The sequence below is a fragment of the Onychomys torridus genome, chromosome 10, assembly GCF_903995425.1.
Source record: "Onychomys torridus chromosome 10, mOncTor1.1, whole genome shotgun sequence".
NCBI classification, from domain to species: domain Eukaryota; kingdom Metazoa; phylum Chordata; class Mammalia; order Rodentia; family Cricetidae; genus Onychomys; species Onychomys torridus.
In genome coordinates, this window is record NC_050452.1 from 96,773,075 (window position 1) to 96,845,163 (window position 72,089).

Consider the following 72,089-nt stretch of genomic DNA (forward strand, 5'->3'; position numbering starts at 1 on the left):
ACCTTGACTGCTGACACTTCTCAATGTGGTGGAGTTAATTGACCTCTAGCTCTGGGTCATGTGTACCATCAGCTCTCCGGAGCAGTGGGTCTATGCATCCATTAAAGCAATGAGTAGCCTAGAAACCTTTCTCTTTTTTTTTTTTTTTTTTTTTTTTTTTTTGTACTAGCAAAAGCTAAATCTACCATGCAGTGTACTGTGTGGCTTAGAGATGCCGAGATGCCTCTGTGTACAATGGCAGGAATCCACCATGTTTCATGGTTCAAACCTGTGCACTGTGTATGCATCATACTGTAGCACATGGCTTGCCTCAAAGACAAAACTCAGAAGCTAAGCTGTTTTTAGCTCCATTTTAGAATCTTTTTTTTTTTTTTTTAAAGCTTTCTCAGGTTTTAGGTCCCATGTTTTAGCACCATTTGTAAGATGGAAGTTTTCCTGTGTCCCACCTGGTTTATAGCCGCTCAGACCCAAATAAAGACATAGAGCTTATATTAATTAAAACTGCTCAGCCATTAGCTCAGGCTTCCTACTGACTAGCTCTTGCACTTAAACTCAGCCCACTTCTGCTAATCTATATGTCGCTACATTTTCTGTGGCTTTACCTGTGTGCCATTGCATGCTGCTCCCTGGATGGTGGGCTGGTGTCTCCTGATTCAGCCTTCCTATTCCCAAAATTCTCGTTGCCTGCTTATCCTGCCTATACTTCTTGCCTGGCTACTGGTCAGTCAACATATTGTTTATCAGTCAATCAGGGCAACACATATTCACAGCATACAGAACATCCTACAGCAAATATCTGATATAAAATGGTCAATCCAGAAAAAACATACAAGCAGCATTATAAAGACTAGAAGTATTTATTTGTATAATTAAAAATATATATAAGCCAGCAGTAGTGGCACATGCCTTTAATCCTAGCACTTGGGAGGCAGAGCCAGGCAGACCTTTGTGAGTTTGAGGCCAGCCTGGTCTACAGAGTGAGAGCCAGGACAGGCACCAAAGTTACAAAGAGAAACCCTGTCTTGACAAACAAACAAACAAAAGGAATATATATATATATTTCATTACTAACTAATTAAATAACTATATATATATATATTATATAGTTATTCTATATACTATATAATTAGTTAGAGATTTATATATACATTTATATTTGTTTTTAAGTTTTTGCAATTTGAATTTTACTGAAATTTTTTGATATGTAGATTCATCGTTGTCACCAAATTTCAGATTTTAATTGCTTTTGTTATGCTCTTCTTTTTCTCCCTCCTCTTCTGAGAATCTTACTATATAGACACTGGATGTCCTCTGAATCTGAAGACTATTTTTATAATTCTATATCTTACTGGTGTCAGCCGACCCTTCTGTAAGCTCACTGATACTTGATTCTTTTCCCACCTCAAATTAGTTGATGAGAGCTCTCAGTTTTCATTTCTATTATTGTACTTAAACTACAGAGTATTTGTGTGTGTGTGTGTGTGTGTGTGTGTGTGTGTGTGTGTTTATAATTTCTATCTCTTATTAATGTACTGTTAAGAAACAGTTCTCACAATTATTATTCCTGCTCCAGGCAACTGGAAATTAACAAATTCCTTTAATTAAATTTTTAAAATGCCTTTGGTAAAAAGTATCTTTTACAAGTTAGCAAGCACTTCATAAGGATGGATTTCTAGAAAACTGATAGTTATATTTTTATGATTTTTTTATTCTTATTTATTTTATGTATATGGCTATTTTGTCTGCCTCTATGTTTGGGCACTACTTGTATGCACAGAAGCCAGCAGAGAATGTTAGATCTCCCTGAACTGGAGCCACAGAAGGATGCTAAGCTCATATGGGTGCTGGGAAGTGAATCTGTGTCCTTGGGAAATGCAACCAGGGATCTTAAACACTGAGCCATTCTCACCATCTCCATTATATATATATATATAACTCTTGAATATGGGAAATGGAGAAATCTGTTGTGTCTTCTCTATGGACTAATCAATTGTTGCCTCTTAGATTGTTGGATTTTAAGACTACAGCGGAATGAGAAACTAAAAAATACAACCAGGAAATGTACAAAGTTAAAATGTAAAAAGGCTAATTTTTCTTATTAAGATTGAGAAACATTTTTCTTAATTACATATTATTTGGACAATTGAAAGACAATATTCTCCATCATTTTTACTAAAAGTTTACATTAAAGTTTTCATAAATTCTAGTTTATTCAAGATATTAGTAGATTTTACCAGCCTCTTTTTCTGCCTTTCCTAGTGACATTTTTTTTTTCCAAAATGTCATGGGTGAACTTCATATAATGTTATGAGTTTCCTCTAAAGGATTCTTATATTATCTTGCCACAGGATTTTAAGTGCATTTATAAGTAGTCTCTTAAAAGGTTCATTTATGTCATAACATGATATGTCTGATGATGACTTGAACAAGAATTCTCCACATAAATTCATGTATGTGAATATTTGTCACCAAATGGTGGTGCTGTTTAAGTAGTTTGTGGAACCTTTAGGTACTAGAACACAGTATTTTGAAGTTCTAACAATTTACTGCACTTCCTGTTTTCTCTCTGCTTCTTATGTGTGGACAAAACATGATCAGGAAGACCCTTCCTGTTTTCCAGCCTCCCCTGCCTGCTGCTGTGTTTTGACCATCTTCACAGATTTTATTCCTATGAAATTATAAGCCAATATGAACTCTATCTTCCCCAGTATCTGTTTTGTCTAAGTATTCTATTACAAAAATAGAAAAATAGCAAATACAAAATACATGCTACAAATTTCTTTAAAATCAGTGAAATGACATACCATCTTTACAGTGTATCAAATATGGGACAGTGCTTTCTTTTTCCTTGTACAATATTTTACATATTTTCCATCTTATTTTTTTTAATTTGATTGAAAAATTAATAAATGTTAGCTTTTGTAATAAAGTTTATTGGAGGAGCAATCAGTCAAATCCTTGGCCATCTTCCTAATAGTTCTCTGTCATTATATCTACAGAGTTGAGCTTCTGTTGCAGAGCCTGGGTGAATGTAATCATATGCCTATACTTGTAACAATTTGAATTAATAGTAAAATATTTGTACATTATTATAAGCAAAGCCATATTTTACAATAAAATTAAGGGTGTTTTCTGTCACAAAATTCAAAATTTTATCACAAGATGACTTTCCTGGTAGCCCTGGGTACTTTTCACCCTTGATGTATTATTTAATATGTGTTTACAGTATACTTGTCACATGGAATTGTCATTTTTTCCAATTTATTCATTTTTTTAACTTTGCACATAGAGTGTGGCAATGAAATTGACTCCTCACAATGTCTGCTGTTAACTAAAATCCAGATCTTTTCTTTGGCAGGTATTTCCTTCTTCCACCTTGAAGTTTTCCTTAATTTCCCTGGAGCTCAAGTAAGCTGTCTCTTTACAACTTCTACAACCCTTGAAGGCTCATGAGACTTGTTATTTTTATTTTTAAAATAGTAGAAGAAATCTAAGGTATTAAAGCCAAAATTAACAATGTGAATTTCAGAAAACTCAGTAAATTCCCTTTCTGGTAAAGGCCAACATTAAAGATTATAATATAAATGTGTTACATGAATAAAATAAAAATATTTTTTCAGTATGCAATTAAAATTTACTGAGAAAATGTGGTATTTGAACTATCTAGCCTTTTTTATCTGCCTAATATAATGACTATATATATATATATATATATATATATATATATATATATTAGAGGTAAAGATATATAATTAAATACTTATTAGAATATTCCTAGAATTGATGCTTACAAGGTCTAAGTTAGAGAAAATTCAAACACACAATATATTAAAATCATTATATATAATTAAATTTTTATACATCAATATTTCAGAATATGAATGTTTTTTAATTATGTACATCTTCTTAAATATCTTTATGCTTAAATTAGATCATTTGCTGTCAAATTATGTCTTTTGGCTCACATTTTTATAAATAACTTGAAATTTTACCCAAGTTTTATCTTTATAAAACATAAAACAAGGGAAACCTTACAATAATTTTGAAGAATTCCTAGTATGAGGACTCAATGAACCGCTGTATGTCTAAGTGTTCAATGGAGTAGCCATTTTACAGAATGTCAAATGTACTAATATTTTCTCCACATTTATTGGAAATCTTTATGGAGCTAGCTCTCCAATGTCATGTTTGTGTTTGACACATACAGTATCTTTACTGAACTTATTTTGCAATATTAAGTTGGACATCTAGAAATTATACTTCTGCAATTATTTCATAAATATCATTTATAATTATCTTGAGTGATTATTATTGTTACTTATTGTAGTATTCATAGTATTATCATTCCCTTTAGATTTTATTATCAATGCAATCTCAGAAGCTTTTGAAAATTTATAATTAAATATTTCAGGATGAATATATAGCAATTTAATCAACATTGTATCCTCTGAAAAATACTGAGATGTATTTTTCTATATCATAAATATAAAATGCCCCTCACCAAGACAAGTATGGTAAAGGTTTGGCCCTAGCCTTGTTACTGTTGTGAGTATTGAGAACTTTTGAGGCTAAGATACAGCACACAGTTTTAAATCATTAGAGGCATTCCTTCAGATTGATACTGGGATCCCATCTTTTTTGTATTTCTTAATTCCTTTTGGATCCTATATGGAAATGGCTTCCTCTACTACATGCTGTTGCTATCATATGGTGCTCAATATATCATTTTGGTGTTCAATAAAAGTTCTATAAGTTATGAGGCAGATTGATCTTACACTCAAGTATCTGAAACTATGAAAAAGACTAATTTTTCACTTTTGTAAGTCAACCAATTATTATGTGTTACACTAGTAGGATATTTCACTTGGTCTGATTGTGAGTATATAATTTGGATTATATTTTTAAACATTTATGAAATTATGTGGCAAATTGAGAATAAATCAATGCCAATTATTTGCCTCCATCATAAGAATGTCATAATGACTTCATGGGTAATACTGACTTGTTGGTTATATTTTACTCTTTAGCTCTTTTGGGGACTCAATTCCCAAATAAATGCACACAGTCTCATTACTACTTATGAGTGCTTTGTCTTAGCTTGACTGTTTCTTGCCAGCTCTTCTTAACCTTAATTATCTCATCTACCTCTTATCTCTGTGCCTTTTCCTTTTCTTATATTTTCACATTTACTCCATGGCTGGCTGTATAGCTGGGTGGCTGGCCACTTCTTGTCTTGCTCCTTGATCTTTCCTGCTTCCTGGTCCCTCTTTTTCTCCTTCTATTTATCCTGCCTGCCTGGAGACCCCTCCTATCCTTTCTGAAGACAGTAAAGTTTTAATTTTTTTTTCTGAAAAATACAATTAATGCTTCTAAAAAAGAAAACCAAAACAAACAAAAGGAAAACCATTAAAAACCTGACAAGTATGGATAATCAAGTAATTTTACATGAGTGCTACTCATTAACCAAAGGTACAATATCATTAAAAAAATTCCTTTACAATTGACCTTTCATCCAGCCATGATATGAGGGTTTATGCCTAGTCTTATTGTTTGGTTGATATCAATGAGAGGCCTGCTCTTTGGTAAAAGTAATTGAGGAGCAGGAGATCGAGAGAAGAGCAGAGATGGGATCAAACTGGGAAGAGAGGACAGGGGTAGCTGCAATTTGAATGTATTGTATGAAAGAAGGATAAAGAAAAAAAATAAATAAAATTGCTTAAAATACTTTTTATGATTTTTAAATTAAACTATAGTTACATCACTTTCCTCCTTAGCTTTTCCCTCCTGCTCTTTCCAAGCACCCTCCCTCCAAGTCCTTTCATATACCTCACTGAATATCTTGACTATTCATACACACACTATAGAAAGCTTATATATTAAATTACTTACTTCAGTGTAAAAAATACCTTCAACAGTTTTAATTGAATTTCAAACATATATGCTTAATTTTTACATTTGTGTTAAAAATCTTTTTCCCATTCAATAGGCTGCCTATTTGCCTGAATGACCGTGTCCTTTGTTATACAGAAGATTTTTAGTTTTTTGACATCTCATTTAATAATTGTTGTCCTTAATGCATACACTATTAAGAGTCCTGTTTAGAAAGTCCGTTTCTGCAACCATGAGTTTTGATGTGTACCTTCATTTTCCTATCATATTCAGCATATCAAGTCTTATGTTGAGATCCTTGATTCATTTGGGGTTGAGATTGAAGTAACTGAGAGATAAAGTTTGAGATCTATTCTTCTGTTTTAGCTATTCAATTTAACCAACACCACTTATTTATATTATTCCTAACATAATGCAAGTATTTGAGAATTATTCTAATTTTCATTTTCCAGAATGAAAGAATTTTAGATACTCTATTCTAGAAATGTTTGAGATAAAGCCTTCTATTGACTATTAAGAGTTGTATCAAGTACTCTTTCAAAATCTTATCTATATCAGACAGTGAAATATTTATCCATAGTGGTCTTTGATGAATACTTCTCTAAGATACAATTCTCTAGATAAGTGTCCAACTGGTAAGAGCCTAATTTGGAAGATGATAATTTTATTTTACCCAATTCTCTACCAGAAACATATGGGCTCTTGCACCGAATTCCCATCAGAGTTATTTCTCAATACATAAATGTCTTTTCAGATCCAACCAGGTATGAACCAGAATATTTAAGCTTCCATTTAGCTATGAGGTTGGAGTTACATATTTCTGGAACATGCAAAGGTATAGCAATCTACTTTTTGAATTAAATGTGTGCATCCTGACTTAGCTGCATTTTGTAGGGCCTCTATGTTAGTTCAATTCCTGTATGATATCACAAGTTCTAGAAACAGGGAAAAAAGTCTCAAATACTAATCAACCATTGGGAAGAGGCTTTCAGATTAGATACATTTCAATTCAGTGAAGTCCTCTATCCTAAGTGTGCAGTAGCTTCCACATAGATGACAATCAACACCAGAGAAGCAACAAAGGTTTCATGGATAATCTATATAGTTTTGAGAGTTAGTTGGACTATGCTGGTACACCATTTGAAGATTCTTTATAAAGGCCTCTGACATCCTCCATTAGGTTTATTCAAAAAATATTTTATTGACTTTAATGCTATTGTAAATGGCAGTGAGTCCATGATCTCTTTATGAAGTATGTTTGTTATTGGCGAATAGAAGGACTATTTACATTTTAAAGTTCATTTTGTGTGCTATTATTATGTTGAAGTTGTTGCTTCTGGATAGAAGTTTTCTAGTGGAATTATTTACATCTTTATGTATGATATCTGCTTTTTAATATCAGCCATGAGACAAATCTCATTGGCTCTATTTTTATTTTCTTTATTTTTTTATTATTATTATATTTTTGTTTTAATTTTACACATTAGCCATGGGTTTCCCTGTCCTCCCCCCTCCCGCACCCACCCCCACCTTCCCCCATCCCGTCCCCTCCATTCCCACCTCCTCCAGGGCCAAGACTCCCCTGGGATTTCATTTAAACCTGGTGGATTCAGTACAGGCAGGTCCAGTCCCCTCCTTCCAGGCTGATTAAAGTGTCCCTGTGTAAGCCCAAGGTTCCAAACAGCCAGCTCATGCACTAAGGACAGGTCCTGGTCCCACAGCCTGGGTGCCTCCCAAACAGACCAAGCTATTCAATTGTCTCACTTATCCAGAGGGCCTGATCTAGCTGGGCCTCCACAGCTGTTGGTTCATAATTCATGTGCTTCCACTTGTTTGGCTATTTGTCCCTGTGCTTTTTGCAATGTTGGTCTCAACAATTCACGCTCTTACAGTGTCTCCTCTTTCTCAACAGTTGGACACCTGGAGATCCACCTAGGGCCTGGCTGAGGATCTCTGCATCCACTTCCATCAGTTATTGTACAAGAGTTCCAACACGACAGTTAGGGTGTTTAGCCATCTGATCACCAGACTAGGTCAGATCAGGCTTTCTCTGGACCATTGCCAGAAGTCTACAGAGGATGTATCATTGTGGATTTCTGGGGAACTCTCCAGCACTCTCCCTATTCCTGAAGGACATTACATACTCATCGCAGGAAAGATCTACCATGATGAAGTCTCAATTCTGAATATTTATGCCCCAAACACAAGGGCATCCACAAAAGTAAAAGAAACATTACTAAAGCTTAAATCACATATAAAACCCCACACATTAATAGTGGGAGATTTCAACACCCCACTTTCACCTCTGGACAGATCGGCTAAATTGAAACTTAACAGAGACATAATGGACTTAACTGATGTTATGGCTCAAATGGACTTAATCAATATCTACAGAACATTCTACCCAAACAAAAAAGAATATACCTTCTTCTCAGCACCCCATGGAACCGTCTCTAAAATCGACCACATACTTGGCCACAAAGCAAACCTCAACAGATACAAACAATTGGAATAACTTCCTGTGGTCTATCACTTCTAGTGACTTGACAGCACACCTGAAAGCCCTTGAACAGGAAGAAGCAAAGTCTCCCAGGAGGAACAGATGCCAGGAAATTATCAAAATGAGAGCTGAAATCAATAAAATAGAAATAAAGAGAATAATACAAAGGATTAATGAAACAAAGAGTTGGTTCTTTGAGAAGATCAACAAGATAGACAAGCCCTTATCCAAACTAACCAAGAGACAGAGAGAGAACATCCAAATTTACAAAATCAGAAAAGAAAAGGGGGACATAACAACAGACAATGAGGAAATCTAGAGAATCATCAGGTCATATTTTTATTTTCTTAAAAATGATCTTGAGAGGTGAGGCAGACTCTCAGTCCTTTCAAAATTGTAACATCTGACTGAAGACTGAAACATGAGTGTAGGAATTGTGGTAGGGACAATATGCTTCAATTTGTAGATATCTCTCTCCAACAAACACAGTACTTCTCTCTGGCCTAGAGAAGAGGAAAGATTTCCAAAAGTGATGAAAGACTGAGTTTTTAGTTCAGAAAGTACAGAAATATGATTTGATTGCCTCTGCTGAAAAACTCCAGTAATGTCTTACCTTTGTAAGTCAAAACTTTTATCAGAGCAATGTGTGTGTTTACATATCTGTCATGTTTTTTGGTAGTAGAAAAGAACTGAAAATGTGTCATAGGGGGAATTTATAGAATTTATTTAAGTATCAATGATTATTGCTAATAAACGAAGCATATGTTTATATGTTTTTTTATTAAATGTTTTCTAAAATTAAGTAAAAGTGTAATAAAAGCAAACTTAAAAATGGAGATAACTCAGAATTTTGAGGAAATAGAATTATATGCTGTATCCAGTATGTGCTATATCCAGTATGTGCTTATTTAATTAATTACATTTACTTATAAAAGTTCCTTTATATTTCTAACTTTAATTTCAATATCAGTGCATACATGTGTCACTATATCAGTTTTTCTAATGTATTTCTAAACCCTTATGTGAACTCCAAATAGCTCACTATTGTTATAGTTGTTATCTAACTATGTATTCTCTCTGTGTCTAACTTCCTCCCTTCTCAAGTATATAGAACTCCATTTCATGTTTATTTGCCATAATATTTTTGTCATAACAGAATTCATAAAAAATTCTATAATTATTTTGAAACTGATCATTTATCACTCTCTATTTCTTTTCTGTCTTTCTGTTTTTCTTTTATTGAAAATAGATTTTTTTTCATTTAATGTATCCTGATTATGGTTTCCCCTCCCTCTATTCTTCCAGTTCCTCCCTCTCCTCCAATATGAATATCTCATTTCTATATCAAACAAACAAGCAAGATTTTGTGGGATAATAATAAAATAAAAATATATAAAACAAAAACAAGCACATCAGAATATGACAAAACAAATTCACTCAAGGAAAAGAGCGAGCCCAAGAAAAGGCATAAGAAACAAAGATGGAGGAAACTGTTATTTTTGCATTCAGCGAGGCTATGAAAACACAAAATCCCAATCCATAATACATACACCAAACACCTGCTGGTGAAATCAAAAGAAAGAAAAGAAAAGAAAAAATATGTGAAAGTAAAAATTATAAAGGAAAAAGAAAAAGCATGTATACAACATTATGAGGCAAAGAATATCCAAAGTTGGGGTTGAATTTCTTTTCTCATGGGCATATACTACTAGCCAAGCAGCCTACACCTGAGAGTTTGTTTTCCCAGTGAGAGTCTTTTAAGAAAACTAAATTTTCATCTCAAGAGATAATCAGTTGGTTATAGCTTCTTGATTAGGGATAGAGACATTTGTCTATTTCTACAGAAACCTCTAGGATATCATCTGGTGCAGACTAATATAGGCCTTGTGTGTGCTGCTTCAGTCTGTGAATTCATATGCGCATGGGCCCTGCTGTGTTTAGAATGTCCTGTTTCATTTGTGCCCTCCATTCTCCCCTATACTCTTCTTGCCTCCTCTTCTGCAGGGTTCCCTGAGTGCTGAAGCAAAAGATATATTGGAGATATCCCATTTGGCCCTGAATGTTCCAAGTTCTTTCATTCTCTGCCTATTGTTTGGCTATGGGTTTCGGTAATTGTTTCTATCTGCCTCAGAGGAAATCTTTTCCCACGATCGATTGCTGAATAAGGCTCTAATCTATGAGTACAGCAAAACTCAATTATTATTATTATTATTATTATTATTATTATTATTTTGCTATTTTTTCTTAGCAAAACAGTTCCTGGGCTATTGACTCTCAGATTCTTGGTCATCCAAGCAGTGTCAGATATTGGTTCTATCTCAGGGAATAGGACTTAAGTCAAATCACATCTACTTATGAACTTCATGATTTCCCTTTTCTTTTTAACAGTGGTGTAGTATTCCAGTGTATAAATGTTCCATATTTTCTTTATCCATTCATCAATTGATGCATCTAGATTGTTTACAATTTCTGTCTTTGGTTTTTTGTTTTTCTTTCAAATTTGGGTGATCAAGAACCTGACTATTCTATTAAGTTCAGCAGCAATGAAAATGGTTGAGCAAATGTCTTTGTAGTAGGATGAAACATCCTTAGGGTATACATCCAAGAATGATAGAGCTGAATCTTGAGGTGGATTGGTAACAATCTTCTTGCAGGGTGGACACACTAATTCCTATAATTGTTGTAAATTTGCATTCCCACCTATAATGGATGAGTGTTCCATTTATATTATTGATCTTGGCCATTGGTGTAGGATGAAATCTCAAAATCCATTTTTTTTTAGTTGAGTTATTTGTTACATATTGATACATATTTGTTTTTTTCCCTTTTTTAAATTTTTTTAGTTCTTTATATAGTTATGTATATAATAGAGGGCTCAGATTTCTTTAACCAGAGTGTTTTCTGCACATCTCACAGCTCTTTGTTTGCTTAAGGCATGGCCCAGTGCTTTTGGCCTTACTGGCCTCAGTTGTGTCCCTTACTCCATTATTTTGTAATTTCACTTATAGCACCTTTATATATGTGTTATATATATAAAAGCTCCTACTGTATTATTTTTCCATTCTACCCTTCAAATAGGCCTTCACTTGGGTTGTCTGTCCCTGTTCCTTTCCCTTGTCTCACTCCACTTGATCCTCCCATTCTCATCGCCCCTGCATCCATCCACAACTATCTAGTGTAAGATCTGTCATTTCTAGTCCCTTACCCTATGGTACTATAGGTTCTAACTGATCACTAACTTAACAGCTAATTTCCACATATAACAGAATGCATTCCATATTTATCTTTCTTTGTTCAATTTTCCTCACTCAGAGTTTTTTTTATTCCATCCATTTACCTGTAAATTTCATGATTTTAATTTTTAACATGTGAATAATACATTATTGTGTAAATGTGCTGCATTGTCTTTATCCATTCCTGTTGAGATACATCTAGAGTGACTGAAATTTGTAGCTTTTATGAATAGAGCATCAGTAAACATGATCAGGCAATTGTCTCTATATTCTAAGGACAGCATCAATTGAAAAAAGTGGCAGTCTAGAAGAAGGGAAAAAATGTTAACACTTACACATCCAATAAATGTCTGATCCAAAATATTTAATTAACTGAGAAACTGAACATCAGAAAAACAAATAACACCATTAAAACATGAGATACACATAGGCCCCCAAAGTCCACAATTTAATCTGTTTTCCCCATACTCTTTTCACACCCCCTACCTGATTCTCCCTCTCACATCTCTGCCTGGCTCCAGTCCACATTCACAACCTACTATATTTCCTCTTCCCAATGAGATCCATGTTTCCCCTTATAGACTTCCTCTTTCCCTAACCACTCTGAGTCTCTGGATTGCCACTTAATTATCTTTTACTTTAGAGCAAATATATATTTATAAGTCAATATGTGTCCTATTTATTTTTCTGGCTCTGGTTTTCCTCACTCCTGATTTTTTTTCTAGTTGCATCCATTTGTCTAGAAATTTCACCTTTTTAAAACCTCTGAGTAATACTCCATGTGTAAATCTACACATTTTCTTTATCTGCTTTCCAATTGAGAGACATCTAGGTTGTTTCCATTTTCTGTGCATTATGAATGAAGCCTCAATGAACATAGTTGAGCAAGTGTCCTTGTAGTATAATGGAGAAGTTTTTGTTTTTGTTTTTGTTTTTGTTTTATTGAGACAGGGCTTCTCTGTGTAGCTTTGCGCCTTTCCTGGATCTCGCTTTGTAGACCAGGCTGGCCTCAAACTCACAAAGATCCACCTGTCTCTGCCTCCCGAGTGCTGGGATTTAAGGCGTGCACCACCAACTTCAGATGGAGAATCTTTTGAGTATATGCCCAAGAGTGGTATAGCTGGGGCATGAGGTAGATCCATTCTTAAATTTCCCAGGAATTTCCATATTAATGTCCAGTCACTGTACAAGTTTGTACTCCCACCAGCAATGGAGGAGCGATCACTCCACTATTTATCCATATTGTCATGAGTATTAGTAGTCACTTGAGTTATTGATTTCAGTTGTTCTGACAGGTATAAGATGGAATCTCAAACTAGTTTTGATTTGAATTTCACTTATGGTTAAGGGTGTTGAACATTTCTTTAAATGTTTTTCAGTCATTTGATATTCTCTGTTTACATCTGTACCCTCTTTTTAATTGGATTATTTGAATATTTTAATGTTTAGTTTCTTCAGTTTTTTTTATATATTTTAGGTATTAGATCCTGGTTGAAGGTGGAGTAGCTAAAAATATTTTCTCATTCCATAGACTGCTCTTTGTCCAATTGATGGGATCCTTTACCTAACAGAAGCCTTTCAGTTTCATGAGGCCCCATTTATTAATTACTTATCTTAGTGCTTATGCCATCACTTGTCAGTGTTCTGTTCAGAAACCTGTTTCCTATGTCAGTGCATTTAAGGCTGTTTCCCACTTTCTCATCTATCTGGTCCAGTATGTTTGGTTTTATGTTGAGGTCTTTGATCTACTTGGATCTTTCTGTATTCTTCTACATGCAGATATCCAATCTGACAAGAACCTTTTGCTGAAAATGCTTTCTTTTTTCCAGTATGTATTTATGGAATCTTTATAAAAAAAAATCAGGTGTCCATAAGTGTGTGATATCAGTGTGTAAATTTATGTCAGGAGTCTTCAACACAATTCTATTGATCATCAAGTCAGTTTTTAAGTCAGCTCAATGTGGTTATTTACTACAGTTAGGTAACACCACTCAGAACCAAGGATGGGGACAGAAGTTCTTTTATTGTTCATAATTATGGTAGCCACCCTGAGTTTTATGTTTTTCCATATGAAGCTGATAATTGTCCTTTCAAGGTTTATAAAGAATTGTATGGAAATTTTAATGGGAATTGGCTTCAATCTATACATTGCTTTTAGTAAGATGGTCATGTTTTATGTTAATCCTGAGTGGAAACTTCCTAGAATCTATGAGTTTGACCCTAGTGAGGTCTACTATTAGTGGAAGGTACATAGTCTGAATTGACCATCTTTTGTTGCCAGGTAAGTTTCCAGTGGTGTGACTGGGTTATATTTGGTTGAGTTGTTGGCTGAAGAGGTCCTGTAGTGATTTCCAAATAACCCAGGCTGATGCTAGGACATAAGGTTACCCTCTGCAAATTAACAATAGGAATGAACTGTTGACAACCTCTTCCACTCAGCTCATTGAACACAGAGAGGTTGAGCTGGTGGGGGCTTGGAGCCCGCTCCTCTAGTTCTACTCTCTTTGGTGCATGAAGGTGTTCTGCAGGCTATGGAAAGAGAAACCAGGACACCAACCCAGCCACAAAACCTTCCACTGACAGTCTCTCATGCCTGTAAGATGTGCTGCTGCAATGACAGTATAAAACATGAGGGAGTGCTCAACCAAGGTCTGGTTTAACTTGAGACCCAAAGCAAGAGAGAAAGCTCATCCCAACAACACTTCCTGGATGGCCAGGAATGAGAGACTGGATATCTCAATGACCTAGGATAGAACCAAACATGCCTGTCAAAACAACAACAACAAAAAAAAATGAGCAAAGAACAAAGATATGGTTCCTAATGATATTCTGCTATACTCAGATTGGTGTCTCCTCCAGGTATCATCAGAGAGGCTTCATCCAACAGGAGATGGTAGCAGGTGGAGAGGCCCACAGTGGGATGGGACCTTATACAGAGAGAGTCTAAATGTAAGGTCCCTATCAGATCCTTCCCCTCAGAGATCAGGGGAACCATAGAAGAGGGAAGGACAGGCTGTAGGAGTCAGAGATGATGGAGGGCACCTGAAGAACATGGCTCATTGAATCATCTAAGCAGAGCACACATGGGTTCACAGAGACAGAAACAGCAAGCACAGGGGCCTAAATGTGTCTGATCCAGTTCCTCTGTGTATGTCTTATAGCTGTTAGCTTGGTGTTCTTGTGAGATTCCTAACAGTTAGAGCAGGAGTATCTTTTTCTTTTGCTTGCTTTTGAAATTCTTTACATCCTATTGGGTTGCCTTGTCCAGCCTCAATATGAGGGATTTTGATTTGTTTTATTGTTTCTTTTTTTGTGTCCTGTTTGGCTGTCATCTCTTAGAGCCCTGCTGAATTCTGAAGAAGAAATGAAGCATGAGTGGATCTGGGGAGGGGAGGGGAGAGCTAGGAGGAATGGTGGGATGGGAAACAGTGGTTGGGATGTATTGTGTGACTGAAGATTATATTTTCAAAATGAAAAATTGGGGACAGATCTAAACAGAGAGTTATCAAAAAAGTAAAGAACTCAAAGGGATGAAAAATAGTTAAAGAAATGTTCAACAGCCTTAGTCATCAGGGAAGTGATGTTAAAACTGATTTTAGATTCCATCTTACTTCCATCACAATGTCTATAATCAGTACAACAAATGACGGCTCTTGCTGGCAAGGACGTGGTGCTAGTGGGAATACTCATAGACTGCTGTTGAGAGTGCAAGCTTGAATAGCCACTATGTAAATCAGTGAAAAGGGAAACTGAACTACCTCAAAACCCAGCTATACAACTCTTGGACATTTATCCAAAGGATGCTTCATTCTAATCTGGTGACTTTTTTTTTTTTTATTTTGGTATTTCTTAATGAAAACACCACTTAATGGAATGCACTTTCAACTTATACATAACACTGTGTTTAATTAATGAGAATTTTAAAATTGTAAACATTCATCTAATATTTACAAATCAGCAAACCAAACAAATAAATAGGACAAATAATTTGAAACATAAATACTGCCAAAAATCAGAAAAAAATCTATCATTATTTGCTTTGCTTTATTATAAAGGAATTGACTCTTTGTTAAACAATTTTTATTCATAATATGATTTATTTTTAGAAGTGTAAATGCAAAAACTATTTTTAAATGTGACTGTAATGTCATATTTGCTGCTTACTATTCTTCCCTCCAATTCTACACAGGCAAGCCTCATATCAAATTTGTGGGCTAGTCTTTCCTATTATCATTGCATCCATATATGTGAGTGTGTGTGTCTGTGTGCATGCCTATGAATAAATATGTGAATCCAACATTCTGAGTCCATTTAGTGTTTGAATTTGGTATCTTTTTGTAGGATTGACTACATACTATTGGATGACTATTTACAGGGCTCGTTATTTTTTTTAATTTTCTTTATTTATTTTACATCCCATCCCCATCCCCCTTTTCCTCCTATTCCCTACCCACCCCCATCCATTCCTCCTCTGTTTCTATTCAGAAACAAACAGGTTTCCCATAGGTATCAACAAAGCATGGCAGTACTTGCAGTAAGACTAAGCACCTCCCTTTGTATTAAGGATGGGCAAGGCAATCCAGTTGTAGAATGCCTAGCTCAGTCCCTTTCAAGTTCTCTGGTTTTTGGTTTAGTCTCTGTCTCTATGAGACAGATTAGTTGGTTCTGTGGATTTTCTTGTGATGTCCTGGACCCCTTTGCTTCTATAGTTCTTCCTCCCTCTCTTGAGCATGATTCCCTGAGTTTCGACTATTATTTGGCTGTGGATCTCTGCATCAATTTCTATAACCTACTGGATGAAGGTTCTCTGATGATAATTAGGTAGTCACCAATCTGATCACAAGAGATGGTTAGTACAGGCTACATATCTGCTATTGCTAGGTGTCTTAGCCGGGGTCTTCTTTGTAGATTTGTGTGAGATTCCCTGGTATCAGGTTACTATCTGACCTTAAAATTCCCTCTTTCCAGTCATCTCTTTCAATACTTTCTCCTTCCATTCACCCCCAACACAATCCCTCAAGTTTCTATCCCCACCTGCCACCTGATTACCAAGGAAATCTCTTCTATTTCCCCTTCCCAGAGAGATCCATATATTCCCTTGGGCCTAAAGAGCTCATTCTTATAGAAGACTTGTTGTTCCGATTCCTACACATTTCTTTATATTAAATACTATGATATAATAGACAATAATATTTTCAATGGGTACAGCTGGCTGATTGCCTATTCTGGAGCATTATATCTAGGATCAGCAAATATCACCCAGGCTAATTCAGTCATAACCTGTTAGAAATATTTTGACAAAATATTTTTACAAAAAATAGTAGAAAAGGATGATAAAAACACTTTATTATATAAAGCTTAAAAACACAAACATGTATTTTATTCAGCCTTGTTCAGTATGGCAGGAATCCTTTACCTAAATAAATAACACTACAGTTAAGTTTTCAGTAGACAAGGATGATAAACTCAACTATAAAAGCAAATAGAGATTTTAGGACAAAGGAGATGACTGGGGGTTTATTTGTCAATGACAATACAAAACTACAATATTAAGGGTAGGGAGCACAAAATTAAGTCATATATTTAAAATGAATAATTAAAAAAATCTGAATTAGCAGAACTATTTCTTAAAATGGATTAAATTAATAAAATAAATAAACTAATATCATGTGTTACAGATAGCACACAGGCAAACAAGAGTGAGATCAGTGAATAGTGTCCTCTGACATATCAAAGATTCTTTCTCCTTTCTACAACTTAAGTTCATTTTTTTATTAGTCAACTTTTGTTTGTTATGGCTTGAGTGCTATATTTTGGTGGTGGAGTTTTCCTATGCAAACCACTTGCTCCAAAATAACTGACACAGAGGCTTAATATTACTTACAAAATTTCAGCCAATAGCTCAGGCTTATTACTAGCTAGCTCTTACAACATTAACCCATTTTTTATTAATCTATATAATGCCCTGTGGCTTGTGGCTTTTCCTGTCCTCCAGCATGTCTTCCTCCCTCCCTCTCTCACTCACAGAAACTCCTCTCACTCCACCCTTCTTCCTCACAGCAGTCTATTTTCCTGTCCCATCTGTACTTTCTGCCTGGCCAGAAGCCAATCAGCTCTTTATTAACTAATGATAATAATATGTATTCACAGTGTACAGAAGGATATTTCACAGCATTTCTCCATTTTGTCTGATTAAACAAGAAGTTTTTTTTTAACATAGTAAAATTATATATAACAGAAAAGTGGTAAAGTGAAAATTATAGTTAAAATACCCAGTCCACTTGTATTTGACAAAAATAGAGAAAATGGACAGGCGGCAGTGGCGCATGCCTTTAATTGCAGCATGCCAGAGGCAGAGCAAGGAGGATCTCTGTGAGTTGAGGCCAGCCTGGTCTACAGAGTAAGATCCAAGACAGGTACCAAAACTACTTGGAGAATCCCTGTCTCAAGGGAAAAATAGAGAGAGAGGGAAAATATTTTATTATTTATTTTATATTTGTGACTCTAAAATATGTCTTCTAAGGTAAACTACAATTATCTAGTCTTCAACTCCTTCAGAGACCTGATAAGGATATAATATTACCTGAATAAACAGAAAATGCAGAGAACATTTCCAAACTAAGAACATCTGCCAAAACTAAAAAAAATGACAGAAACAGCTGGCTGGGGGGACAGCCATCTCTGGCTCCTCTATAATACTGAGGCACCACCCATCTTCAGCCTACAGGTCTAGATTATCTAACAGACTTTTCTGTGAAGCAAGATTTTTGTAGGACTGTCCTATGTTTTCTTGGCAAAGTTTGACAGCCACCTTTCTAGCATCCTTCTGGTCCAATTTGGACAGTAACTGTCAGTAATTGAGGCAAGGATAGTTTCTTTGCCAATATGGCTAGCTTTTGTCATAACGAAAGCAAACTCCATTTGGAGTTTTTTCAATGTCCATCATCCTCTCTAAAGTAGATTGGTGCTGCCAGCATCAGATGTGTCTTGCTGTCATGAAAAGCCTTAAATTATCAAACATATGAATGCCAAATTCTATACATATTTACGGTATTTGAAGACCATCTATTTATTTAAATATATCTATTTATTACCTTGAAAACATATCTAACATGACTACAAGTTTGACTATTATTGATGACTATTAATCTGTATTTATAATTATACATTACATTTTAAATGAGTTGTAGAAACACAATAAGCCAAACAAGAGTAGAAACATGCATAAAGTATAACAGAAATAACTTTAAATTTGTATCAATATAAAAAATCCATACCAATATAATATATTACTAGTTTTGATTTAAAAGTAAAGCCAATAATCTACCATTTTATCTTGTCAATTCTATAACCTATATCTCTCTTTTCCTTTAAAAATATATCTTTGAATTTAACTCCTTTAATTAGCTTTTTTCTGACTATGACCCGTAACAATTTGTAACCAACCACCCTTTAATGATAATAAACATCCATAACCCACTTTGGGGGAATGTGGGCATGTTTCTCTAGATTACTTCCTGTTGATTGGGGAAACTGGTAAAATTTGAACCTGAGAAAATTTAGGATTATTATCAAGTCCTGACTGGAGTATTCTGTGAGGCTGTACCAATTCATCAAGAAGCCTTGAAGCTTTTCTGGATGCAGAATTCTGAAGAGACTGTAACAGAAGCATTTGGAGATGTTGTATCACCTGGACCATCTCTTTTCATTGATGTCTGGTCCCTTTACTCTGAAAATACATAAAATTTTAAAGGAAACATACACATCTTCATTAATACAAATATAGACTGTGCACTGTACATAAATCAGCCAAAGGTGATTTTTTTTTTCTGTTTTAGCCTTGAGCAGGTAAAATATACATCACATGTCTTATAATTTTTTTCTTTATGTTTGTAGCCAGGATTTTCAGAAGTTCTTCCTCAATCAAACCTGATCATCTTTAACTTTGAATGAAGCCACAGCCTTTTATTTCCTATGGAAATAAAATCAAAACCTCTCTCCCAAAGGAACACACCTTTTGACTTAAATTTTGAAGTCAAGGTATTTTTAAACTAAGTTGGTTGAATCTAACAGTTTTCAAAATCCAGTGTCTCTTAGCAGCCAAAAATTCAAAGACAACACAATAGCACACAGAATCCAGACTCTCTGTTTATTTCCTATCATTGAATGGCTTTTTTTCTTTTATATTACTTTACTCCCCTTTTCTCTCTCCCAAGCCTATGTCTATTTCTAAATACATGTTAAGCTGCTTAGAGGGATTTTTGTTTGTTTGTTTGTTGTTTTTTTTTTTTTTAATCTGAACCTGCTTTACTGCATATCTCTTTCCTTTTCTGAACACACGAGCCAAATTTTAAACTGCTAAGTGACATGGTTAGGACCAAAGCATTTGCTTTGGTGGCTGGCTTCACTCTGCTTGGTTGTCTTAGTTCTTAGCTTCATGGTAGAGGTAAATGAGAGCCACATTTACTGCCCCAATTCTGGGAAGTTGTTGGGTCCACATTGCAACCAAGAAGCACACTGTTTGCTGCTCATAAACCCTATTTCAATGTTTAGTAGCAGGGTCTCTTAAAAGAGCTCTGCAGTTTTTGCAGCTAGCACTGAGTCAGAAAGTCCTCTCTTAAAGAAGCACACCTCTGCACCCCTGCCAGCAAACAGAGCCAACCCAAGAAAATACAGCTACCATAAGGCATGCTTGACTCTGTTCTTGTGTGTCTAGAATCTTTTTGTAAGATTTGTCAAATTTTATGTGGAAATTTTGGAAACATGCTACATCTAGGCAGATTTTTACTGTTCTGACTACCTGCTTCCAAATAACTAATGTAGAGGCTTAATATTAGTTATAAAATATTCGATAATAGCTCAGGGTTATTACTAACTAGCTCTTACAACTTGAATGAACTCATTTCTAGTAGTCTATGCATTGCCATGTGGCTCGTGGCTTTATCTGTGTCTAGCATGTCTTGCTCCCTCTGTGTCTCCTCTCATGCCAGTCTTCCTCCTCCCAGTATTCTCAGTTTGGCTGCCCCACCTATACTTTCTGCCTAGTTACTGGCCAATCAGCTCTTTATTAACCAATGAGAGTAATGCATATTCACAGTGTACAGAATGATATTCCATAGCAAATTTACAAATTCCCTTGGAAAATAATTACAAAATAAATGATTATCAAAAAAATACATTGTCAAACACATATACCTCTAGTTATATCACTTAAAAAAAGATATTGGCTGAGTAATGCAAAAAGTCAAAAATTCAAAAGAGTAATACCAAAAGATAAAAAGAGACACCTTTATTACCTGAAAACCGTGTTATGGATTGAAGGAGTAGCTACTCAGAGCTTTCTTTGAGCTCAGGACACTCTTATAAGGCAACATGAAGCAGGCACAAGAACATGACCGATTTTCTGGATTGTCATTTGCATATTTTGACAATGGCATCCTGCATTCTAGGTGATTTTCTGAGGTACAAGCAAGGTTGCATACATATAGGATGTCCACCATAGATACATCATGGTGACTATTTGATGCTGGCATCAATCCATCTACATTTAGCAATAAAAAGGCACATCTAGTTCTAAGTGAAGCCAAGTCAGTAAGTACTCAGGGAAAAAAAATGAAAAAAAAAATAAATCTGGTGTTAAGATATTGGAAAGAAGAAAGAAGGCCTAGAAAATTAACAACTTTCAGTTTACAGACTTTTACCAAAGCACAAAATGAAATGGAGTCGACCAAAGGCACAACCTAAGGACAGCGAAGAAAACACTAGCCAAGTAGCCCCTAAGGATGTACTATAGGTTTTTCATTCAACTACTAATTTAATTTGTATGATCACTTTCAGATTTTATCAAGGATAAAAAATATGATGTCATTCTTCTTTTCAAAAGTGTTCAGGTTCTAAATGCATACTTATTTCCAAAATGTATACCAAGAATGATAATCATTGCCTAGTCCTTACAGCTATGGACTGTTCAAAGTTAGAAAACTTATAGTAATCTTGGCATCAGAGCACCAATCCAAGGAGTTTTCACTAGATTTCATCTTAAATGTGAGTATATTCATAAAAAATCATTTTCCATAATGTTCTGAGGGTAACTTAAGTTTCCTATGCCTGTAGGAAGTAGTTTTCTTCTTTTTTTTTCCTTGTAGAAACTTGAAAGTCAAGTATTATATTAGCTTATCTTCAAAAGGGCTTTATATGCATTGGCTCAATGAACATTATTTTCTCAAAGTCATTTAGTTACCTCTGACTTTATGTCAAATATGATAAGCTATTCAAATCCTTGAATAGAGACCATTAACTAAGAGATATAATATTACACATAGGTAAAATAAATATTATTTTTGTGCTACAGGATTTATATATAGAGATCAAATAACTATAAGATAGAACAAGATATCATATTTTATGTATTAAATATATACTTATACATATATGTATATGTTTGTATGTGTGTTAGAGAGAAAAAAAGAAATCTGGAGAGAGAGAAACTAGAGAAAGGTCATAGGTGGGTGAATTGTTAGATGATAGATTGATAGATAGATAGATAGATAGATACATACATACATACATACATACATACATACATAGACATAGATAGACAGATGAACAGATACATGATATATGAAGAGAATGAGAGATACAGAAGCATTCAGAGAGGTAGAGACAGATTAGAAGATTGTTTGGATCACAGTATTTACACCATCTGAGGTTACTGCATCCATGGATTTTTAACTTAACTGAGCTAAAAGTCTTTCAGTTGTTCCTGAACAATTTTCAAGTAATTAAAATTAATTTATCTGGCTTACAAAAAGACTGAATTTGAGAATGTAAGTTGCTGTCTCAATATTGAGCAAACGACATACAAATGCACCCATTTGTCACGACTCCCTTGACCAGCAAGGAAGACACAATACTGAGCTCTTCTTTCAGCAGTTTACTCAGGAACCTTGAACAATCTTCTGACCCCGGGGAAAGCCCGCCCACAATCTAAATAGTCCCTGGGTGTCCTAGCCAGCCTGCCATTTGGGCACTGTGGATAGGTCCAGGTTCACGGAAGCAAGCCAGATCCTAGGACTAAGCCAAATATGGAGTTGTTTACTCCCAAGAGTACTCACCATCGGGAAGGTGGGGGCGGAAGCCAGCGCCATCTTATGGGTGCTGCTGTGCGCAGCTCTCTACAGTTCCCCCTTTTTTTATTATAGCAACAGGTAAGAGTAGAGGCCTGATCTCTGTAAGAACAAATCAGGGACAATGTACTGACTCTCACTTAGGCGTCAGCCACCCAAGGAGCATCAGACCCGTCTGATACCCTTTTCACAGAGGTGGGACTTGAGGTATCTACCCCCATGCAATCAGGCGTGCTCTCCTTAGTATCCAATGTGCAATGGACCCCAAGTGCAGTGCTCAAGCCTTGCATCCTGTGCTAAGGAACTTAGTACTTCATGGTGGCTAGCCATGCCTGGGGGGACTGTCCTGCCTCTATAGCTGTAAAGGCCTGGAATGATCATGGCTGCATTGTGATGCTGGGAAACCTTAATCCGACGAATACACCACAGACAAACTAAGGAGACCAACACCAGAAGGCCCAACAAGGCTCCCAGAACTGCCCACTCCTTGAGATGATTCATGGCATTAGAGATCCACGAATACAATCCCTCCGCCAATCCAGCATCCACCCGGGTCAAGTTCACCATGACAATAGCCACCCTCAGCTGTTCCATCAGGTTGTCAAACTCTCTGGTCCAATTACAATGCTAAATAACCATGGAAACAACTTGGCATCATGGCGAACTGGCAATCGGTCTCGGGAACATGGACAGTATTCCCCATCTTTTTTCCAGCATTCCTGGCTGCATTGTCACGAGGAAGAGCAGGATAATCGTCATTTCTACCATCATGGATTTCCCCATACTGGACTCTTCTAGTGAGGCGTTCCGGCACCCACACCGGATCTTGTTGATCCTGAGGGAAAACACAAACAGAACCTCCTGCCCATGTCAGCAGGGGATCGGGCCAGTGCCAGAGCCCTGTCAACACATCTTTCCATTTTACCATTCCTTTAGCTGTACCATGAGACTCATGATGCCTATCCACTGCGGAATAGCCCTGAGCATCCAAATTTAAAAAATTGATGATAAATAAAGCAAGAGAAAGTCTTTCCTTTGGGGTATGGCCACGGCCTATTCCCCCTTTTTGTTTTTGCAGGCATTTTTTTAATGTGCGGTGAGCACGTTCCACAATGCCTTGACCTTGGGGATTGTAGGGCAAGCCATGTACAAGTTGCACCTCCATCTGATGACAAAAGGAGGCAAACTGTTGTCCTGTGTAAGCAGGTCCATTGTCGGTCTTAAGTTGACGAGGTTTTCCCCAGGCCGCCCAGGCCTCCAAACAATGGGCAATAACATTGCGTGCCTTTTCCCCAGTCAAAGGTGTGGCATGCATGATGCCTGAGCAGGTGTCCACAGACACGTGCACATATTTTATGTGTCCAAATTCAGAGATGTGTGTCACATCCATTTGCCAGACCTTTAGCGGGAGTAGACCCCAGGGATTTACCCCAATACTGGGCGGATGTTGATAAACTACACATTGAGGGCAATCTGAAATCACTTGTCGAATATCATCAGCTCGAGAAAGTTGAAACTTTTGTTGTAACATTTTTGCATTGATGTGAAATGTTTCATGAAAGGTTCTGGCTCTGTCTAAGGCAGAGCTAATGAATATCCATTCCTTTCGAGTCCATTGATCTACTATATCATTACTTTTGCTCAGGGTCCCTGGCAGGCCTGTATGAGCTCTAATATGTTGGGGATAAAAACAGGACTTCCTATGCCAAATCAATTGTTGCAGTTGTTGAAACAATGCAGACCAGACTGGAGCTTTTAACAGGTCCAGCTACTTCCAAAATTTTGAGGGCATTAATAACGTAGGCAGAGTCTGATATCAAATTAAAAGGAAAAGGACAAGCCTTAAAGGCTTCAATCACTACCTTCAATTCTACAGTCTGAGGGGAGCCAGGTTGAAATTGGTGTTGTACAGGCTCTTGTGTATCTATCATGTATACGCCACATCCAGTCTTAGATCCATCTGTAAACACATTTAGGGCATTAAGGATGGGCTGCAATGACGTTATCCTAGGGAATATCACCAGGTGTTCCTTAAAGAACCCTAATAGTGGGTGTTTGGGGTAATGGTTATCCATGCATCCAGTAAAGCTACATTGCAAAATGGCCCAATCCTCTATTGTAGCACACAATGTTTGAACTTGACGACTGGTATAAGGCACTATAATGGTAACCAGAGCAACCCCAAAATACTGTAGGCATTGTTGGATTCCAATCATGGCAAGGTTTGCCACGGCAGTAGGGTAATGTTCAATGGATTTAGTTGGTGAAATCTTGGAATAAATCCATCCAGAATAATGGCCCATCCTGCCATAACAACCCTGTGGGCTGGTAATAGGTAGGGAGGATGCACAGGACAATGTCTTTACCTTCTTGTAACCTCTGTAAGAAGGCACCCTGTAACCTCTCTTCCACCTTTTGTAAAGCCTTCCGTGCCTCCTCAGTTAATTGTCTTGGAGAATCTAATGCAGAATCCCCATTTAAGATGTTGTAAAGAGGCTTTAAGTCATAATTTGGTAACTTTAAATAACATCTAATCCAATTTATATCTCCTAACAATTTTTGAAAATCATTTAGGGTTCGTAAATGATCTTTTCTCAATTCCACTTTCTGTGGGATGATACATCTCTCATTAACCTTTGCTCCTAAATAATTAATAATTTTGTCCTTTTGTATCTTTTCAGGGGCTATAAACAACCCCATCTATTCAAGCATTTTGACCAGATCTACATAGGCTTGTTCCAGCATTTGTGTTTTTTCTTAACCTTTAGGTCTTTAGATCTAAGCAGCTCATTAAGAGCCAAAAAAATTGGGTGAGAAGTAGAAGTGCCCATGTCTAAAACTTTTCAACCTTTTAAACAATGTTTCACTTTCACTTTTGGCAACCTTTTAGACAATGTTTCACTGTCACTCTCTATTTGTCTACAGAGAAGAACAAAAACCTCCCTGCTTATGTGGCGGGTTCCCAATTCACCCAGGAATTCCTTTAACCCCGCTTTTGTCGCAGGTTCCCAATTTGCCTGGGATTTCCTTTAGCCCCGTTTTTGTCGAGGATTCCCACCTTACCTGGGAATTTACCAGTGCACTGCCTTGACTGCAGAAAGTTCTGAGCCCTCGTTGAAAGTAGTGAAGTTCCCCGTATGGGCCACCACTTGTCATGACCGCCTCGACCAGCAAGGAAGACACAACACCGAGGTCTTCTTTCAGCAGTTTACTCAGAAACCTTGAACAATCTTCTGACCCCAGGGAAAGCCTGCCCACGACCTAAATAGTCCCTGGGTGGCCAACCCCAGCCTGCCACGTGGGCACTGCGGATAGGTCCAGGTTCACGGAAACAAGACAGATCCTAGGACTAAGCCAAATATGGAGTTATTTACTCCCGAGAGCACTCACCATCAGGAAGGTGGGGGCAGAAGCAGGCACCATCTTATGGGTGTAGCTGTGCGCAGCTCTCTACACCCATTATCAGAAAAGTTGCTCATCCCAAATCCCCAAATAATTGAACAAACATCATAGAAAAATAATCACCACGCTAGGCTTTCATGTGTCATAAGTTCATCACTCAATAGCTACTGAAAAAAAAGTAACATAATTAAAATTATGAGAAATACCATTAATTTATCTTAGAACAAATAATTCTCCCATGAAAATATCATTTACGTATAACCTTATGTCTTTGGGAGTATCCTTTTCCATCCATGCAATATACCTTTTGGATTTGAAAGCATGTGAACACATTAATACTTCATAATGAATTGTGAAAAATGAGGTGACATTTTAAAATTTCAGAATGGCCACTTTACCAACCATTTATAACACAGGCTTGATTTCTAATAATAGTAGTTAATATAAATCACATTTTTGCAATATCAATAAAAACCAATGAAACATGAAATTAAAGGGGCTGAACATTGATTGATTCATTTAATACTCAATTTAGGCAATTAATCTGAGGTTGTAATTAGATGTATTTCCTGAGGGGACATTTCTCTGAATGGAGTTCCCATCTAGTCTTCTGTTTTACATGTCTGTGAAGAAAATAGGAACATTTATTTCTTGGTTATTCACTGGCACTTCTAGATACACTATCTGAGCATGCATTCTTACATGTGAGTTTCAACTATTCAACTACATGATGAGCCACTCCTCATGTGTCCTCAACAGTGTAACAATAACGTAAACATCTAGCTATCAAGACAATGGCTTGCATTCTTCTTCCCAGAGTGTATTCCCAGAAGCTATTTGAATTTCAAGTATTAGCAATTTCCATCTACATATTTTTGTGGTCTTGAATGAGAATGTGATAATATTATTTACACCAAGCATGATTCCTTAGTATTTCAGATGCCATTAGATCCTTGAAGAACTCATGAGCTTATATGGAATGGGAAAATACCATATAGAACTTAACTGTGGGTCACAGCAACATATGGGGTACCATAAGTAAAAGAGAAGACCAAGAAAAGTTTGGCACGTAAGAAAGTTTTTGAATAGATAATGATCAAAATTAATTCAAAATCAAGCCATGAAATTATTCAGAGATGTTTCCAACAGTGTTCATCCATGTTGTAAAACACTACTTTTTGCTGTTTACTTGGTAGTGAACACATTGCACATACACTTCACCCTGAAAATTGCAGGCATACCACTTAGACTTTAGAATACCTCAGTTGGTATTAAAGATTCTTATATGTGGTCAGTTGATATTAAAGACTCTTATATGTTACAAACTGTAATATTTTATTGTACATAGAATATTCTAGCCTTGTAGACACATAGCTTATTTACATGTGGACAACTATATATTTTCCTACCACAATTTTTCTATATGTATAAAATGAGTATATTTTCACTGTATTATGTTATACTATTTGATTTAACTATTGCTATTTGAGTTGCTTTTAGTTTCATAAAAGAAATCATTAATTTTGATTTTGGTTGAAGATAGAATTCTCAGAGACTTCACAAACTGCTTTTATAATTTTTCTGTAGGTTTTTATTTATTTGAAACATTATTCTCAGCATTGATATTTATAATAAAATAAAAATAAAAATAAACTCAAAAAGTATTGACAATTTTTTACAGTCTACATTATCAAATATTTAACTGATTAAATTATTTATAAAAATAATGAAGCATATCTATTTCATTATTATGTAAATTTACCTCATCTTTAACAAATTTGTAGTTATAACCCTATCAAATAGATGTTAGAAGTAAATTTCTTAATGTCTAATTATCACATGTCACTTTGTATTTCTATCTGATATATGATATTATTGGAGAAATATAAAACTTCCTTAGGTGAAAATGGGTCATGGTTTTAACTTCTAGTTATTAGCATGCAGATGATGAATAGAAAATGAGATAAAATGTTTGATTTGTTCTTGTGTTGGCAATAAGACTTTGTCTGCTATGATACAATAAATACTTTAACAGAGAGCATATAGTATATATATGTGTGTGTGTGTGTGTGTGTGTGTGTGTGTGTGTGTGTGTACATATGTGTTATGTATGCCAGCTAGACATTTATATTATATGTATATATAAAACAGTATTATTTATATATTATACACTTATGAAAATATGCATGAATGCAAACTTCAAATTTAAATGTTAATATATTAATCATAACTGTATGTTTCCGAATCTACCTTTTCTCTGAGTTGTTTTATTTCTGTTATGTCAGTAAATCTTTTTTTTAAATCAAATCACATTATTTCCAATATTCTCCAGAAACGAGCAAAATATATCTTGCCTACTTAGGAAATTACATACCAAAGGTACAATTAATTGAAGAGCAGAAATCTGCTTTCTCAATATTGCGTCACATCATTTGTCATTCTCATGTTTCAGTGACAAATGCAAAAACCACAGTCTGAATTGGGTATGAACAAAAGAAATTCACAGTACCTTGTAAATAGCATTCCTTGCTTTCTCTAAGAAGAAGTGTGTATGCCTGTGTGTAAGCGTGTTCGTGTGTGAGGCTCAGTCAAAAGTCTATAATTAAAACAACATACGTGCATCAAGGATGATTAAGCAAACACTGAGGAGCTCTTAATTGTAGGAGAAAGGGTAGTGCATATCAAATTAATACCTACTAAGCTGTCCTTTTAAAGTCAGACTTGCTCTGTGAAAGGTAAAGTCGCTCAATTCAACCAAGAAAGCAAACATTATTTTAAGCATCAGGAATTGAAAGTACCGAACATTAATAAGGAGCAATTTCTAGCTTTAATCCATGCAATTAAAAAGGTCAGAAGTGTTAATGTTGATAAAGGTCTTTTAAAAAGCGAAGTACTAGATGAGACCCTAATTATTAATCATCATCAAGAAAGGTTCTAGCAGCAATTACCACAGCATCATAAGGCAAGTTTCTGAAAAGATTCACAATAATGAAAGTACATATTTGACACCCAAACAAACTTAAAGTGCATTAAATTACATGCACAAAGAGAGTGGTGTATTCCCCATAACTAACATAATTGTGTAAAATATGTAAAACTTGCCATATAATCTGACCATGTTTGGATGTTGTTAAATTAATTGATATCTGCATAATTTCTAGAGATAAATGCAAAATATTCTACCTACTTATTTCAATAATGTATTCCATGCCTAAAAACCCATTTGTCTTTTTTACAAAAATTACTCTTAAAAGATCAAAGAAAACATAAGTAAAATTATCCATGGAAAAATAGCAAATTTTAGGGTTAAGGAATATCACTTTAAAAATCACTATATATGTCAATATTATAGCTATACACCAATACACACCCTTACGTACATACCCATACATTGTATTAAATCTTCTTAACATCAATAATTCAATTATATTTATTCATTGAAAATTGTGAATATTAGAGAAGAAAATAGTTTTATAGTTGTCAGAGGATAAAGAGGAACATACAGTATTCTTCAGTATGTCAAAAACTGTTTAAACTAAATAGATTTGTTAATATATGCTGTGAAGATAGTAAACTTTAACGAGTGTTCACTCTCAAATGTTCAACAGTGAATTATGTGAATGTGTTCCATTAAAATTATTCAGAACACTGACATTTTAACACTTTAATATAGCCTTTTTAAAGTTCTTGTATCATCCTTTTTTTTTCTTTTATCTTTTTACATTCCAAATGTTGCATCCATTTGAACATATGGAAAACAGGTATCTTGCCTATATTCTATACTCTGAGATTCTATCTCCTGAAGTGACTTCTTTGAGAAAACCCACAGTTTATTTCAGGTTGATGTACTTCATGGCTGGAGTTAAAGGAAATCACAATAGTACAAAATAAATAAGTAAAAGAAGACATGACTCAAGGAGATTTTAGAATAATTAGAAAACAGGAAATATCTTGCCAAACTGAAAAGGTCCACACAAGAGCAGCTAAGCAAGAAAAGTGATTCCAGCATGGCACTATAAGCACACTTTTAATCTCAGGATTTAGAAGGTAGAGGCAAGTGGATATCTCTGAGTATTAAGCCATGCCATTCTACATAGTGAGTAACAGCCTAGCCAAAGTACATAGGAAGAAAATGTCTCAAAAAACAAACTAAAAAATAAGTAAAGAAAAGACAAAAAGAAGAGTGACTTTAATGAGATCTCTCTCTCTCTCTCTCTCTCTCTCTCTCTCTCTCAAACACACCACACACACACACACACGCACACGCACACACACACACACACACACACACACACACACACACACACGTAGCTAGAGCTTTCCTGCCTGGCCAATAGGACAAATCTCTCTCACCCACCAGTCCCACAGCCACTCAGACCCAACCAAGTAAACACACAGAGATGTATATTGCTTACAAACTGTATGGCCATGGCAGGATTCTTGTTATCTATTTCTTCTATCTTAAATTAACACATTTCTATTATTCTATACTTTGCCACATAGCTTGTGGCTTACCTTACATCTCGCTTGTCATGGCAGTGGCTGATAGTGTCTCTCTCTTCCTGCCTTTCTGTTCTCTCAATTCTCCTCTCTCTCTCTCCTGCCTATACTTCCTGCCTGGCTACTGGCCCATCCGTGTTTTATTTATCAATCAATCATCCACAGCATGCATGCATACACACACACAAAAAAAAAAATAACAAAAAACCAAAACAAAACCAAAAAACAAAACAGAGATATCTTGACCAAATTGCTCACCACAGAGAAGTTATGAATGATAGACTTCTTATTTACAGCTTTCAACTCATCTTATGAATCTTTATTAACTACACTTACATATTTCAAATATGAGTTATAAAATCTTTTGTATTTTAAAGCAAAAAAAATGTACTGATAAGTATATGCAAGTGTAACAATGCATACCTAATAGCTAAGCGACGTTAGGTTTTATCATATATCACATAATTTGAGTTGCATATTATTAAAAGTAAAGTGGACATTTCCCAATTAAATTTAAATAACACATGAAAGAATGTGAAGGAATATATTAGTCTGACTACAAAGTGGAAAAATATGTTGTGCTTGCGTTACACTTCAGTAATGATGTTCAGAAATATTCCAAGTATAAGAAAGTTCACAAAGAGTAGAACTTCAAGGGCATTTTAAGTAACACATTGCTGCTGTTTAATAAAGCCTACTCTTCTATAATGAAGTCTGTCTTATAGTCTGCAGTGGAGCATTCATAATTTGAGTGAAACCATTAACATCTCAGCTCAGGTTACAATGTGTGCACAATGACTCAAAAAGCTCATTCGACTGCGTGCTGATTGGGAATCTAAGAGTTAGGAACAATCAAGTATATTTTAGTTTATTGCAAATGCTGTATGAATTTATTAACCTTTCGGTATAATGCTATTTAGGCTTAGGATTCGAAGTTCAAAAAATAACTCCCAGAGCTCTCATACAGGTTTTGTTATGGTTTCTAATATATTTAGACCATTTCAAAGGAGTTGTTAAATTAGAAAAAGAAAAACAGTGACATCCAAAAAATCACTTTTGGGTTTATTCCTCACAGATAAGAATATCAGAGTTCATTTCTTGTTTTATAAAATGAAAATGTATTTTGATTTATTTTTAACTATTAGTATTGCATGATATTTCACTCCTAAGGGAAAAAACATATCCCATAGTATAATTTTTTTTTTACTTAAAGATAAGATTATTTCTAAATCATTACTAATAGTATTTGAAGAGACTGCCCACAGGGTATAAAGCATATACCCCAGACGTGTGGAGACTAGAGTTTCCTTCCCAACCACTCATATGAATGGTAGACATGCATGGTACCCAGTTAAACTGCAGTCTAGAGAAGACAACAATAATGAATCTCAGTAGCAAACTATATGGCTATATAGAAGAATACCTGTGCTTTGGGTTCAAGTAGAGTAACATGCCTCAATATGTAAGTGGAGATAAATTGGGGATAACATTTGACATCAAGTCTCTGCCTTTTTTTCCCACACATGAATTTGTGGTCATATACATACAAACATCCACATGCACCAACACATACTATACATGTATATGCATACACACTTACAAAGTGATCAATAAGTAAGCAAATACACAAACAACTAAATTTTTAAGTGTTTGATCTTGAAATGACACTTTTTGTTTTTAAATTGCTATTCTATAGCTTGTCAAATTTCACAAAAGTATTCTCTTATTTTGCAGTGCTATGGATTTAAAATTCTCAATTATGAGGATATAAATAATAATAAATTTGTCTTAAAGACAATTGTGAAAATTACGACAATGTTTCTTTTGGGTTTTCTGATAATGATTATAGGCAATACTGTATTCTGTCATAATGCTTTGATATGTATTTCTCTTCAAATTAAAAAAAAAGTACAACCATGGGCAACAGTTGCCTTTTCCTTTTGTTTTAATGTTATAATTTCTTATTTGGACAATGTTAAGATAAAAGAAAGGAAATAGAAATTCACTTAAATCCCAAGAAAAGCAACTGTTTCTCATAGATACCTAGGAATGTGTCTGATTGCCTTCCAGAATTTCGAATTTAAATCTCGGTGACACCATTTGTATACATTTATATTTTATCAGACTTAGTGCTTATGAGGTCTTCACATACATAGTACTGACAGGCCAAATAAGAACTGTGTTTTATATCATAGGAATATATTTAAATAGCAGGGTTATGTAGTAGGTAGCCATTCCAGCCTTGGCTTGGAAGTCCCAAACCCCATTGAGGCTTCGGTAATGGTCACGCCTACAATGCTGGACTGAGAGAGGACGCTGAAGACCTAGGATTGAGATGTGAGGGATATCTTTGGTGCCTGGACCCTGGATGCTGGAGGTAGACCATGCGGAGTTCTCCAGAGAACACCACCAGACTGCACCATACCTTTGCCAGACCCTACAACCTACCTATCCCTTCATTTGTAAGTTACCCCACAAAATAAACCTCCTTTTTAACTTTGTGGAGTGGCCTTGATAATTTCACCAATAAGGTTAAGTCCCCATAAGAAGGTTGTTCTGATTCCAGGGCAACTTGAAGTCATTGGACTAACAATGGCTGCCTTCTTTCTTCAGTAATTTCAAGCATAAGTACTAGCAGGTATTTCAGAATCAAGTCCTAATACTGTCATTCCTGTTGTTGGAAGTAAATCATTTCTCTACATCCCCAGATACATTGAGTAACTTTTCAGCATGGTTGATTTTAAATCAAACCCAAAGAATCACCAGCATACTTTAAGTTGTCACTAAAGTATGTACTTATAATGACTGGAGGACTTTATAGTTCTTGATGAGTCTCATTTTTTTGCAAGGAAGAAGATGGAGTTTTTCAGAAGCTACATAGACCATGACATAACAAAGATTGTATTCTGAAGGAGGTACAAGGATCTAGAAATTCTTCCTGGAGTGGAACCCAGAACCACATTACTGAAACAAACAAACAAACAAACAAAAAAAAAAACAGATTCCTATATGTTATACTCTGACATTCACACACCTGAACACAAAATCAAGTAACAAATTAATTATTAATTAATAAAAACAATTTAATAGAGAATATAGATAAGTACTGTTAAGATAGGGATTGAAGAGTTTTATATGAATAAACATAAATGAATATAGATGGTATTTTATGAACCTACTTGTTATTCTTAATTTGACAATATAATTATTAAATCATTGCTTTATGATAATATACATGTATTTATATATAAGCAGATTTAGGCTACGCTTTTTTTCAAATTTCTAAGTCAGCAAATACTGGTGGTTATAGGTCCCTAACAAAAGTTATTTGATCTCTGCATTAATTTCTGTGTGTGTAAGAAAGTTCTTGAACAAAAGTGTGACATCATTGCACAGACATTTGCTTTGGGGTTTGTTTAAAAAATCCTTCCTGGGAATGTTCCTGAGACTCTTCTCATTAGGATTCATGTGTCAGCTCTCAGTAGATTTTCTAGGAAAATAAACTTAAACACCTCTGTGCCTTCAGCAATAACTTTGTGTACATTATTGTACATTAATTTTTACAACTGTTTAAAAGTCCTGGAAAAGTTGTTTATATTTTCTAATCTGCACATATTTCATTTGGTAACTCCTCTGCTGAAAGAGATAGCTCATATTTATGAAAACATTTTTTTTTTGTTCAACATTGAGCCCACACAAAGAACATATTTCCAAGTCAGGACCTTGCAGGTTACAATATAATGAAATCAGCTGTCATCAGCAAATCAAAAGACGTGGTGCTTTGATGGTGACTCCCCGGGTCTCTCATTTCCACCTGAGACATGCTTTCACTGACAGAAGGTAGTAGATGAGCTCTTTAAGTGAAGTTCATGGGTTACCTCTGACTGAGAGAGTTATTTCCATGACACCATGCCGTACACCAAAGCATTGTTTGTGTTGTTAACATGACATTTCCCGGGGATCTGCATCTAAAAAATTCATAGGCGCTTGGATTAGTTTCCATGAACTGTGTTATTCAAAGGCAACCTGCTAAAAATCATTGTATGTGAGTATTTTTTTCATGGAATATTATCATATGTCTGTTAGGAAGTTTTCTTATCAACAAATTTAGAAGAAAATTAAACTAGGCCACTGATGTATATACCTACCCCCCACCCACACATACATACATATATGTATATGTATATATGCTGGTATCTATAGAAATCAATAGAGCAGATGAACAGATCAGTTACTTTAATTCATACCTTTCAACCATAAATTCTCTAGAATATAAAAAATGATCTATGAATTGTAAGTATTCATAAGTATGTTAGGAAATATACTGGAAGTCATTACTTTGAGGTACTTCTAATATTCAACTAAATTTTTAGTAAAATTTAGCATCTTAAAAGTCAATTTGAAGGTATTTGCAAAGGATAGTGTGTTTAAACATTGAATTGCAAGCATTTTCTTAATTTCTTCCTTGAGTTAAATTCTCAGAAACAAATATCAGAATCTACAGAATACATATAGTATGCACAGGAATACCATTAAAAAGATCAGATTAGAATCCTGACAATAGAATATGGACAAGACCTAACAAAGGCAGTCTGCTATTCATGATGTCATCTACAGTTTAAAATAGCATATACATATTGTTAGTGTTTATCCTCCAATAAATGTTCGCTAGATTATTTTTTATAATTATATTTTTTATTCAATTTAGCAATTTCAATACTTTAATTTCCATATATTTTATAAGTTTTATAGTATATGCCTTTATATACAGGTACATACATACAGAGATATATATGCATATATTGCCCAGTATACATTAACCTAAAACCTTCCTTACATTGCCACAGTAGCTATTATATAACTATAATGAATAAACTATTGCTTTACTTCACATTTACACTGATAATTTCAGAACCTACTTTGCTTTTGTTCTTCCAGAACCATTATCACTAAGCAAACAAATAAATCCAGTGTCGTTAGATAAGAGATGTTATGTTAAGGTATAATCAAGTGGAAATCATTGCCAAATACTAGATGCAATCTCAATTCAATACAAATTCATTTCATCAAATTAATTTTGGTTAATCATGGTAGACATGATTTAATAAATCTAGGAATAGATTCAACATGTTTCAGCATTCACATAAGAATTCTATGAATTTAGTAAGAATAACCCTTCTACAAAAGCTTTAATTGCTCTTTTTTTTTTTCTCGAGAGAGGGTTGCTCTGTGTAGTGTAGATATAATTCTGAATAGTGTTAGTAAATAAGAAACACAGAGCCAAATGCAGAGTTAAAAGCCCAAGAGGTCAGAGAACTAGCAAATAGCCTTTAGCTTACCAGCTGCTTCAGTACTTCCCCTGAGAAAGAGACCTACTTCCTTTGTGTCTGTCTTTTTCTTGACTTTCTGTTCTGCCTTCTCATTGGTTCTAAAACCAACCATGTGACCTCCTCACCACTGCCTGTCTATACAGACCCCCAGGTCTCTATGGTTGGTACTGAGTTTAAAGATGTGTGTCTCTATGCTGGCTGTGTCCTTGAACACACAGAGATTCTGCCTGTCTAGTGATCAGAATTAAGGACATGTGCTACCACTGCCAGGCTGCTGCTAAATGGTTTGCTATTAGCTCTGACCCCCAAGCAACTTTATTAACATACAAATAAATTCACATTTCAGCACAAATAAAATATCACCATAGTATAGTTTTGGTGCCTGTCCTGTATCTCACTCTATAGACCAGACTGACCTCAAACTCACAGAGATCTACCTGGCTCTGCCTCCTGAGTGCTGGAATTAAAGGCATGCACCACCACTACCCTGCTAATTGCTCTTTTTTAAACAGAAAATGTGTGCCTACACATTAAGGCATATACACATACATTTATGAATAAATGTAGTATGTATAGAATATTTTCTAGGATAATCAAATATTTGATGTCAATCTTCTGAAATTATCAAAATTGCAAAAAGTGAAAATAAAAATAAAAGTTCTGGCATAAAATATTATAAATTGATGACAACTTATGCTACAATTTTTAAAGAAATATGTTTATATTCAGTGACTTTCTTCTCAGCTGGAATAAGTAAAGGAACCATCTGGAAGGGATTATTTATTTCAGTGTATGATTTGTCTTTACTACTTAATCCATTCAGTTTACCTTATTCCTATCCACGAAAAGTCACGACCTCTTCTTTCATTTACATAATGCACATAATTTTGAATATTTAAATAGTATTTTGAATACAAATGATGTTGCTATTTGTATTTGTTTAGGGCTTAGCACTTGGAACTGGACAAACTATCAGGGAATTATTCTCAGAGAAGACTAATTCTCTCTTACTCAACAACTACTTCTTGCCTGTAGTCCTTCATCTAGGGATAGGGCCTTGTGATATACAATCTCATCCTCCATGACAAGTCAGTTATATAGCTCTTGTTTAGGTAACCATGCTATTATAACACTATTTCCCCATAGATATTTTGTATTTTGGTTCTGGTGGTGGTGGTGGTGTTGGTGGTGGGGTGTGTGTGTGTGTGTGTGTGTGTGTGTGTGTGTGTGTGTGTGTGTTTTAAATATCTATTGCTGGGGGTCTAGGTAGAGTCAAAAGCCCATTTAGTGGCTATGGATGGATGAAGGAAATGTGAGTATTTGTTCCCTGCTAGAGTGATGCTTGGCAAGGACAACAATGGACTGTTCAGGTTTTCAGGGTCTCCATGCTGGGATCTGAAGTGTTACCATTTTCTGGTGAATCTATGATCAAACTGAGCTGTTAACATCTTGATTTCTGTACCAAGCTGTACTTTGCCAAAGTGGACCTATGTTTACTCTTAGTTCCCAGTAATCTTGTTGTTTTATGTACTTTACTTCTTTGATGAGGGCTGAGAGCAAAACTTGTCTTTAGGTATAAAAATAATTATTTAGAATGCAGTTAGGAATTTTATAGATTTAGGAAAGTTGCAGTAGTAGGATTTCCTCCAGGGTCCAGGGTGTCACCAGTCATGGATAGTGGAATAGGAAGGTTTACAGAACAAGGCATGAATTCTCTCCCACTTTGTGGGTATTAAGTCCAATTAGATGTGGTGGTTATCCTCAAATTGTAAGTGCCACTCTTGCTTCCTAAGGATATCTTATTGTGCTGGTCATTGTTGTGGTTTGTAGACTTCAGGGCAAAGTGAGACTATTGACAGATTTTCCACCTGGGCAGATTGCTAAGCACTTTCAGATATTTTGAGAGCTAATGCCCAGGGTGGAGGCTTCCAGTTCAGTTCTAGCTCAATGCCTTCAAGCCCTGGGTCTAAAGTATATGTTGTTTCCAGTATAGGGTCTTATCTTTCTGTTTTTTCTTTGATGGCAATCAAAGACATTGACAAGAACTGGCATTGTTTAGGGTGTGTCTTGGATTCCATTGACCAACAATTTGAAGGAAATTTTACCATGAACTGTACATTATTTTGGTGTTGTTGCTATTGTTGAAAAATCTATTACTGTTGAAGTGGGAGTGTTGCTTTACAACAGTTCTCTCAGATGTTTTGTTTTACATTTTCTGAACATTGTTAGTGATCATATACATTTTAGAACCAGTATTTTGATTATTTAGCTCATTTGAAAGTATATGTTCCACTCTCTCTGAATTTGTTGCACATACTTATTATAATTTATGTTAGAAAAACTTCCAGACTTAAGATGCCTATCCGTGAATACTTTCAAGAATTATTGGTTCTACCATTACTTTGCAGTCAGTCAAAATACTAATAGCTTCAAAATAATGAATATCTATATTACACTCACCAGGGCCCAAAGTACAGGCTAACCCTGGAAATTAGATGACATGGTTTGAAATGAATCCCTAAACTTTTCTTATTATATCAGTAGACTCATCCATTTCTCAAACTTCATCAGATAGTATTCATTTTTTTCCCCAATAGATGGTGTGTAATACAGAGGTCCACAAATGGTCATTGTGAAGAGAATAAGTGACTTCATGGTTCTCAACAATTAATGTAACCTTAATGTCACACTATCAGGAATCAAGTTGAAAGAGGTGATAGAAAGACTTCAAAAAGCCAGAAGCCATGGATATCTGCTGCACCTTATTCTTTAAATGTGATGGGAATACTGCACCTGTGGGATCTTAAAATTATGGTTGCCTAAATAATAACTGCATAATCTTAACAGTAATTGGCATTCCAACCTAGATAGTGGAAATATCACAAAGCCTCAATCCTGGTGGAAAATTACAGGCAATTAAGGGATACTTAGAGGAAGTTTTCTCCAGGGATAAAGTTCCTGGTAATTTATTCAATCTCAGATGGTCAACCCTAAACAAATAGATATAAAATAAGTGCTTAGTGGACTCAGAAGGCTATATTTAAGTATCCTTGCATGTATGTGTGTTATTTTGTGGTGTGTGTGTTAATTGATGAAGAAAATACTATGATTTTAAAAAGGAGTAGGGAGGCACAAGAGGAGTCAATAGGGAATAGAAAAGGTTGGAAATTCTGTATATACTGTATTCTCATATGAAACTCTCAAAAAATGTAAAATTAAATTTAAACAGGCTAACAACTGTCTGTGACTCCAGGTCTGGGGGATTCAGCATCCTCACGTGTAGGCAAAACGCCAGTGCACAAAAGAGCAAAAAATAATAATTTGGGGCTGGAGAGAGGGCTCAGCCATTAAAGGCTAGGCTCACAACCAAAACCAAACAAATTTAAACAATAATATATTGATCAAAAAACTAATAATGAGATATTATCATATGTGTAGAAACAGGCAAAGTCATGCATAACTTCAAAGGAGATATATGTGAACATATTTTCCCCATTTTTTTTCTGGAAATGTTTACCCACATAAATATGAAATGGACAAAACATAAGCTAAGATATGGCTAGGAGACTTCCATGAGTTAAAAAGGAGTAAAAATGTATTAGGGTATGACAATTGGTGATGAAGCTCCAGTGTCAATGCAAATGACTTGTAATTATACAATACAGTATAAGCATAGTGCATACACAATCTGAAAAGACTTGACTCTACTTGTAGTATTTATGAATTGAATCTATGATTGCTATTGTTTTGGATTCTAAAAGATATGTTAACATATTTTTAAAGATGAATAAGCAAATCATTATAGCCAGAACTAAACATTCAATTTATATTTAGAAAGATTCTAATAATATAACTACTGTTGGTATTAAACTTTATATTTAAACCATATTGGCCTCAAACTCATAAAGGTTTGTTTTTTAGTTTTATACCTTGAACATGGCAACTCTTATAAAATCAAACATTTCTTTGGAGCTTACTTACAGTTTCAGATGTTTAATCCATTGTCACCATGGCAGGGATTAATGACAGAATACAGATACACATGATGCTAGAGAAATAGCTGAGAGGTCAACATCCAAATCCATGGGCAGCAAGAAGACAGGTCCCCTGGTCCTGGCTTGGGGTTTTGTGTCCTCAAATCCCACCCCCAGTGACACATTTCCTCTAATTGGCCATGCCTACTCCAACAAGGCCTTACCTCCTTATCATTCTCAAGTACTGCCATTCTTTGGAGACTAAGCAGTCAAGTATATGATACTACAAGGCCATTCTTTTCCAAAATAACACAATCTATATGCTTCTGCCTTCCAAATGTTGAAAGTAAACATGTGCCATATGAGTTCAACCCTAATCATACAAATGTAAAAACAAGATAAATTACACCACACCTCTGAGAAGTCTCACAAGGGTGAGTTTGACTCCCAAAGATTCATTTTAAATTAGAATTATACTGTCTATAGCCCTACTAATTAATTTCTAACATTCAGTATCTATATCTATTTGATAAGAACTTAGTACAGTACCATAAATATTTAAAGTCATATTAATTCTAGTTTTATAAACAAATGGAATATATTAAGAAAGAAAAAACTAGCATTTGCCAAGGCATGCCTTGAGCCATACATTCAATTTCCAGTTCAACATATTTCATATCACATTTCAGCTCCAAACACAAATCTAGGATTAACTGATTTTAGAAATTGTTTTGAATTCCCAAGAACCATTTTTATCTTTAGAATTTGAAGCCTATGAGGTAAAAAAAGTCTCCTAGGCTTCTTTGAATATGAAGTTTTTCAAATTTAATATAGATAAATACAATATACAAAAGTGCTCTAAACTAGTTAATATAAACTCCTATAACTTGTATCATTGAACATTAAAACTTAGTTATTAAAAGAATCATTAAAGCAAAATCTAAAACAAGTCATGATTCAACTGGTTATACACTTAACACAAATAAGTATAACTGATATATTTTAGCTATTTTCTCCATTTTTGAAACAATCCCTCCTGGAAAGATTGAGGTTCACAAGGGTGAAGGAGTTCCTGAAACTAAGATTTGTGAGGCTCTGGCCCAAGAGGAAGCAAACAGCAATTGGTGGGGCTTGGGAGTTCCACCAGAGGAGCTGCCCCTAAATCATGCAGAGATCACCCATTGCACCTTTCTTGGGTCCTCTTCTATCATGCATGCCAGTCTAAGCTGTTCAGCCAGATTTAGCTGCCCTTGAACTGCTCCTGCTCTTGTAGGAACCATCTCATCCATATTAAAGTAAGTAAACTAACAAACTCTTTGGTAATCCAAGATGGAGCCCAGTCAAATCATTTCTTTGATCTGTCGTCTGTGGACTATCTGAATGAGTAAACATTTGTTCACTTTTTCCAGGAAACCTCTAGCACAACAAATACTTTCAAGTATGTTTCTTTTCGTGAAGTCATTAATGAATCCCTCTCCGTAAACCAAGACCCTAAACTTAGTTCCAGGCAGTTGTCTACTTGGGTAAAACAGAAGAAAAGCTGTTGACACCTATCTTATATGCACCGTGAATGCAAATAAATAAACAAAACCAAATAGACCCATGAATGAAAAAAGACTACAGACCCTGTGGTATCAAAAACTGCTTATCTGTGGGAAACACCTAGTTTCTCCATTCTGCCCTCAAGAGAGCTAGCCTTTTTGTAACTGTAGCTACAACCTAGTTGAAAGAGGTAATCCGTGTTCTCCAGAACTCTGGTCATTATATTTCTGTGCTGTAATCACAGTGAAACCTTTATGGCATTAAATAAATTCAACCTTAGCTGGGCAGAGTGGCACATGCCTTTAATCCCAGCACTTGAAGGCAGAGGCAGGGGCAGAGGCAGGCAGATCTCTGTGAGTTCGAGGCCTGCCTGGGCTACAGAATGAGTTCCAAGAAAGGAGCAAAGGTACACAGAGAAACCCTGTCTTGAAAAACCTAAATAAATAAGTAAAATAAAGCCAACCTTAGCTGTTGAGTTCATTTAAATTCACTTCTTTGATTTATTTTTCAAATTTAATTATTTCATATTCATACAGTCAGAAAAATATTTTTAACATATCTTTTACCTAGTTTGAATATATTCTCATTGTAGGTGATGTCGCTAAGGGGACAAAAATCGCTTTTGGGGGGACCATAAACTGTTATTACATGTTTTTGAAGTTTTCTAGTCATTAATTAATGAGACATTAATAGTAATTAAATAAAGTATAACTTCGCCACTAATCAATCTAGATTCAAATTAAGAATAATAAAATATTTGAAAAGAGTAATGAGAAAAATAGTATTTGAGATATACTTTACCTATTACATCACAATGAGGGTTAGCATTCTGTATTGTGTAATTAAGCAATTGTAGGAAGTTAGATAACATTAACAAAAAAGACACATTTTTACATCAAAAGGTTAGTTTTAGTAGTGTGTGTGTGTGTGTGTGTGTGTGTGTGTGTGTGTGTGTGTGAGAGAGAGAGAGAGAGAGAGAGAGAGAGAGAGAGAGAGAGAGAGAGAGAGAGAGAGAGATTGGGGAATGATATGTGCATGTAAGTAGAGATGCCCACGAAAGCCACGGCTATCAAATCATCAAGAGCTGGAATAACAGGCAACCTGTATGGGTGTTGGAAATTGAACTCTGGTTCTCAGTAAGAGCAGTACTTGCTCTTAACTGAGAGATCATCTTCCCAGCTCTGCCAAAACTGTATAATGAAGAATAAGTACAGATCTTGAATTTATTCACTATGACATTCATGGCCCATTTACAAGATGAGTATTTGGAGTGTGTCATTGTCTCTTGTGTCCCGATGCTGTGGTACACAAACTGAAATGAAGATGTAATTTACCCAGCTTGACTAAAAGCTGGAGTCCTTTGCCTGAAGTCCTATTTAGGGTGATGGCTTCATGTAATTTTACGTTCTCAGTCCTTCTATCAGAGGTGCTGGACATCAGCTCTGACATTCCATATTTAAATGGTCTTTCAGTTAGTTTGTGGCTTTGCAACTTCAAATTAACACAAACCTTACATTTTTGAGCTGCTTGATTGAATGTACTCATTGTGTAGTTACAAATCTACTAAAAATCATGGTACCAGCCAGATTATACTGCTACAGTTCATTTCAGTTGGATATTTGTGCTTTAGTATGCCATGACATGTCTTAGTTTCAATAGCCTGATCCCAGTCCCAGCAATGTTAAATTAGCTGTGTCCAGCCATTGTTTAAGATGATAAACTCATATGAATCATACTTGTCAACATAATCAAAACAGATATACTATGTCTTATGAAGTATTTTAAATACTTTACACCTGTTTTTCCTTCCTAGAAATGAGTTCTTCTTGTCATCACTAGGAGACTTGAAGAACTAAAGCAGCAGACACAGGAGTATAGAACAAGTGCTTGCAGCTTCCTGCAGAGTACAGGTGTGTAGCCATCCCAACCTATGTTATAGCATTTTCTAATTTCTTGAAAGCTAAAGAATTATTTCCAATTGAACAAAAACAGTGTCTAGTGATGATTAGGAAGTGTCATTTAGCCATGACCCCTAAGTCCTAAGTAACCCCTTTTATTCAGGCTGCATCAAGATGTGCAAGGTTACACAGAAAATCCCTGTTTCTTAAAAAAAAAAAAAAAAAAAAAAAAAAAAAAAAAAAAAAGTTCAAGGCTGGAAATCTCTAACCTTTTGATTAAAAGCTTTAAGTGAGAAAGTGCTATATAACTGAGCTCCAATTTTCCCACGTTATTTCACTCATTTTTGATCAGGCAAGTCCTTGAAACAATCTTGTCATTTACAGTAAATATCTCAATAAATATGTCAGTATTCATCATTGACTATATATACATCCTGACGCTACAAGTATTCTTAATTATTCAGCTGATATAAAATGAAATGTATCTATATGGTGAATAACTACTTATTAAAAAAAAACTCTAGTGCTGATTCCTTCCCCAAAATAACACATTCGGCACAAAGAATTATGTTGAGCTGCAGCTATTGGATATGCTGTCCCTTTTCAGGTAGCATGCCAACTATATTACACATATTATTTCATGAAAGCCTTACAATAACCACGGCATACAGACAACTTCAGTTTATGAATATAAAAAGTGGAAATGCAGAGACTTAAGAAATTGTGCATGCTTACTGCTGGAATTCCATCATTACTATATATTTATCTTCTTAAAATATTATAATTAAAAAGAAATATAAACTTTGACACTACATATTCCCTAACTGTGCACCTATCACTGCAATTTATCTATAGAACTTTCTTTGCACTCAAAGACTGACGCTCTCTCACTATTAATATTTCCTTGTCCAACCCTTCCCTCAGCCTTTGCCAATCACCATTCTACTTTGTGTCTATGATATTGACTATGTACCTTCCATAAATAAAAATACACAACACAGTTGCTTTTGAATAATTTAATGCCAATTTTATAATTTAATTACAAATTTAACTGTGTTATAACATTCTTCTTAATTCCTTGTATTTTAAAACTGATGAATGTTTTGGGTAAATGTTGGCCATGTTGTCTTTATCCATTTATTTGCCAGTGAACAAGTGGGATACTGTCAAATTTTAACAGTTTTGATGGACACTTCTACAAACATGACCATTCAGATTCAAATCTTTGAAATATATAAAAAGAACAGAAATTGTTGAATCATATATTTCTACCTTTTATTTTGTAAGAAATGATAGGTTATTTTTCTCTTTGGATGTATTGTGAGACATTTCCAATTGTTTCACGAATTTACAAAGATGAATGTATGTGTGTTTGTATGTGTGTGTATTTGTGTGTGCATGTGTGCGTGTTTGTATGTGTGCATATGTATGTAGCCATTCTATTGTATTTCAGGTAATTATCTCCATATGGATTATATTTTCATTTCTCTTGTAAGAAGTGATATTGAGCATATTTTTATACATTTATTAGCTGATAACATATTTCACTTGTAGAAATATTTTCTAATACCTTTCAGAATTTTTAGATCATGTTTTGTTTACTTCTGCTCATGAATCATAATATTCCATTATATATTCTGATATTAACACTTCATTAGATATGCAAAAAATTTATAACATTACATGGGTTTCATTTTATTACTGTCAATAGACTTCGGTATAAAAGCTTTACCATTTATGTTATCTGATTTGTCTTTATTCTTTTGTTGCCTGTAAAAGTTTGTTACTTCCAGAAGTTTTAGAACAATACTTCCTATTTTCTTAGTTCTATCGTTATTTTATTTTCTATATAGTATAACATATAAAATTCAATTCATTTATTTTTCATGTCTGATTTTAGTTTTTCTAGCATTATTTTTTACAATTTGTCTGTGTCAATTTAATGGTTTGAATTTCTTTATCAAAATATTTTGACCATGACATGCAAAGGTTTTTTTTTTAATCTCTTTGCTCTTCCATTATTTGAAACATATGTTTCTATGATTACATCACACTGTTTAATTATTGAATATTTGTATTTTGGTTAGTAATAGATAAATATGAAGCCCCCTGTTTTCCTCCTTTAAAACAGTTTATGCTATTGGATGTGCTTTAAGGACCAAAAGGCAATATTTAATCAGGTAATGTATTTTTCAACAAATGAAAGACAAATAAATTGTCTAGAATAGTATGATACCTTCAGTGAAAACTCATATTATACCTAAACAGAAGTCGGTAGTTTACTAACATGCATCTTCAATTTAATTATGAAATAATTTGTAGTTTTCAGCATTCAGGATATCTTAAGAAGAAATGATTGGTGATGTCATTCTGTATGCTGTGAAAATGTGTTTCTCTGATTGGTTGATAGATAAAACTTTTTGGCCAATGGGGAGGCAGAATAAGGTTAGGCAGCACATTCTAAAGAGAGAGGAAGGAAGAAGACAGAACAGGATAGACACTGATAGCCGCTGCCGGAAGAAGCGAGATGTAAAATACCGGTAAGCCACAAGCCATGTGGCAGAGTACAGATTGATAGAAACGGGTTCATTTATGAAGTAAGAACTAGATAACAAGAAGCCTGCCATGACCATAGTTTTAAAAAAATATTAGCCTGTGTATGTTTATTTGGGTCTGAGCATCTGCGGGGCCAGTAGATGAAAGAGATTTGTCCTGACTGCCAGGCCAGGCAGGACACAGGAAAACTTTGAGCTACAATTAAATTTTGATATTACTATGTATTTAATTTAATTTAATCTCTGGAGAGATGGTGCAGTAGTTAAGAGAACTGGTGGCTTCTCCCAGAGGACTTGAATTTGATTCCTAACATCAACATGACAGCTCAAAGGCAAGTTATCCAACACCCTTTAAACCCTTCAAGGACAAAAGACATGCACATAATGCACAGACATACATGCAGGCAAAATCCACACATATTTAATATTAAACGTATTTCAAAAAATAAATAAAAATAATTACTTTCTTAGTTTTCCTTTCCACATTATTCATTATTAGTATATATAAGCCAGCTGATTGCTTTGTGTTTATTTAATGTCTTTTAAATTTGATATATTATTATATGTTCTAATTGTTTTTGGAAAATAAAAAAAAGTTTTTTAATGAATTATTTTGCTCTTTATCTTTACTTCTTTATATTGATTGTTAACTGAAAATTAATGTTATATGGGAATAATACATATTTTTAAATACTATGCTAGGCCCTCTGCCTGGTATGACAGTTGTGTAGCCTGATCTACTTGGGGGATCCCTAAGGATAGGACCTGAATCCATCCTTGCTGCATGAGGGGGCTTTTTGGAGCCCACTACCTATGATGCAGCACCTCAGACAAACTTGAGGCACGGGTTGGGCTTGAACTTGCCTCTACTGGATGTGCCTCCCCATGGGAGGCTTTGCTTTCTTGTGGGAAGGAGTGCAGGGTGGATTGGGATGGGGATGCTTGGGAGGGGCAGAAGGAGGGAAGAGGGGGATCTTTTAATGTTGTATAAAATGAATTGAAAATTTCTCATAGTAAAATATTTAGGAGAAAAAAAAAGTACTTCAAATATTCTTAACCCCTATATGTCATTTTATAAATGGCTGGAAAACATAATTGTTTGACTGTTTGAGTTTCATGAGTTAAATGAAGCATTAATTAATTCCATATTGATCATGATTGCTCATTGGGAAAGCTCACTTTCTTAAATAACAATTAAGGTATTTAAAAGGAAACATGAGGGGTTAGGGATTTAGCTCAGTGGTAGAGCACTTGCCTAGCAAGTGCAAGGCCCTGGGTTCGGCCCTAAGCTCTGGTGAAAACAAAAATAAAGAAAAATAAATAAATAAAAGGAAACATGAATAAACACTAGTCATAGCAAGATACTTTCAAAGTCTTGTAGTTATAATGAAAATAAAATTCAATACTTATAGTTTCAAATAGTAATATTTTTATAAAATTAATTCCTATTATTTTTTCTTGATAAGTTTTGTATATACATGTGTATGTATATATATGTGTGTGTGTGTGTGTGTGTGTGTGTGTGTGTGTGTGTGTGAGTGTGTGTATGTGTACATAATGCCATCACTTATTTCTTTCCGTGATAGAACATTATTATGCAGAAGACTGGGAAGATTCACTAATTCTTGTTTTTTTTTTTTTTTTTTGTAAACCTGAGAATCTTATATGCAAATGTAGGGATAGTCCATCTTGATTAAGTCTCTGAATAATATGTACACTAAACACAATTAATTCATGCTTTAAATAAACATATATTCCTAATAAGCCTTCAATTTAAATGGTTTAAAGATTTTCTTCAATTCCTATGTTTAAATAACTGTGCACTGAATGTTAAAATGTTTACTAGTGTACATTTTTCTTCAAAGAATTATAAATTAATTTCCTGAATTAAATAATAGACTACCTGCTATGATATAATATGTTTTTCAGACATGGCTTCTCTGATGGTTAGGTTTAATTTTCAACTTGATGTAACCTAGAATCACTAAGCAAGAGAATCCCAATAAGAAGTTATATGTCTAATTTATTGAGTTCTTTATATGTTTTGGATATCAGCTCTCTGTCCAATGTGGGGTTGTTGAAGATCTTTTCCAATTCTATAGGCTGTTGCTTTGTCTTGCTGACCTTATCCTTTGCTCTACAAAAGCTTCTCAGTTTAATGAGGTCCCATTGATTGATTTTTTTTCTCTCAGTGTCTGTGCAACTGGTGTTAGTTATATTTATGAAGTGATCTCCTATGCTAATGAGTACAAGACTACTTCCTAATTTCTCTTCTATCTGGTTCAGATTAACTGGATTTATGTTGAGGTCTTTGATCCACTTGGATTTAAGTTTGTGCACGGTGACAGATATGGATCTATTTGCAGCATTCTACACATTGACATCCAGTTATACCAGCACAATTTGCTGAAGATGCTTTCTTCTTTCCATTGAATATTTTTGGCTTCTTTGTCAAAAATTATATGTTCATAGGTGTGTGGGTTAATGTCAGGGTCTTCAATTCGATTCCATTGGTCCATATGTCAGTTTTTATGCCAGTACCAAGCTGTTTTTATTACAGTAGCTCAATAGTAGTGATTGATGTCTAGGATTGTGATGACTCCAGAGGTTGTTCTATTGTACAGGATTCTTCTGGCTATCCTGGGTTTTTTGTTTTTTCCATATGAAGTTGAGTATTATTCTTTCCAGATCTGTGAAGAATTGTATTGGTAATTTGATGGGAATTGCATTGAATCTGTAGATTGCTTTTGGTAAGATCGCCATTTTTACTATATTAATCCTGCCTACCCATGAGCATGGGAGATCTTTCCATTTTCTGACATCTTCTTCAATTTCTTTTTTCAGGGACTTAAAGTTCTTGTCATATAGGTCCATCACTTGCTTCGAGTAACCCCAAGATATTTTGTATCACTTGTGGCTATTGTAAAGGGTATTGTGTTTCTAATTTCCCTCTCAGCCTGTTTGTCTGTTGTATATAGGAGGGCTACTTTTTTTTTTTTTTAATTGATCTTGTATCCTGCTATGTTGCTGAAGGTGTTTATAAGCTGTATCAGTTCCTTGGTTGAATTTTTGGGGTCATTTATGTATACTATCATGTCATGTGCAAATAGGGAAAGCTTGACTTCTTCCTTTCAAATTTGTATCCTCATAATCAAGTGACCAACAGTCAAGTTAAGAAATGGGCTATAGAACTAACCAGAGAATTCTCAACAGAGGAAGCTCAAATGGCTGAAAGACATTTAAGGAATTGTTCAACATCCCTAATTATCCATTCAGTGCAAATCAAAATGACTCTGAGGACCACCTTACACCTGTCAGAATGGCTAAGACCACAAACACTGAAGACAGCTTATGCTGCAGAGGATGTGGAGAAAGGGGAACTCCTTCACTGCTGGTGGGAATGCAAGCTTTTACAGACACTTTAGAAATAAATATGGTGCTTCCTTAGAAAATTGGGAATCCATCTCCCCCAAGACCCAACTGTAGCACTCTTGGGCATATAGCCAAGGAATACTCAATCATACCACAAGAGCATTTGCTCAGCTATGACCATATCAGCATTGTTTGTAGTAGCCAGAACCTGGAAACAACCTAGATGCCCTTCAACTGAAGAGTGGATAAAGAAATTGTGGTACATACACACAATGGAGTACTACTCAGCAGAGAAAATCAGTGCCATCATGAGGTGTGCAGGCAAATGGAAGGATATAGAAAAAATCATCCTGAGTGAGGTAACCCAGACTCAGAAGGACAAACATGGTATGTACTCACTCATAGGAAGATACTAGATATAAAACAAAGATGAGTAGACTGCTACACAACTCCAGGGAGGCTACCTAGAAAACTGGACCCTAGGAAAGACCCAGGGATCACCCAATGACCGAGAAATGGATGAGATCTACATGAACAACCTCGACATGAGTGGGGGTAATGAAGGGCAAGGTTTGAGGGAAAGAAAGCTTAGGGGAGCAGGAGATCCCAGCTGGATCAAGAACAGAAAGGGAGAATAAGGAATAACAGACTATGATAAATGAAGACCAAATGAGAACAGGAAGAAGCAAAGTGCTAGAGAGACCCCCAGAAATCCACAATCATACCTCCACTGTAGACTACTGGCAATGGTTGAGAGAGAGCCTGAACTTACCTAGTCTGGTGATGGGATGGCCAAATACCCTAACGGTTGAACTAGAACTCTCATCCAATAACTGATTGAAGTGGATTCAGAGATCCTAGGACATGCCCAAGATGGAGCTCCAGGAGTCCAATTGTCGAGAAAGAGAAGGGATTGTATGAGCAAGAATTGTTGAGACCAAGATTAGAAAAAAAGCACAGGTACAAATAGACAAACTAATGGAAACACATGAATTATGAAACAAAGGCTGTGGAGCCCCCAACTGGATAAGGCCTTCTGGACAAGTGAGACAATTGAAGCTTGAACTCTTTGGGAGGCACCCAGGCAGTGGTGGAAACTGGACCTGTCATTAGTACATGAGGTGGCTGTTTGGACCTGGAGTTTATGTGGGGACAATATGCTCAGCTAGGAAGGAGGGGACTGGCCCTGCCTGTGCTGAATCTACCAGGTTGTGCTGAGTCCCCAGGGGAGTCTTTGCCCTGGATGAGATGGGAATGGGGGGGACTAGAGGGGAGGAGGGGACAGGAGTAGGGGAGGACAGGGGAACCCATGGCTGACATGTAAAATTAAAACACAAATATCACATGGAAATCCCATCTGGACCAGAGGTGATTTCCTGGGGTTGTAGTCAGAGAGGCAACCACTTCTGGGTCCCACCCCTGGGCACCAGCCATCCTGGGTGGACCTACCTAACTTGGCCCCAGTTTCCAGACATTCATCAGGCTCTTTGGGAAGGCTCCCCTTTTCCAAGACTGCAAGCAGACCTGCAGTCTCCACACCCTGCCCCCACACCCATTTGCCAGAGACCCCAGCCACTTCCTGAGACTCAGAGACTAGCCCCCAGCTTCCCATTCTGCCCTGTACCTCCCACCAGACCAGAGGTGAGTGTGTGTGGTCACACCCAGAGAGGCCTGCACCTGGGTCACAGCCAGGGGCACCAGCCACGCCAGGGAAGACCTGCCAAACTGGGCCCCAGGTTCTGGCCTTAGGGTAGGACCCCCTATGCCCACCAGGAAGGTTCCCACTCTACAAGACCCTCTGGTGAACCCTACTACCTCCACATCCTGCCCCCAAACCCATTGGCCCAAGACCCCATTAATTTCTTGAGACTTAGAAAACAGGCACCAGCTTCCATCCTGCCCCAGAATTCACATCTGGACCAGAGCACCCAGCTCCCATCAGCCCCAGGACTCCCATCTGGATCAGAGCTTCCACCCTGTACCAGAACTCCTATCTGGATAAGAGGAGCTCCTATCTGTACAATACAAGGAGACTCCAGGGACTTCCTGAGACTCAGAGTCCAGCCCCCCAGCTCCTATCCAGCCAGCACTCTCATCTGGACCAGAGCTCCCATCCATCACAGAGTTTCCATCTAGACCAGAGAGAGGCTCCCTAAATCTGTCAGCTCTGTCTGGACCAAGTACACTGATAAGACCAAGAACGAACCCACATGGAGAAGGGCAGACATCAAGGCAGAAGTACATAGAACAAAACAAAGAGCAATACAGCATCACCAGATCCTAGCCCTTCTCCAACAGCTAGACCTGAACATCACAGAATGGAAGAAGAAGAACAAAACAACCTTATAAGTAAGATCATGAAGAGGATAGAGCCTTATATAGAAGAAATAAAAAATAAAGTGGAGGAACAGACAAACAAAAAATGGGAAGAACTCTACAAAAATCTAGAGGAAAGGACAATTAAAGAAGAAGAAAACAATACGTCCCTGAAAGAAAATCATGAAAAAGCAAAGGAAACAATCCAAGACCTGAAGAGGGAAATAGAAAAAATGAAGAAGACACTAGCAGAAGGAATGCTGGAAATAGAAAATCTGAGTAAACAAACAAGAACTTCAGATGCAAGTATAACCAACAGAATGCAAGAGATGGAAGAGAGGATCTCTGGTGTTGAAGATACATTAGAAGAAATAGATTCATCAGTCAAAGAAAACAATAAAACCAACAAAGCCATGAACCAAAATGTCCCAGAAATTTGGGACACCATGAAAAGGCCAAACCTATGAATAATAGGGACAGAGGAAGGAGAAGAGTACCAACTCAAAGGCACAGAAAATATATTTAACAAGATCATAGAAGAAAACTTTCCCACCTTAAAGAACGAAATGCCTATGAAGATAAAAGAAGCCTATAAAACACCAAACAGACTAGACCCACCAAAAAAGTCCCCTCGCCACATAATAATTAAACTACTAAACATACAGAATAATGAACGAATATTAAGGGCAGCAAAGGAAAAAGGCCAAGTGACTTATAAAGGCAAACCCATCAGAATAACACCCGATTTCTCAATCAAGACTTTGCAAGCCAGAAGGTCCTGGACAGATATATTGCAGACACTTAGAGACCATAGATGCCAGCCTAGACTAATATACCCATCAAAACTTTCAATCATCAGATGGAGTGAACAATACCTTCCAAGACAAAACCAGATTTAAACAATACTTATCCACAAACCCAGCCCTAGAGAAAGCACTAGAAGGAAAACTCCAACCTAAGGAGGCAAATACACCCATTAAAACACAGGCAATAGATAACACCACAACAGTAAACCCCAAAGAAGAGAAGTACACACACACACACTACCACCAAAAAATAAAAATAAAAACAGGAACGAACAATCACTGGTCATTAATATCCCTTAATATCAATGGACTTAATTCACCTATAAAAAGACACAGACTAACAGAATGGATATGAAAACAGGACCCATCTTTCTGCTGCATACAAGAAACACACCTCAAATTCAAAGACAGACACCTCCTCAGAATAAAAGGCTCGGAAAAGACTTTCCAATCAAATGGTCTTAAGAAGCAAGCTGTTGTTGCCATCCTAATATCCAGCAAAATAGACTTCAAACTAACATCAATCAAAAGAGATGATGAAGGATATTACATATTCATTGCAGGAAAGATCCACCAAGATAAAGTCTCAATTCTGAACATTTATGCCCCAAACACAAGGGCACCCATGTATGTGAAAGAAACATTATTAAAGCTGAAATCACATATAAAACACCACACTAATAGTGGGAGACTTTAACACCACACATTCACCTCTGGATAGATCAGCCAAATTGAAACTTAACAGAGACGTAGTGGTCTTAACTGATGTTATGGTTCAAATGGACTTAAACAATATCTACAGAACATTCCACCCAATGAAAAAAAAATAATATACCTTCTTCTCAGCACCCCATGGAACCTTCTCTAAAATTGATCACATACTTGGCCACAAAGCAAATCTCAATACATACAAAACATTTGGAATGACCTCCTGTGTTCTATTGGACCACCATGGTTTAAAGTTAGATTTTAACACCAACAAAAAACTACAGAAATCCTACAATCTCATGGAAACTGAATAATGCTCAACTGAATCACCAATGGGTTAAAGAAGAAATAAAGAAAGAAATTAAAGACTTCCTAGAGATCAATGAAAATGAATACACCACATACCCAAACATATGGGATACTATGAAAGCAGTGCTAAGAGGGAAACTCATAGCATTAAATGCCCACATAAAGAAGCTACAGAAATCTCATGCTAGTGACTTAACAGCACACCTGAAAGATCTAGAAAAAGAAGCAAAGTCTCCCAGGAGGAACAGGTGCCAGGAAACTATCAAATTGAGAGCAGAAATCAGTAAAATAGAAATAAAGAGAACAATACAAAGGATTAGCTAAACAAAGAGTTGGTTCTTTGAGAAGATCAACAAGATAGACAAGCCTTTATCCAAACTAACCAAAAGACAGAGAGAGAGCATCCAAATTAACAAAATCAGAAAAGAAAAGGGAGACATAACAACAGACAATGAGGAAATCCAGAGAATCATCAGATCATACTTCAAAAACCTCTGCTCCACAAAACTGGAAAATCTAAAAGAAATGGATAATTTTCTAGATAGGTACCACATACCTGATTTAAATGAAGACCAGATAAACCATTTAAATAGTCCAATAACCCCTAAGGAAATAGAATCAGTCATTAAAAGTCTCCTAACCGAAAAAGCCCAGGACCAAATGGTTACAATCCAGAATTCTACCAGATCTTCAAAGAAGACTTAATACCAATACTCTTTAAATTGTTCCACACAATAGAAGCAGACAGTATATTACAAAACTCCTTCTATGAGGCTAAAATTACCCTGATTCCTAAACCAAAAAAAAAAAAAAAAAAAGTGCAACGAAGAAAGAGAACTACAGACTGATCTCCCTCATGAACATTGATGCAAAAATCCTCAATAAAATACTGGCAAACAGACTCCAAGAACACATCAAAACAATTATCCATCGTGATCAAGTAGGCTTCCTCCCAGGGCTGTAAGGGTGGTTCAAAATATGAAATTCTGTCAATATAATACATCATATAAACAAACTCAAAGAAAAAAAACACATAATCATCTCACTATATGCAGAAAAGGATTTTGACAAAATCCAAAACCCCTTCATGATAAAGATCTTGGAGCGATCAGGAATACAGGGAACATACCTAAGCATAATAAAGGCAATCTACAGTAAGCCAACAGCCAACATCAAATTAAATGGAAAGAAACTCAAAGCAATACCACTAAAATCAGGAACCAGGCAAGGCTGTCCCCTCTCCCCATACTTATTCAATATAGTACTTTAAATTCTAGCCAGAGCTATAAGACAACATAAGGAGATTAATGGGATACAAATTGGAAAGGAAGAAGTCAAGCTCTCCCTATTTGCAGATGAGATAATAGTGTACATGAGTGACCCCAAACGTCAACCAAGGAACTGATACAGCTAATAAAATCCCTCTGCAACATAGCAGGATACAAGATCAACTCAAAAAAATCAGTAGCCATCCTATATACAATAGACAAACAGGCTGAAAAGGAAATCAGAGATACATCACCCTTTACAATAGCCACAAATGATATAAAATACATAGGTTTATGCTAACTAAGCATGTGAAGGACCTATATGACAAGAACTTTAAGTCCCGGAAAAAAGAAATTGAAGAAGATGTCAGACAATGGAAAGATCTCCCATGTTCATGGATAGGCAAGATTAACATAGTAAAAATGGTGATCTTACCAAAAGCAATCTACAGATTCAACACAATCCCCATCAAATTACCAAGACAATTCTTCACAGATCTGGAAATAATCATACTCAACTTCATATGGAAAAGCAAAAAAAACAGGATAGCCAAAAGAATCCTGAACAACAGAACAACCACTGGAGGCATCATGATCCCCAACCGCAAGCTCTACTATAGAGCTACTGTAATAAAAACAGCTTGGTACTGGCATAAAAACCTAACATGTGGACCAATGGAATCGAATTGAAGAACCTGACATTAACCCACACACCTATGAACATATAATTTTTGACAAAGAAGCCAAAATGTACAATGGAAAAAAGAAAGCATCTTCAACAAATGGTGCTGGCATAACTGGATGTCAATGTGTAGAAGGCTGCAAATAAATCCATATCTGTCACCGTGCACAAAACTTAAGTCCAAGTTGATCAAAGACCTCAACTTAAATCCAGTTACTCTGAACCTGTTAGTAGAAGAAGTATGAAGTACTCTTGAATGCATTGGCACTGGAGATCACTTTCTAAATATAACACCAGTACCACAGAAACTGAGAGAAACAATCAATCATTGGGACCTCTTGAAAGTGAGAAGCTTTTGTAGAACGAAGGACATGGTCAACAAGACAAAGAGACAGCCTACATAATGGGAAAAGGGCTTCACCAACCCCACATCTGACAGAGGGCTGATATCCAGAATATAGAAAGAACTCAAAAAATTAGACATCAAAATGCCCAACAGTCCAATTAAGAAATGGGCTATAGAACTAACCAGAGAATTCTCTACAGAGGAAGATCAAATGGCTGAAAGACATTTAAGGAACTGCTCAACTTCCCTAATTGTTGGGAAATTCAAATCAAAACGACTCTGAGGTACTACCTTACATCTTTCAGAATGGCTAAGATCAAGAACACAGAAGACAGCTTATGCTGGAGAGGATGTGGAGCAAGGGGATCTCTCCTCCATTGCTGGTGAGAATGCAAGGTTGTACAGCCACTTTGGAAACCAATATGGTGCTTTCTTAGAAAATTGGGAATCCATCTCCCCCAAGACCCAGCGGTAGCACTCTTGGGCATATAGCCAAGGAATCCTCAATCATACCACAAGGGCATTTGCTCAGCTATGTTCATATCAGCATTGTTTGTAATACCCAGAATCCGGAAACAACCTAGATACCTTTCAACAGAAGAGTGGATAAAGAAAATATGTTACATATACACAATGGAGTACTACTCAGCAGAGAAAAACGATGACATCATGAGGTTTGCAGACATATGGATGGATCTAGAAAAAATCATCCTGAGTGAGGTAACCCAGACTCAGAAGGACAAACATGGTATGTACTCACTCATAGAAGGATACTAGATATAAAACAAAGATGAGTAGACTGCTACACAACTCCAGGGAGGCTACCTAGAAAACTGGACCCTAGGAAAGACCCAGGGATCACCCAATGACAGAGAAATGAATGAGATCTACATGAACATCCTGGACGACAGTGGGGGTAATGAAGGGCAAGGTTTAAGAGAAAGATAGCTTAGGGGAGCAGGAGATCCCAGCTGGATCAAGAATAGAAAGGGAGAACAAGGAATAACAGACCATGGTAAATGAAGACCACACGAGAACAGGAATAGGCAGAGCGCTGGAGAGCTTCCCTGAAATCTACCATGTTACTTTCTCTGTAGACTGCTGGCAATGGTCGAGACAAAACCTGATCTGACCTACTCTGGTGATCTGATGGCCAAACACCCTACCAGTTGAGCTAGAACTCTCATCCAATAACGGATGGAAGTGGATGGAGAGATCCTCAGCCAGGCCCCAGGTGGAGCTCCAGGTGTCCAACTGTCGAGAAAGAGGAGGGACTGTAAGAGCATGAATTGTTGAGACTAAGATTGGAAAAAGCACAGGGAAAAATAGCCAAAGGAATGGAAGCACATGAATTATGAACCAAAGGCTGTGGAGCCCCCAGCTGGATCAGGCCCTCTGTATCAGTGAGACAACTGAATAACTTGAACTGCTTAGGAGGCTTCCAGGCTGTGGGACTGGGACCTGTCTTTAGTGCATGAGCTGGCTGTTGGGAACCTTGGGCTTGCACAGGGACTCTTTGCTCAGCCTGGAAGGAGGGGACTGAACCTGACTGTACTGAATCCACCAGGTTGAATTGAATCCCCAGGGGAGTCTTGGCCCTGGAGGAGATGGGAATAGAGGGGAGGGGAACAGGGGAGGGTGGTGGTGTGTGCGGGAGTGGGGAGTACAGAGGAACCCATGGTTATGTGTAAAACTGTAACACAAATATATTTTAAAAAAAGCATGAGTTTGCTCAGGGAAGAAGGTAGGAGGACTCCTCAATTACTAATCACCTGGAAACAATGGGTTTCTCTTTCACACATAGAAGGGAGCTTGTCAATGAGTGTTATGTTCTTCAGAGCAGACAAAAATGAGTGTAAGTTGTTTAGCCGAATCTGAAAAGTTTTATGTGGTGTCCATTCTAATAGTGCAATAAAACCGGGGATGGGGATGTGTGCGAAGAAATAAAACTAGGATTAAAAAAAAAATACACACAAATATCCATATAAAAATAAAATTTGAAATAAAAAAAATTGTCTGTATTGGTTCATCTTGTATTCATGTCTGTGCTAATTTGTATTAAGTTAATTGAGATAGGAAGATTCATCACACTGTGAGTGGCCTCATTTGCTCTGTAAGTGATACTAAACTTTATAATAGTTAACAACTCAAAAAGAATGTTAGCAAGAGTGACCATGTTTGTATTCTTTCACTCTTTGCTCTTAACTAAATATGATGTGACTATCTGTCTGCAACACATCTTTCTATAACTTCCCTGTAATTGTGGACTGTAACCTGAAAATGTGTGCAAAAATAAACTTTCATCCTTGTGATTGTTTTTGGTCAATATATTTGTCACATAAATCAAAATGAATCCAATGCAGATTCCCTTTCATGTTTTCCCTATTTAATGACCTTTTGTCTAAGTGTTATTTACCAATGCCCTCAAGAACATTGTAAATAACAGATAAATCTCAGAATTCTACGTCATGAAATATTCATCATATAAGCTTTTAACCAGAGTCTTGATAAGACATACCAGGTGCCTAACAAAAGCTCTATGCATGCTTTTATTCATCATAATTCATTACATATAGTGTTTCAGTCAAAAATCACTGTAGGAATTTAGCCTTTAAAGTTAAACTATGTCACAATCTTCATGAAGAATTCCATTAACAAAATTTTGAAGAATTTCAGTTTTGATCATTTTAAATTTAAAATGTAATTAATCAGACAATCTGATGAAACTACAGTAAGGAATAGCAAGTATAACTGTCACATTACCTGGTGATCAGTTTTGATGTCATAAGCCTGAAATGTTTTTTAGACTGTGCAGGGTCCTGTTGTGCCACTTGCTCATAACAACTCGCCCACTCTCCTTCTACACATGTAGAAGACTGAGCCTGCTGAGCATCTTGAATTTGACTTTTCTAACACTAGCTATTGAGGAAACAGGAGAAATACCATGTTATTTCAGACTGAAACATTCAATTCTCAGTGTTTCTAAAATACAGGGTGTTCTCTCTCCTGCTAGCACTACTGTGGGAGCACAAGGGGAAATGTAGTTTCATTGCCTAGGTCCTTTAGGAAAAAAGAATAAAAAATAAATAAATGAACAAATACATACTTAACTCTGTTAGCTCCCACAAAATAACCTTTTTATTGTCAAACACATTGAATTCAGGGATTATTTCATTCCAATTTGTGATATAGTTTACATTAATTATTGTATAGCTTAGTGCATGCATGCATGTTTTTAACATACAAATAAACAGTTTATACAGTGATTCTCAACCTTCCTAATGCTGAGACCCTTTAATGTAGTTCCTCACATTGTTGTGACCCTCAGCCATAAAAACACTTCACTGCTACTTCAAAACCTTTATTTTGCTGCTGTTAATAATAATAATATAATAATATAAATATCTGAGAGGGATCAGGTCCCACAGGTGGAAAACAACTGCTTTAATAAAATTTCAATCGCACCTGAATGCCATGTTTCTCACTGATTTATGACCATTCCAAAGCTTTAGAATAGTACCTAATATGACTAATTCACATACACAAATCCAAATATTGAAACATAATACACGATGAAGTAATGTACTAGTGATGGAATGTCTCTGTTTATCTCAGCTTCCTGTCCTGTATGTGTCCTTTGTTTCCCTCCTGCTAGATGGAATAAGAATTGTTCTCACCTTCCCATTCATTGATGGGCAGGGGGAAGGTCTTCTTTCCCCTGCCAATACTGTCACAAGACAGATGAGAAATGGAGGCAACTATGGTTCACCCACACCTGCGCTAACAGGGTTGGCTCTGTTGTGCTTCCCTGCCTAGGGACAAGGTCTGCTTCTCAGAGTGTTGTAGCTGGTGGGGGTCATAGATACCTCTCCCCCTCTTATGACCATAGAGCCAGCTCTCCCACCTGTTCCAGGTATTGATGAGCAAGGGGGAGGGCATCTTTCCCTCTCCCATGCCATCACAAGACATTTGAGAAATTGGGGCCACTCTCCCATGCTTACAACTTCAGGACTGGCTCACTGGAGCAGTTGGGAGAGCTGCGTTGTGGCAGCATGGGCAGAGGAGAGTTGCCCATTGTCCCCCACCCATCAATGCCTGAGGCAGTGATGAGTGCTGACACTGTTGTCATAAGTGTGGCAGAGCCATCTCTGACCACCAGCAGCTGCAAAACTAGGGAGAGCACATGCTGCACCTTGCCAGGTTGGCACAATTGAGTGGAAGAGCCAGCCCTGAAACAGTGACCAGAGGAGAACTGACTCCATTGACCATGTGCCTTGTGGTGACATGGGTGAGGGAGAATTGTTTGCCCCCTACCCTCCTACCCATCCACATTGAGGAGGAGGAGCTGCCTCTGTGGTCATAAGATTGGAAAACAAATCCCTACCTGAAACACTCAAGAGAGCAGGCCCTACACCTCACAAGGGCCACAGAATAGAGCCAATACTGTCAGTGCAGGTGTAGGTGAGCCAGCTTCAAAATTATGACCATGTGAGAGCTGTTCTCATTTCCCTTCTGGTGGGCCAACCCTACAGTTGCCCAGGCACACACCCAGGGTTATGACTTGGCCTGCTTCAACATCCACCCCATCTATGACCTGCTGGAGCATATTAAGGGACATGACTTGCAGACCCAAAGCTGTAAAATCTCCACAACACAGGGTGGCAGCAAGATGTCCAAGAAGAATCTTATTGGGGGCCCAGAATTGAATGTGCAGTGGAGACTAGGAGCCTGGAACCAGACCAATGACTTTTTGTAATGAATACTTGCAAGTAGAGATGTGTGGATAAAGGGGAATATGACGTGAATTGTCGGGTCACACTGCAGCTTCCATGATGAGGGTGGATGTGAAGGGGTGAGGAATGAATGGAATCGAGATACATAATATGAGAAACACATAATATAAATTAAAAAAATAATTGCCCTGTCCCTTGTTAAGGTTTTGTTAAGTAAAAATGTTGTAGAATATTATCTTAAGGTGTGCTCCTTTTGTTAATGTATTTAGGTGACTCTGTGAAGCTGTGAAACTTTCCCTGCATAAACGACCTAATGGTCTAATAAAGCGCTGAATGGCCAATAGCAAGACAGAAGGAAGGATGGGCAGAGCTGACAAGCAGAGAGAATAAATAGAAGGAGAAATGTGGAAGGAAAAGAAGAAGGAACAATAGAACAAGGAGAGAAGGATGCTAGGGGCCAGCCACTGGGCCACAGAGCCAGACACAGAGTAAGAGTGGAAGTAAGATATACAGAAGTAAGAAAAGGAAAAGGCCCAGAGGTAAAAGGTAGATGAGAAAATTTAAAGTTAAGAAAAACTGGCAAGAGACAAGCCACACTTAGGCCAGGCATTTATAGTTAAGAATAAACCTCCATGTGTGATTTATTTGGGCTGTTTGGCAGGGCCCCCAAAAAAGTGAAGAACAAAAACAACCAACAACAGGAAAATTAAGTAGGACATACATTCTGTTTGAGTTAAATGGCTTATGAGATGTAACTCAACAATTGGTGACTAATCACTGATATCCATGTTAGAGCAGAGCAGCCCTTTATGAAACTCCTAAAGCTATTTGTGACAGTTATTCAAGTACTTATACTTAACTAGAGATACAACTGAAAGGACATGGTGTCAGGTAGATATTTATGGAGGAGCAAAGTTGTTGTGTATGATGCTACAAAGTAGCATATACCATAAAAAAATAACCAATCAAATAGTCAAGAGTAAGTGGTGGCAGAGTTATTGGCATTAAACAAAAAAAGGGGGACATCCATATAACCTCCTCCAGGCTTTGAGAATTTCATACTGTCTCTCCCTGAATGTCCTTTACAAAGTAATGGTTGCTTGGGGAGGCTGCCTCATTTTATTCAGTTAGGTAGCCAATGAAAAGTTGCTAACTCTAACTAAACTCCATGATTACCCAGAGGAAGAAGAGTTGAAAATATGAGAAAGACTTATTGGGAAGAGAAAAGGTTTTGGTAAGAATGGAGTTGAGTGAATGAGAGAAGGAGAGATTAAAAAGTAATAAAATAAATGAGATAGGTGCATGAAACTGCCAAAAACGTAGATCTATGTTTTTAATTTGTACTTGAATAAAGCACCTAAAAAAGGAAGTAAATATGTTGGATATTGTTTTTATGTAGAACAAATCAAAACAGAGGGCATATTCCAGCTAAATATAATAATTGCAGATTTGCCACATTCTTTAATCATGGTTATGTATCAAATGTTATGTTTCATATGTCCAACTCTTTGTTAATTTAAAAAGCATGTACTATGCTGAGAAAAGTGAGAATTCTTTTTTTGATCTCTAAGGTATGATATCACAAAATTAAAATTAAAAAGCAAGAAATGAGATTTTATAATCAAATCAGGAAATATTTTCTGAAAAATCTGTGGAGAGTCAAGTTTTCAATATTTATTTGAAACTATATTGTTCTTCATAATTTTAATTTTAAATAAATATTAGATTTTTTACAAAATTTTGATGTTATAATTTCTTATTTTAAAATATGACTTCTGTTGATATATTTCTCTGCTCTGAAACTTGACATGCAGAGACATTCAAATTTAAAAGAAGTAAAATTTTTCAAAAACTTTTTGGTAGTTTGTAGCTCAATAATGTATAATAAACTCACAGCCATGAGACTGAGTCGAAATAATTGCTAATAACACATGATAATTGGTATGGCTGCATTTGTCTATCCATTCATATAGCCGTTCATATAGCTCAGAAAGCAAGTAGCAGTAATGGATGGAAACTAATTACTGTCTGGAAACATAAGCCCATATGAAATGACAAAGAAACTACTATTCAATTCTGGATCCTAAAACATAAAATTAGAACTGCCAATAATCATTCAACATTAGATCAAATACCTGAGATATCCAATTTAAATATAAATTCTTTTATAGAGTTTCCAGTTTTTAAGGTTTCAATTCTTTGCTTTAGGCCTTTGATAACACATTGTGGGAATGCTTGAAATAGAGAAAGTCCAATTACTGCATGATCAAGAAGCAGTAGAGAAAATGAGAAAAGATATGGGTGCACTTTTCCAGTTCCCTAAATACCTCTCATTAAGCCACACACCTTAAAAACTCTATCACTATGATAGTGCCTGGCTCAGTACTGAGTATCTAAAATGAACCTTTCCTGGACACTTCAGCACCCAGCCATGGCATCAAGCTATTTATATGGAAATATTCAAAACAATGTTGGCAAAGTTGAAAAATAGAAATTATCAATATATCCATGAATAGGACCAGAAGTTAAATTTTCACCTAGTGAAACATGTAAATTGATAATTAAAATAAATGAAATGGCAGTTCTAATTTTATGTTTTAGGATCCAGAATTGAATAGTAGTTTCTTTGTCATTTCACATGGGCTTATGTTTCCAGATTTATGATGAAATTCCATTTCCATAAATGTATAATAATAAATATTAATGTGCACTCATAATAAAACATACTATTACCTTTCTCTATATAAAGGATAGCAGGGAAATTATGTAGACAAAAAGATACAGAAAAACATTGTTGTGATAAATTTCTGCTTAAAATATTATTTATTTATTTATTTATTCATTTATTTATTTATTTGATAAATATGGGTCCACTGCCTGCATGTATAAACACCATGTGTCCTCATTACCCAAGGAGACAAGAGGAGGGTATCAGGTTTCCCAGACTGTAATGACAGATAGTTTTGAGCCACCATTTGGGTGCTAAGAAAGAAACCTATTCCTTTGAAATAGCAGCCAGTAAGTTTAACCATTGAGCAATCTCTTTATCTCTGGCAGTGATGAATTTCTCTTATCTTCATCATGATGATGTTTTTAGCACATATGTTTCTCAACAACAAATTATATTTTAGAAAGAGGTAGTTTATTCATTGTACACTATACTATATTTCTGCCAACGTATATTGCTTTGGGAAACAGAGGCAGATTAAGACTTATTTTGCTTCAGCAATCTAACAAAAGAATCATGTCTTACTCATTGTTTTGAGTACCTATGGAAGTAAGGTTATTGATAAGAATATTATTTCAAGTGGGAAGAAAACTGCACAGTATAAGAAGATAAAGTTTTATTCCCAAAACTGATTAAGATGTAATTGTCTATAGTTATATCAATCATTAGGTTGACAATAAATTAAATAGAGCAAGAGAAATCCAGAATCTGTGTGGCTAAATTGTAAACAAATTCAGACCAAACAAAAACAAAAAAATGAGATAAATATTCTAGGAAAGACTTAGGATATGGCCAGTGCATGTACATTGCTGATTTGCAATCAGTAAGGTAAGGGATCTGTTAGGTTGAGAATAGTAATAATTTATAGTAACGTGAAAATTTAGTCCAAATGGTATAATTTCCCTAGACTTGAATGAAACCTTGGCTGTGAGCTACTGTCTGAGACAGATTCTGAATTTATCATCTCCCTCTGTATTTTCCAACTACATTCTCAGATAACCCTGTCCATCACTGTCCCTGTCTTTCAAGTCAACAATCATTTTGTGATTTTTTTAAAGCCAGGAAGAAAATAATCATATAAGAACTAAAAACTTAATGAATCAATGCTTTGCAATGATGAAGAACTTGCTGAAGTATGTTTGCTCGACATTTCCTTCATCTGCTGGTGGGAAACAACTTCTTAAGAGAGAACTCCATAATACGTTGTATGGAATAGATGTAATGGTGCCCAGCTGTCCTTGTTTCCTTAACTCCTTGGCTAGATGGTTCTAATTTTTATGCTTAAAAGTACATTAGGAAAAACCATAGTAGCAGTAAGGAAATGGTAAGTAATGTGTTAAATATCTTAAATATTTAGTGGTTTGTAATTTAGATAAAAACATGGAGATACATTAAAATTGAAAACAGAGTACCATTCCCTTCTCCTTCTATACATCTTTGTATAAACAGTTTCACAAATACCAACATACTAGTTTTACTCCTTCACTTTTGGAAGGTCAGCTTTTGTTCAAAAGCAATAAACTCTCACTATTTATAAACTGATAAATACAATCTAAACATCACTAGTCACACCCACAACTATGTCTATATCATCTATCTATATGTAGATTCATAAATGAACACTCATCAATACAACCAGATTTTACAACACATGGCTGGAAATAAGATCAAGGACTTTATATCTATACTACTTCTATATATTTGAGATAGGGTGCAGTGTATGGCAGCTGACCTATAACATGCTGTTTAGTAGAAAACGATACTGAACTCCTGATTAAACTGACTCCACCTAACAAGAGCTAGAACTAAAGGCATGTACTATCACACCAGCTCAGTTTCTCCATATGTAGAGCTTTAAATTCATTACTTAACCTAATAGAATGAGCTCGATATTCTCTCTCTTTTTTTTTTTTTTTGATTTACCAGAGCTGAGGATCGAACCCAGGGCCTTGTGCTAGACATGCACTCTACCACTGAACTAAATCCTCAACCCTTCTCCTTTATGAAATGAGAACATATATATTAAAGAGCCAAATGTATTTGTTGTAAGGATTAGGTAAATTGATGGATTTTATAAATTCAACTTCATGCATGCACACATTAAGTGTTCTAAATATGGACTTATTTTGAGTGTATATCGAGATCTTAGAATTTCTAAATTTCATTTTTAAACTCTCAGAACCAATAGATTATATTGATATACAAAATAATGATCCTAAAAGTTTGGGAAGAACAGTTATTAGACTTATTAGAATTTTCGATTTCTCCATACCTTTTTAAATAGTATGAATGGCAATTTATTGCACATAAACAATGGAATGTATAAACAATCTAGAAAGCTAATTAATTAAGGTTTTATGTAGAAAATATCATCTTAGCCTAAGCTATTAGTTCTGTGGGTAAAAGAAAAAAATAGAAGACAGAATGTATCTAGTGAATTTTAATCAAATACTGATATGCTCTATTCAGGCTACAGTAGTTACAGTAGTGTGGTGTTTTGTAAATAAAATGTCTTCTCAACAGTGGCTTAATTACATACACTTTCTATGCTTTTATCAAATGTAAATAAGGTTACAAAATTATTGAAGAATATAAATGTAGACTTATAATTAAGTAAATGTGAACGTTCTATATTAAAATATTAATATTTTACCAAAATATAATGTAAATAGTAACATTAAAGAATACATTTATATGTACAGATAAAGGGATGGTGAGAGAAGGATACATACTAGAGCATTGTGATTGTTTGCTGAGTTAGAATTTTGGCTAGTTCAAAGGATGTCTTTCCCACTGCTTGCTAACAAGATTTTTTGAGAACTGTGTACTAAGAGAAGGGTAATTGTACAGTGACTTGAGAAGATTTGACCAGCTCATATTTGCAACATGAGGCTTAAACTCTAACAGCACATTCTGAAGGTCATTCCAGAGGGCAATCTATAGGTCTATACCAGGAATTTTTGTGTTGCTTTTTCTGGTCTGAAAGGACCAGAAGTATAATATATTTGTAGTTAGAGTTTTCCTGCCTGGCCCAGTCAGGACAAATCTCTCTTACCTGCCAGACCCACAGTCGCTCAGACCCAACCAAGAAAGCACACAGAAACTTACATTGTTTACAAACTGTATGGCCGTGGCAGGCTTCTTGTTATCTACTTCTTCTATCTTAAATTAACCCATTTCTGTTAGTCTATACTTTGCCACATGGCTTGTGGCTTACCAGTGTCTTTACATGTTGCTTCTCATGGCGGCGGCTGGTGGAGTCTCTCCCCAGCCTTCTACTTCCCAGAATCCTCTTCTCTCTTGTCCCGCCTATACTTCCTGCCTAGCCACTGGCCAAACAGCATTTTATTTGTACAGAGCGATATCCACAGCATATATTACAAAGTCTTACTTACTCACTCTATAAATTGGAGCAATGGAATGCAATTATTAACAAAATATTTCAATTTTACAAATGATAAATTATATGAGCATATATCTTAAAATATGTGTGTGTGTGAGTGTGTGTTAATTAAAGACAGGACTAGAGGTGAGGTGCTTACCTAGAGAAATATAAAATAACAGAAAAGGAGCAATTATCTAAATCCAGTTGTTTCCTTGAGATACAGGTGGTGAATTTGTGAAGCTGAAAATAGACTCTGTGTTCTGTGAAAAGATTCTTATATGATAGAATAAAACTGTCAATCAAAGAGACTGTAGCCCAATGCTATGTTTGCACTTTGTTCATGAAATGTGTATAAAGATTGGTTGACCACAATTCCATAGCAACAAAGAATTGATGATTTTACCCTGTGTGTGTCTGCCCTCACTTCTTTTCTATGTACTCCTGGCTTTCTCTTTAATAGAGAAATAATTCTTTTTTGATACAGTGCCTCCAATTTCTACCTATCATTTCCTGAACCTACTCTTGCTAGGCTTATATCTTCCCCTTCAGAGAGGTTTCTGTCAAAGTTCACAATGACCTCCACTTTTTTCAGTCCCCCCACTGACATCCCCTTGACATTTTCTTGAACATTTCAGCAGCATTTGGCAAAATGTAACTGTTTCCACTTATAAAATAATGTATCTATTTAACTCTTATCCTGATACACACTTCTACGGTTGCTATTTTCTTGCTTGTCACTGCCTCTGGGTCCTCAATGGCTCTCATTCCCTTGACTCATTTCAGTAGTTTTGGAAGGCTTCCAATTTTATCAATTTGATGTCCTTAGTTTTTCATCCTACTGACTCTCTTGATAATATCATCCACTCTCCTGTCTCCCCATATCAAATATTACCATCATGAACTACTCTACTAGAATTCAGAAATAGTATGAATCTCTTTTGACATTTTGACATGAATGTGTAACCAGTACTGGGATTTATCATGTCCAGAAATGAATTCCTTGTCTTCCCTTTAAGATCTGCTGTGCTCATATATCTCCTTCTCAGGTCATGATCATTCTGTTTTGTCAAGCCTAATAACTCAGTGTCCTCCTGGACTTCTCTTTGCTTATAACTCTTCAATCAGTGTGTCAGTGTTTCCTGCTGCCTTCAGAGTCTAAACATTTTCTACTAACTCCATATCTCCTTCCCTGTTTCAAGACATAATTATCATCCATCCAGATCACTGCAACAGTCTGCAAATCTCCCTAATCTGTTTTTGCTGTCTGTTGTCAAGGCAGTATTCAATCGTTCATGTTGAAGATTCTATACCATTTCTTTTCACAGAATTCCCTAATGGTTTCTTGGTTTACTCAGAGTAAAATGGAAAGTCTTTACAGTTATTTATGTCACAACCCAAACTAAATCCTCATGCACTTAGACTTCAATAATCTACATATACCCCAACACCCCTAGAGCAAAAGTTGATTAACATTGCTTTTTTTTGTACTCCTTGAATTTACAGCATGCATGCCCCTTCAGCATCCACACATTTAGTCTGAAATTGCCTGGAGTGTTTTTCTTCATCATCGACATCATTTCATAAAGTCAAATGTTCTTTCATGTCTTTGCTTAAATATACTATAGAACCTTAGATAATTTTTCATTACTCTGATTAAAATACCTGACAAAAAGGAATGAGGAAAGTTTCATTTTAGCTGCAATTTTAGAGGAATTTCATTTTTCATAGTAGGGAATATATGGGCACAAAAGGAAGAGACAATAGCTTGTTTGCAATGGAGAAAACAGGAAGCAGAGAGCCTTGGTATAGCAGTGGAGTTTGATATAAACTTCAAATGCTTCCTCCAACAAAATTTATCTGGTAAATCCGACCACCTAAAGGCTACACAGCCTTCCAAATAGTGCCAAAAGAAAGGACAAGTTACTCAAAACAGTCTGTAATGAGTATTCCAGACAAATTGTAACACCTTCCTAGGAAAAACACTCAGACTATACATAATTAAATAGGATGAACATCTATTTTACAAATGAGTGCACATCATACACCATACAAATGCATTGTTAGGAGTGGCAAAAATGTCTTGGATACTAAAAAAAAATCAACATCATATCTTAGAAAACTTTAACTATAGTTTCTTCAGTCCCACCTGGCCCTGGGTTCAGTGAGCACTCCCTATGCATTCTCTTTCTCTTTTTCTCTGTCTCTGTATCAGCTTTGTCTCTATCCTTATCTCTCTCACACTCACACATAATCTATAAATATATCCACATCATGTGAGCACTTAAATGTATTATATATTCTTTTTTATTTACACTACCAATGTGTAGTTCTTGAACAGAACAATATGTATTATGTATCATTTCTGTTTAATTTGAAGTCATTATCAAAGCTAAAGCAGACCTTTTTCTGTATGCAACCTACTCTTATAGCTGGTTTTACTATTTAAGTGTACACAAAAATACTTCCCTATGCCACTTTTTCTTAAAGTGTTTTCTGGCTTCCAGACTAACCCTGCAAATGTTGAATAGTTAATGTTTCCTCCAAGCATCCCTCAATGGATAGCTCTTCTGTATTGCTTTAAATGTCATGGCAACTTTGTTCCTTGGGTGAAATAACTCTGAGATATGTCCTTTACATTGAATCTCAGAGTTCCCCTGTGATATGAAGTCATATTTATACAGACTCATGTGTATAATAACTCAGTATACTAGGAGTGCTTCTTTCCTTGTGTCTCTTTTTTTCCTAAAATACTGTCATCTTGGTACCAATTTTCAAGTAGGTATGTATTCTCCCTCTTCTTATATTAGTATTTTATATTAAGTGTGCAGAAACTCCAAATTTTTGGTGTGTCATGTAAATTTAAATATTTATTCACATAATCAAAAGTACAATAAAGTATGAAGCTTAGTAGCTATGGTGATTATTGATGACCTCATTATTTTACTTCACAATATACATAATTAAATAGGATGAACATCTATTTTACAAATGAGTGCACATCATACACCATATAAATGAATTGTTAGGAGTGGCAAAAATGTCTTGGATGCTAAAAAAAAATGAACATCATATCTTAGAAAACTTTAGCTATAGTTTCTTCGGTCCCACCTGGCCATGGGGTCCTGCAGCCTCTTATAAAATAATCACTCAAATGCTTGATATTAATTACGAATTGTATAGCTTATTACTCAAGCTTCTTGCTAGCTAGCTCTAACTCATTTCGATTAATCTATGTTTCACCACCTGTTCCATGGCTTTTCCTGTGTGCCATTACATGTTGTTCCTTGGACCAAAGGCTGGCATCACCCCTCTGCCTTTCTTCTCTCACTATTGCTTTTGGATTTTTCCACCTGGATCCACCGTGCCATGCCATAGGCCAGTGCAGCTTTATTTATTCTCCAATGAGAGCCACACATATTCACAGCACATAGAAAGACATCCCACAACAGAATACAAAGCAGTTTTTCCCCTTAGTGTCATCTCTTCTACCTTATTTGAAATTCTGGTTGTTTTGTCATGTGAAAGGGCCAAGATTTGTTACCTGGATCAAATCTTTAAGGTTTAACATGGGTATGTTGTAACTAATTCTTTATACTGCAATAAGACCTTTCAAATAAAATCTGCCCATTTATCTGAAAAAAATCTATAATCTCTTCTCTTTCAATATTAAGATGTCTACATATGTGCTTGGCATATTTCTGGATGGAAATAAATCGGCAAGCTCTGACATATAAAACTATAAATAAAAGGTAAATATAACCCATTTTATGGAAGATTTTAGTGTTTATTTTACTTGGAACTATACCAAGTGGTTTCACTCTTCATAAATAGAATAGTATGTGTGTCTACATATTGTATAGTGACATTTTTAGGTTCTCTCAATATTGGTACAATGTTAGTGGAAATTAGCCTTAGTTTTAGATGAAATACAGAGGTGTATTCTACATGTGCCTTTTACAGATGTGTAAATGCTTATCAGAGTTGAAAGAGGTTTGCCTCCTCCATTTTTCTTTTTAAAAAGTGCTACTGTTGAAACCTTCTCCACAGAAAACAGATCAATCTTACATTGATGAGTAGGATAATGAAGAATTAAATATCACACCAAATTTAATTTAGTGAAACACAAATTATAGCATAGGTGTGTTTTAAAAACAGTGCATTTCATTTGGGAAAAATAGCTTTAATTATTCTAATTCCTAAGATTTTAGAGACGTTAGAGAAACCCTAAAACTATCCCACTCTCATGGACTAGAATGCATTTCAATACTACAAAATGAATGCAGTTATGAAGCCTACATATACATCTCACAGAGCTTTTCATAGCATGATGAGACAATTTGGCCTTACAGTACCAAGGTACCAACTGCTCCAGGTAATACAGGCAAAGCTACCTTGCTTCAGATGCTATGTTCATGGTTCTAAAGCTCATTCTTTCAAGAAAAGCTGAAACAAAGCTAAGTTTGTATGAAAACTACATATTGAAAGTCACTAGTTATTGTTATGACATAAAAATATTTTTGAAAAAGATCAAACAGAAATAGCATGCATGGATGGGCAAAGCTATTCACAGAAAACATAAAATATTAGATGAAAACCATAGTGTAAGACAGGGGACTCCTCCTCTTTTTGTAAGGGTTTCTATCACTCACATAAACATAGTAGCAACAACAGCTTTTGGAGGAGAGGATTTATTTCAGATTACAAATTCTAGATCACACTTTGTCACTAAGGGAAGTCAGAGCAGGAGTTGAAAGCATAAAGCTGGAGGCAGCAATTGCAAAAGAGACCAAAGAAGGAAGATGCTTACTGGCTTGCTCCCTCCTTGCTTACTCTGTTTTCTTATTAAGCCCAAGACCACATTCCGTGAGGTAGCATCACCCACAATGGGCTGAGCCCTCTGCCATCACTCATCAATCAAAAGAAAAAAAAAAAAGTTTCTCACAGGCTTCCCCACAGGCCAGTCTTATGGAAGCATTTTCTCAACTATGTGGCCCTCCTATCAGAAGACTCTAGCTGGTGTCAAGTTGGCAAAAAGGTAGTCAGGACACCTTCTTCTGAGATATTGGTCAGGAGGTCCCAGAGGTCTCCAAAACAATAGAGGATATAGGACTTGCCCTTGATTACTTACTATATTCTGGGAGTTTCTGCAAATACCATGGCCAGTAAAGTGTTCATAGAAGGGCTTGCCCCTCTATGGACAGAAACAGAGGAGGAGTGCATTGAAGGTGGGAATGGAAGGCAGGTGAGAGATGGGAACAGGAGGAGAGAAAATAAAGGAAACTGTGGTTAAGATGTAAAATAATAAGTAAATTAAATTTTAAAAGAGACTTGATTACATTGAAACTTTTATAAAGTACAAATGCCATCTTCCATGTTCTTCCAGGTTCTACAGATTAAAGAATCAGACTCAAGGTAAACAATGCTCACGGTAGGGGTCTATGGGAGGATAACACTTAGATTTAATAAGATAAACAGACTTAAAGTAAG